The sequence below is a fragment of the Cydia splendana genome, chromosome 1 (assembly GCF_910591565.1).
Source record: "Cydia splendana chromosome 1, ilCydSple1.2, whole genome shotgun sequence".
In the NCBI taxonomy this organism is placed as follows: domain Eukaryota; kingdom Metazoa; phylum Arthropoda; class Insecta; order Lepidoptera; family Tortricidae; genus Cydia; species Cydia splendana.
Genome location: NC_085960.1, coordinates 4,947,794 through 5,002,626, shown reverse-complemented (window position 1 = coordinate 5,002,626; position 54,833 = coordinate 4,947,794). Strand labels below are relative to the sequence as shown.

Genomic DNA, 54,833 nt, shown 5'->3' with positions numbered 1-54,833 from the left:
ATGACGTTATATTTAATTGTCCAAATTTATCCTGCTTAGTCGTACTCATTCGATCATAATCGTTTAAGTACCTATATTATGTTAAACATCGATGGATGTTTAAACGCAACCGCAAGGCCGCCGGTGTGCGCGAGGTGGCGAGGTCTAACCTCAATAATTTTCGAAACATCCGGATAGGACTTCTGTGAATAGCTTTAAGCTTTTAATTATAGAAATTAATGTTAAACAGGAAAACGGCGGGTAAATTATTAATGAATATTTTTTTTTCTATTTCATACGTAATTATTTTGAATATACCAAAGCATAGGCAAATGTTGAATCAAATAACCAATGTTTTGATTTTGTGTGTCCTTGTCCTTCTTCATAACAATAAATAGACTTCTACTTCGTGACAAATGCCAGGGGGCCAGGATATAAAGATTTTTAATGACAGATCGAAGGACGACGATTATATAAGATATTACTTATTACCATTGATTGGGACCTAAGACTCAATGTAACGTATCAAGTATCAACTCTGCGCAACTAATTATGACTAATGCCTATCCATGTTGAACTACTAATAAAACTATATCCTGAAGAGGGGCAAGACAGTCATAACTAAATAACCGCAATTCGCTAATCCTCGGCTCAAATATAAATCGGGTGAAACGGCGGAATTTTCCGAAAGCGCGTATTTTTAGCGCGAGGCCGGCCCTGTTTACATGTTTTCGGTTACGAGCGTGATTTCACGTCTAACCCGATGTTATTTTGCTGGAATCCGTGGGTTTCATAATTGGAATATATCTGTGTTCACGCGCTAGTGTTTGAATATATTTTATGTTTTTTTGGGACTGCAAAGCATTTAATGTTGAGAACGCAATAATTGGGAGCCGTACCCAGCGACAGAATATACAGGATGATCAATCCAAATGGGTCAGTATCGCATTCACTGCCAGGGGGCGTGGCCTAGGAACAAACTTGTATGACGGTGGACGCACATGTGCGTCGGGGGCAGTGAATGTGGTATGGAGAAGTCAGAAACTATGAGAGATAGCGAAATCTGTTCTTAGGAACCATGGCTTCGATTTTAGATTTAATAATAATGGCATTCAATTTTTTTTAAATCTCTCGATTATACATAACCGGGAATCGAACCTCGTCAATATTCTTTATGTAATCGCGTGTAGTACCAAGAAAACAAATAGTAGATTATACAACAAGGGCATAAAGTGACCCATTTTTACCCGAGGCAATTTTTTGGTCTGAGCGAAGCGAAGACCAAAATAGTAGACGAGGGTAAAAATTGACATTTATGCCCTTGTTGTACACTCTGCTTTTCACTTCGATTGCGAGGAAAATATACAAAAAATCAAATATTTTAGGTTATTTTAACGTATTTATTCAAGACTAAAGAAAATTGTTCTTGGGCCGAATGGGCCGGTCGGAGGCGCACCGGCGGGGCACGCCGATCGGGAGAGCGCCGGTCGGGGGCGCGCCGGCAGGGCTGGCAGTTTGTATGGCAGAATTTGGACTTTATTGCTAAGTCAATAAGGGTCGTAATAGATGATTTTACTTTATGCTCTAGAGCATAAAATGCGATTTTATGTCGTCTACGCACGACATAAAGGTGCACTTTTTGAGCATGAGAAGTGAAAAAGTTATTAAGTGTTCCATTTTCAAATTTTAAATCAATTGGCACGCCCGCTGAACTAATGCGTTCTAATTTTAAATAAACGCAATTTGCATAATATCATGCAGATAAGATATGCATAATTGGTCTATTCAGATAAATGATTCATAATAATGACCGATTCATATTAATGACAACATTTTGCAAATTATTTAAATTGTGGGCATTTCAGTATAATGTTTAAAGTCTATTTCAATAGAACTTGCTAACTATGTAAACAAACCGCCATATTGAAATTGTCTCTGAATGATGAATTTACCAGTGATGGGCAAGACTCCTACTTACTACTTTACTAATGTCAAACCATCTCGAATAATAAAATACCAAAAGTAAAAAACATGTAGTTACATATTTTTAATTTGTTTAATCACGATCAGAAGACAAATTACTACTTAAGAATGATGTATTGATGTATTTTATAACCGCGGCGGTAGGTACAGATCATGGGTTGGGTAGTGTGTAGCGGGTTTATATCACAAACTTTAGTCACAACACTACCCATCATGGGCAATTGTAGAATTTAAAAGAAACAAAACCGTCATTCCATTAGGTCCTCATAACCTAACTTATGAACCCATTTTAAACTTTTAATTGAATATCCAAGATACAGTTATATATTTATGTATTTTACGGAACGGACCGTTTCAATAGTGTATATGTGTTTGGTTTCAATGGTATTTGATGAGGTGGTGTAAAAATTCAAAGAGAAACAGTGATTAAACAAAGTTACGTTGTTTGTTTACATAGTTAGCAAGTTCTATTGAAATAGACTTTACACAAGAATTCATAGCAAAATTTGGTCCTTGTACTTTCAGGATCAATTATACAAACAAATACTATACGTATACGCAATTACATAAAGAATATTGACCAGGGGGCCGATTTTTGAAATTCGACCGCTCGATTTCGTGCATTTCGTTCTATAATATCTCCGCTACTAGGCATTTAAATTCTACTAATAGAATTGAAAACGAGTGGTCAATACCACTCGATTCCAAATTTCTATCGCTCGTATTTCAAAAATTAGCATTTTGCCGTTTTCCACCGATTTTCGAGTGACGTAATCGAGCGATCGAATTTCAAAAATTGCCCCCCAGGTTCGATTCCCGGTTATGTATGAGAGTTTAAAAAAGTTTGAATGTCATTATTATTAAATCAAAAATCGATGCCATGGTTCCTAAGAACAGATTTCCCTATCTCTCATAGTTTCTGACGTCTCCATACTGACCCATTTGGATTGATCGCCCTGTATACATTATTGACTTCGTAAATCGAACCATATGAATATGACATGACTGTCACTTATCTGACAAAGTTATCCCTTAAGTCTAACTTCTTACAATACAATATTGGGGTCATTAACAAGCTTTTATTAGGTCGACCTGTATGTAAGTATGTAATCAAATCTTGCAAGTTAAATTTGATCTACTTCCCGGTTTCCGATTGAGCTGAAATTTTGCATGCATGTATAAGGGTTAAATCGGATGACAATGCAATATTATGGTACCATCGAGCTGATCTGATGATGGAGACAGGAGGTGGCCTTAACAAGCTTTTATTAGATCGATGTAATGGAATCTAAGGTAACTAATTTAACCATCTTCCAAGGATCGTAGCGTACTGTCGACCTGATCTGATGATGGAGACAGGAGGTGGCCATAGGAACTCTGGGATGAAACAACGCAACCTAATTGTGTTAGGGGTTTTTAGAATTGTCTCGATGAGTATTAGTTGTCTGTCGTAAGAAAAGTACAGTCAGCCATAAAAGCTTGTACCAAAAATGAAATTTTTGCCAAAAACTTATTTTTGAGCTCTAGTTAGACTTCTGTAGTTATTCTAGTTCGTTGGTCGTAGGCCCTACGGCTTACTGCGCGGCTACCAAGTTAACGCGCAAAACTTAACGCAGAAGGCGTTGCAGTCGTTTAAAACACAACATGTCATTAGATATGCCAACGAAAGAAGCATGAACGATAAAATAAAGACGGAACTTTATCTCCGACATTACTCTTATAACTCAGTCCCTACAGTATGACGGCTTGCTTAACTTCCCTTAGGGTACCGTGGGTTAAGGAACCATTTTAACCATTAAGAATTGCTATTTTAGTATCGGACCCATAAGTATAAAACAAAAGACGCGAACTGAAGAGATCTCTGTATGATACTCGTATTTGTAAAAGTATAAAAGGGTGCTCACAATTTTGCACGGTGGTTACAATTAAGGGGTTGTTCACAAATCACGCGAGGTGTTTTCGGCTACTTTTTGACTCCCTCTCCTCCTTGGTGATATTTGGTGAGGTTTTTAGCTACCCCCCTCCCCCACACAACCTCACGTGTATTTTTATGATTTTTTTTCATTCGACCTATTTTTATATTGTACATATATAGAAAATCTTGTTTATTTTTCTATTTTCGGTAAATAGACTCGCTATTTTGAATGGCAGAGTGAAGATTTATGTTTAACGAAAGCGAGAAAAAGTATCTACTCATGTGGTAGATTTTTTTTCTTAGTTTCGTTCACTGTAGAAACAGAGAGTACACAAGAGGTCTCCTTATACCCCCCCTCCCCTAACGTGATCTATCGTGATTTTTTCGTGATCCCCTCCCCCTATCGAACCTCGCGTGATTTGTGCACAAGCCCTAAGGGTCCCAATCGCCGACAGCATTTTGAGAAATAAAAATCATTCGTGCAGATAGCTGCTGATTATACCGTAGGTATAGGTATCTATTGTCTGGATGCCAGTGACTAGGTATGACTAATTCGCAGACAGGTGTGCGAATAGGCTGAGGGCATTCCAAACTGCCAGTAATGTTGTGTACGATTTTCATGTCCTAGCTTTATAAATAAATTAAATTGGTGATTGTACACTTGAATAGCGCTTGTTAATTTAATTTTAGTGATAGTTAGACGAGCCGCCTGATGGGAAGTGGTCACTGCCGCCCATGAACATAAGCAACATCGGAGGAGCCACTTAACCCCTTACTGCATGTAATATTTTTTTTTATTTGAACTTTAATAGAGCTGGCAATACAGTTGAATATCATATCCGCCATGTATGGCTTCGTGTGCGGTAAAGGGTTTAAGCGTTGCCGACCCTTGAGATCCCTGAATACCAGCTTCTTAAAGAACCCCATGTCGTAATAGTGTAAAGGAAAGAGGTAACTCATTCCACATTCTGCATGTCCTGAGAAGAAACGAGTGAGATGACCGCTTATTCTTGGTGTGCCGTGTATCTAACAATAAGAAGTGGGAATGAGCTGTGCTATTTTGGCGGGAGGTGCGGGGATAATAGCGAGACGATGGCATGATAACATACATCTTTTATCCCCTTCTAATTTCCTGGCTTAACGCCCCCTCTTAAATAAGCAGGTGAATCATAACATCTTGAATATCATGTTCTTGTGCGAAGGTGAGCGCGAGGTGGCCGGCGTTGGCATTTCCGATGCAATTAAGGTTGCTGACAAACATTCATTTAATATATTGTCCGACTTTAATCTTTCATATGTGTACAGAGCAGAAAAAATTGTTAAAAAAAATGCAGAAATATGATTAAAAATTCGGTCAGGATCTTTGTCATACAAAGTATTATAGTTTGTAACTAAAAAGTGCCTAGAAACTATTAAGTAGAAGTAAACATCAAACGGGCAAATGAGCTGTCCCTGATTTACAATCTGCAGACACATTCTTTATGTTATTTCCGTTTGTCATAAAAACATTATTTTCATTAAGAAACAACCGCAAAACTGTGCTCAATATCAAAGAGCAGTGAAACTATATCTAAAACTAAATTTTTGCTCCATTAGAACCGACACCGCAGATGGGGTTTATTTCTCGTTTAAGTGAAGAGAGTGGGAGACAATTATCGCGAGAGCTCCTAAGCTCGCTGCTTTGCCGCCGAATGAAACTATTAGCGAATAGTGCGGAATTTGTGCTGTCGATAGTTAATTAATTATATATAGTTTCATAAACAGTAGAATAGGCACAACATTTGAAAATGTAGGCACTAAGGGAAGAGCTGCGATAAAAAAAATACCACGTCGTTTTCTACTGACAAAGCTGACAAATTGGTATTTCAGCATCATTATTAATTGTTTTGGTTTCAGGCGAATTTTTAAAAGTGAGGCTACTGAAAGATATTCTTGGGTGGATGGACCAATATACCGCAAAACACTATGTGGAAAAGCTCCTAACATATAAGAAACCGTTGAATGAGGCTAGGGCACGATAAGTCATATTGGAATTTATGACGGAAGCCGCTGTCAAGCAGCGATGGATTGTCCGCGGATCTTTACTTTTTTAACTTCGTGCCTTACACAAACCCTCCTATTTTCAAATAAGTTTTGTAAAGATTATCTATACTTGGTCAAGCAGATCTTGTCAGTAGAAAAAGGCGGCAAATTTGAAAAATGTAGGCGCGAAGGGATCTCGTCCCATAGAAAATTTGAATTTCGCGCCTTTTTTTACTGTCAAGATTTGCTTGACCAGCTATATTAAAAGAAAATTGCGTAAGTTCATCATATATTGTTTATGTTACATACATTTCGACCGATAAGTTGCCTGTGAACTTCGATATTAGCTGTGAAAATTACTTTCCACAAATCATTCTTACCCGCGAAACCATCGACAACTTTATTTTTCTGCGACATCCCTACTGTTCCCGCGTCGTCCCGCGCGTATTGCCCGGCCGCCCGGCGGCGCATCCGAACGAACGAACGCTAACCGCACGCGACCGTGTTTACGAACGCACCTTTACCATTTTCAAATTTCGAACGAGCTATTCCAAATTTGAATTTTAGTGCAGTGCCTGAGTTTGGATTATTTATTCGTGATTTGAAGGTGAGTTCTGTTGCGATATTCTTTCGATTGAGCTTGGTTTTATAATTTGCATCTCCTATAAAAACAATATTATCTACGTACTCTGTGTAGGAGTTGTTAAGTATTTTTATTTTGTCGAATTATAAGCTGCTACTACTACTTATTTTTCGATATTTATGAAAGCCTGACTGATCTGAGTTAAGCTAAATTATTTGCAAAATTAAAACGAACTTCATGGAATTAATGCATTTTATAGTTTTTATTATGATAAATTCTTGATTAAAACAAAATGATAGGTACTCTTTGAGGCGTAATTTTATTTTAAACATCAAAACTGATTGACCATAGTTCATAATCACGCTCAAGCGTGATGACTAATATTTTGAAGTAGGTAGAGCCGGTTGTATTGTATGTCCACAGTTTACCTCTGTCCTTAATGAAGCCTACCTATAGGCTTAAGTTCAAACCTGTAACACATGTAAGTACACTAAGTATACCTAGTCAAACACACGTGATTATTCCATAACGCTTCATAAATTCGAGGGCAATAGAATCGGGTCACTTTAAATGTTTCTTGAATGTATTTCATACTTATTTATTTACTTATCCAATCTTTAGTGCACTAAACCACCTACATGTATATGCTCTTGCCATACAATATAATATCATTCTACTTCAGCCAGCGCCATAGAGTCAAACAGACACGTACTAATATCGGAAGAGAAAAATAATTCGAATTAATATAACGCATTCACTGCCAGGGAGCGTGGCCTAGGAACAAACTTGTATGACGGTGAACGCACATGTGCGTTGGGGGCAGTGAATGTGTTAAAACAATCAGAACTATTCTCATGTCACATTCGCACATGATTACTCATCGCAAAGTTTACGTAAATTAAATGTTTCGACCGAGAATCGAACCGAGGCCGAACCGAGGCCATGTCTAATTTTACTGAGAGTGAATACTGACGTATAATGAAAAGTTCGAATTTGAGTATGTGTAAAATCGGCTGGTTATGTAACTGTACCCCTACTGTAAATTTCATTCGATAGCGTGACGGACGTACGCGTTTGCGTTAAGTCTCATTTTGTAAGGGATTTTGAGTTTCCAAAACGTCCCGCTTGGCGCGCTGCTCCAAATTCCATACAAAATGAGACTTAACGCAAACACGTACGTCCGTCACGCTATCGAATGATATTTACACTAGGGGTTCTGAAGTACGTTTACTGCCCCTAACGCTACGGATCTTGCTCGGCAGACCAGTTAAAAACGTCCGTATTATTCATATTTGTATGTAGGTAATTCGCCAGCAACTGGCCGGTCTTAGTAACTGGCCGCCCTCAACTAAAAATGAATTCTATTTCCCCTATAAATAGAATTCATTTTAGTATAAGATGGCCAATTATTGAAAGTCAGTCCATACTGGAGGAGCTACGCATAAAACGCCGGTTGTCAACGATATGCCAGGACCGAATGCTTTCATACTTCGGACACCTCTCACGTCGCTCTCCGGATAGCCTGGAAAGAGTAATAATGACGGGCAAAGCTGAAGGCACGAGACCTCAGGGCCCTCCTCCTACTAGATGGTGTGCTCAAATTGCGGCATCTATGCAATTAAAACTGCACGAGGCCATGCGCTTGGCGGGGAACAGAACCCTATGGAGGAACCTGGTCTTCAACAGATGGATATGATGTCACGATCCTCAGTATTGAGGGACCGACTGAAGAAAATGTATCACTGAGGAAAATTAAGATTTTTTGGGAAATTCCGTCAGCAAGCGTTTTCCTCTAAAACGGTACACAATAGGGAATATTAGGCAAAGCTTTGCGTAGGTGGCACCTTTGTGGCACATACAGTAAACAAACCACATTGACACATCACACGTCACGTCAATCACATGGCCTACCGCGAAACAAGAAAATCGACATTTCGTTATCACTCTTGCATATTCGAGCGATAAAGAGGCAGATAACTAAATTTCGATTTTCGCGTTTACCGGTAGGCCCTTGTTAACAAACCGCCTTGATGCATCAATGTCATATTTTATTGTCTGTGAAAACTTGTCAAAAAACAGTTTAAGGCGCAGTATGTATTAAGTTAGTCTATGAATTTACTGAGTCGGTAGTGCTGCACTCTGGCGGCAGAACATTGCAGTAATATCCCCTATTGGTAATTTCCTCGACAAAGCTAGCTTTTAGTTTCAGCAATCGCTGCTTTGTCGAGGAAATTACTAATTGTGTAACCTATGTGGTACTAAACCATTTCCATTTTTTTAATTTTATACCTATCATCCAAGCGTTCAAAATTTTGTTTAATTCATACTTGCATTTAATAATAAGCTATAACTTTTTATTTAGAATAGGTTAATAGGTATCCAAATTAATATTGTTTTGTTTGATAGAGCAGTAAATGTGCATTTTATGTTGTGTAACAAAGCTAGAGTATTTTTTTCCTTACCTGTGTAGAGCGGTTATTTCCGAAAAAAAAAACACTATCCTAAAAAAAGTTCGTGAAGACTCCTACTCGTTTTGAAATAGGTACCTATCCAACGATACCCACCATAGGGTAAAAGCAAAAAAAACATCCCCAACTTTTTTCTAGTTTGTATTTTATCACTTTGTCGGCGTGATTTATTTATATACTTTCCCTTGCAAACTTGCAGATTTCTAGCATTAATGGTCGGTGAGCTAAGACGCGGACAGACAGACTTACATGGAGAAATTACAACTCAACAAGAGTTTCTAGTTGACTACGGAACCCCTAACCCAATTTTTTTCTTCTACTAACCCATACCGCTGCTGACATTCAGCGTACGAGTAGGTACTCGTGTAAACCCCGCCCTTGAAAGCTCTACAGACCGTTAACTCCCGTTGCATGCGCAAGCGCGGGCAAGTAATAATCTTACACAAACCAATATAAAGTGGACTACGTTAGATTCTAAACAAGAAAGGTAAATAGAGCTCTTTTATATTGGTTTTCTGAGCGATTAAATTCAGATCGAGCATTCATAATGCTACCGGTGATTTTTGTTTACTTGCCACGTAATAAGACTCACGCGCGTGCATCTAAATCGGAGATTGAGTCAGCGGTGCCTCACACTGACGTCGTCTGCACTTTATGACTCTCTGACCGCTAAAATGTAGCAAAATAATGTGCTGAAGATATCTGGCAACATGCACTCCATCTATTTAAACAAAATATTTTGTTATTATTGGGCGTTCTTGAACCTTGCTCGCTAAAATATCGAATGGTGCTTTTGAAATACCTAGATGAAATAATGCATGGTGGATAGAAGTTGATTGGGGAAAAGGGGATCATTTTATCTGTGTAGTATTGGTTTAAGAGCTAGCTACGGAAATAGGTTTGCAATTTATAGAGCAACGAAATCCCTCTAGTTAATGTGCCATACTATCATTATTAATTAATCCTGGCAGCTGTTCAGCGGTGGGTGTGTGAGGTGTCAAATAAATTGAATTGAATTGAATAAATTGAAGCAATTCTTGTATATTTATATACATTATATATATATTTATATTTCGGGGATCTCGGAAACGACTCTAACGATTTGCTATATGGGGGTTTTCGGGGGGAAAAATCGATCTAGCTAGGTCTTATTTCTGGGAAAACGCGCATTTTTGAGTTTTTATATGTTTTCCGAGCAAAGCTTGGTCTACCAGATATTTGTGTATTTGTATTGTTGATTGATGTCTATTGAATTATTTAAAACCGAATTGTATTGGTTGTCGCTCAATATGCGGCAAAATCATTAAGATTAACCATTATTTTTTGATTAAGGAGGTATCTATTAGTTATACTGGTGGTTAAGCTAAGCAGACAGACACAAACCGCACAAACGGTATATATTACAAAAAAAAATATTTTTACAAATACAAAAATGACTCATTATAAAATCTTAAATCAATTGAAAGATTCACTCATTATGAGTAGGTATCCTTAACTATTTATACGGGCAGTTATTTTTGGATGCGATTCGATCTGGCACTTATAATAAGAATATAAAAGATCGGCATTAGTCAAGAGTATTTTTAACATTGAATGACTTGTGTTGTGACGACTACGAGTACAGTCGTGACACGAACGGAAGCACGGCTGTCTAGAAGAGTTATAAGTGTTATAACACTTTAAAAAACGTGTCAAGTTTGAAAGTTTAACACGATCGCGTAGTTTTTTTTTTATTATAACTGTTGGTAGTATGTACTATGAGCGTAGCTTATTGAGTGAAGAGTTTTTAAAGCTAGCCGGTAGCGTACTTATCTAGACAAATTATTTGATAATACTCAAGATGCAATGTTATAGAAAAGTATTAAAATGTAAGGACGCGTTAAGTAATACGACGAATGCGATGGAAATACCAAGTCTGGGCACTGACGAATGCTTTCTTCAACGAAAACTCTAGATAGAGGAAATTGGATGAATTTTGAGAAGCATCGCCAAAACGCACGAGTGACCACGACCGCTCTGTCAAGATCATACTTACTTATTCCTAAAACCATGGATTGCGACGAATAAATGATTATGATTATGAAAATAATACACTTGACACAAGTTGCTAGCTTTAGTAGGGTTACCACTTTAAAGGTAAGATTCTGCGCTAACAGTTCATATTCTTACTTAATACAGAATTGGTAATGCTTTTGAACTACCTAGTTAATCATATTTATTTCCTCTTATGTGACAATGTTATAAAGCCGATAATAAATAATCCAGTTGTTAAAAATTAGAAGAATCAACAAAATTAACAGCTATAATCCACACTAGTTTGTCCGTTAAATAGTTAATTTGACAAGGAACCCAGCTGTATTAATTTTATCGTTAAATGAGTGCGACAGTTTCACATTTAAATTTACATTTGAACCATATAAAATAGAGCATAGCTAAAGTTTACAGTAAAATCGACCTTGGGCTAACCGTGTAAAGTTCAGTTTAACGAGGCGTGAAAGAGAAATACGAGCTAGCAAAAGTTGCCGACTATTGTTAGCGCCGGGATCTGGGCCAGGTGAGGAATGCGTTGCCCAATATTTTGCTTATTAACGCGTCAGGTGCACCGGGATGCTTATAGACTGAGACTGGATACATTAGCATATCTTCAGTACAATAATTTGGGTTATTAGTTAATCTATGCAGCGAATTAGTTAGGTGAATGCTGCACCAGCGCAAATGTAGCGATATGACGAGTGTCACGAAAGTGTATAGTGTTTGACAGTAGGTACTTTGAGTGTCTGCTGATGTTTCGGAAACAGTCAAAAACAGATTGAGCAATGTAAAACCTAGGTATTGATCGTAGGGTCAAAGTAATTGGTGACGCTGACGTTGATGTAGGTCTGTACTGGTCTTACGATACAATATAATACATGCACATATGTCAACATCATTTGAAAGCTTTTTATCATTAAAAAATTAAAGTTATGCGGGGAAAGTTCTTTATATATGTCTACGCCTCATGAAATAGGTTTTTATGATCTAATGCAAAAAGTAAGTAAGTTGGTGGGTCGCGAGCGAATACGAGTGGGCCCTGAAACTCCTAGGACATCTGAGCGTTACAAATAATATTTTATGGCCCCTGTATAAAGCCCTTGCTACACGGTCGCCGACAAGCCTTCTAACCGTCTGACCTTGGTCTGTCCTTGATCAGTTTTGGTAAAATTTTGTTGGTAACAACTGTCTACACGGTCCGGGACAGACCAAGGCCACGCGGTCTGAAGGCTTGTCGGCGACCGTGTAGCAGGGGCTTAAGACGGCTGTATTAAAATGATTCCCGAATTTGGCAGATTTTGTTAGGTGGGTCGGAGCCCAGTCAACTTTGGGAACCACTGGCCTACGGCTACAACCCGCCTTAAGCCGAGTCGCCTGTTTACCCCATGAGTATGAGCAAGGTATTAGTTGCGCCGTGGACAAATACGTCCCATTTCTCAGGTGCAGGTGTGGAGACGTGGCCGTGGGCGGATTGATCGCACGCCCGGTGGCCCAGCGTCTTGCACACCTCATATTTTACTCGGCCGCGCATGATGACTGAGACATAACTTTCTTCGTGTGACAAATTAGAAAGATAAAATTAAGTGTTAGTGTGAAATAGGTACCGTAACACATAGGTAGATGTAAGTATGTAAGAATAGAAGCACGAGTATTTGTAATGCGTTATTTACTTTTTGCACTGCTAAATTGAATACAAAATGAGTGGCTATTGTTGCAAACCATTTACACGAAAGTTAACCCGTTGTGCAAGAGTCGAGTTAAATACGTAACGAGTTGCAGAATTTAGACCCTACAGTTTGATTCATGAATGTAAATAAGACGTGGTTATTTTAACAATTACTACTTATTTGACGATAAAGCAGAACAAGTTATTGATGAAACATTCCTTAGGAACTATGCAATACACAGGTAGTATAGGTACGAGTATAAATAGTTGCCTACTTAAATAAATTGGCCGCGTAAACTTATATCTATAAATAAACCTTCGATGAAAGATATTAATTGGTACTTGAAACGAAGCTGTTTATGTGATCTTGACCCGATTTCGATCAGGTGTGGAGCTACACTGCAGTATGGGCATATTATCTTATAGGCATAGGTGGGTCAATTTTCAAATAGGCATTTTTTGCTGTCCCACGGCTAAAACTCGAAGTCCATAGGACTAAAAGACTGGGTATGTATATATTTTCATTCAGTGTATTATAAGCTTTAAAAATAATGCACAGCTGTACCTAAAATATTATTTGTTCCTGAGAAAATCGTATTTGAAGTTCCAAAAACGGCGAAATTTGCCGTTTTTCGCATGTCCCAGTGGCGGCATTGCGCAATAAAAAAAATCATAACTTTGGATGTAGGCAACGTATTATAAACAACTTTGTATTTCTATAAAGAGCATTTTCTAGAGAATTGATTTAATCATATTGATAAACCAAATTCGTTATTTAATAAAACAAGGGAAGCCTTTTTATCGCTGTCCCGCGCGGCACCTGTTTTGTTATGACTTAAATATACCCCCTATAATCTTCTTTGTCTATTGAATAACGGTTAGATTAAATTTACAACGCAATAGTGCGGTTAGTTGGGCATCGATTGACATCAAATGTAGACCCGGAAACAGTTTAATTTATTTAAAAACAGATAAAAATCTCTTTCGATATATTTTGGTACGACTACAATGACATTTGTATGGACGCTTAATACGTTGGTACATAGTTGGAATAAAAATGTTTATTTTATAATAATAGTTGCAAATATAGTGTTAAAATATATAGTAAAATAAATAAGTGAATCGGTTGTATTGTGTAGGAAATATCGCTAAAAATATTATTGGCGACATGTCGTGACATTTGTATGGCGACATTTATACGGCTATTTTGACCGTATAAATGTCGATTGTGGCATACAAATGTCGACATAGTGCCATACAGATGTCGAGAAGGTGTTATACAAATGTCGTCAGGGTCTTATAAATGCAATAAAAATAATAAATAGTGGCATATACATGTTGATACTGCCATATAATGTCGAAAATATGCCTTATACATGTCAAAAGCGCCTTACAAATGGCTACATAGTGTCATACAAATGTCGATCTTTAAACGTCCATATCTAGCTAACTATAACAAGTACAGAGGTGTCTCCTACAGTATATTTTTTGTTGTTAAGAACCCTTCCTAAAACGATGATTATAAATCAGATTTTTCAAAAATAAAAAAATGCCATACAAATGTCGAAAAAACGCCCTCTTCAAAAATTGACCCAGGTACAGTCGAGTAGATTTATTCATAATGTTGCAATGCAATTCTGCAGTTCGCTGTACATGCAGACCAGGGTTTGACTGAATATTTTTTGATATAATATTGTGTTTTGCTTGATATACCTGTGTGTGTGTTTTACCTTAACTATTTCAAAATTCCCCTTTTGGGTGGGTCCCATTGTTGAACTACTTTTTACTACAAAATATGAATACCTAACATTTCCGGCTAACTTTTTATTCTAATTATTAAAATATTTATGAACTAACTAAAACTAAAGAACTAAATAAAACACAATAACCCGCCTAAATACTCTTAAGAATGCGCAATAACTAAAAGCTGGTAAGTATCCCAAATGAAATGAAATGAAGGTAGCTAAATAAGCTATGATTCGGTTAAGTTGTGTTCTAATGTATGGGGAAGACAAACAAATTATAGCCAGCCTTTTATGAATGTAGTCTATAATGCAAGGAAAGGCTGGCTATAATTAGTTTTTCAAAAAACACAATTTGACCGAATCATAGCTCCTAATTCCAGCTTACCTAAATACGTCTCTAGCCTAATTGTTTGTCATAACGATTTATGACCAAAACTAAGTGGGATAATGTCTCTCTGGAATGGTAAGTCGCAGTTAGTGTTAAAATTATACCTGGCGACCGGCCATGGGATATTATTATACTGCCAGTGCCAAATTTCTATTACCGTACGATATATCCCTTCTCTGGCATGCTGCTATTTAGTCCGAGTGACTAAGTCATGAGTATTACATATGCAGTTATGCACTTAGATAGATATCAAGATACAGACCTGTAATCAGCGATAGTAACATGTACTGAATTTCTGATGAGACTTACGCGAGGTCAAATTCTATCTATTTACTGATGATGGTGTCCTAGCCGACTGCGTGAACTGGACTTGGCTATAAATGTTATTATAACCTCATAAGTCCCGCGTACTTGTACAAGTACCTACAAATTCAATTCGAGTTTTGAACTCTTATAGATATAAAAGAAAGTTCCAAATAAATTATATTTAACACTGGAATTTGACTCTTAACATTAAAAAAGCAAATCAAATTTTTTGTTGACATTTATTCTAAGTCCCTACACCAATTATATAATTAGTTATTGTTAGTATAATATACTAACAATGTACAGATTGCAATATGTTTGGTGCCGGTAGTAGACTAATGGTTAATCTAAACAAATTGCTATAGATAATTCAACACGATATTACGAGGAAAAGTTACATAAATTGGATGTGTCTATCTTAATCTTAATCAATGTAGTTATCTTGTAAATCCTAATTTTCGATACAACCTTACCTTGCAAACTTAGCAGTCAATGTACAGAAAATTAAGTAGGTAAGTAGATAGTAATAAATACCCATAAACTTATTGGTATGACCGATGTTTGCAGGCAACCTTGCTGAGCATCGCACGGATCTGAAGATCAAGAATAAGCTGTGATCTCACTACAGTCCGCGCCGAGCCGTGCCGCGACTGCATGGTAAACAACTGATTCAAAATGGCTCAGAACGGGTAAGATATATCTCTTCTATTTATCTGCCCTTGCTTTATTTTCTATACAAGTTGCTGTGTCTCTATTCTTTGTTTCTCGTAAACAAAGAATCAATTTTTTGAGAGAATTCAATGTTAGATAAACATCTAACATTGAATTCTCTCAAAAAATTGTTAAGATTTCATAATCAGAAAATTCCTGAACTTTAATTACAGCCCATGTGAACTAGAACTTGGCACTCATATATAGATGGTCAAGCAAATCTTGTCAGTAGAAAAAGGCGCGAAATTCAAATTTTCTATGAGACGATATCCCATCGAGTCTACATTTTTCAAATTTGCCGCCTTTTTCTACTGACAAGATCTGCTTGACCAACTTTAGATATCAATTCTATTGCCGGCGAAGTTAATCTCATTTCACTTTTATGTTGTTCATGGGATAACACACTTAACTGATAGTTCGTAGACCTTAACTCGTTGCAATAAGGTTTATGACAGGTTAATTAACTGTATAAATGTAGTGCCGTCAACAATCACGTAGATATTTTAAAATAAAAACATTTTGTCTACGACCCTCTATGATGCGTTCAAAAACTGCAAATTACTACCAACATAACGATAAACTGTTTTGCTACGGCAAATTCCTTATTTATTTATTATTTATTTCGAGCATCTCTGAAAAACAAAGTAATCTGATTTGTCCTCATTTCAAGTAGGTATCAGTCGAGATGACGTTTTATCAGTCCAGTGTGTGATCAAGTAGGGATCCCTTTGTTTCCCATAAACTTATTGTTTCGAATTTCGATAGTCAGAAATTGATATCCATATAATTTTATAGACATAAACATCAATAGTCATAATTTTTGTTAAGTATAACGTTTCATAGTTCTAATGTGAAACATCTATAATATTAAACGCTATAATCACAAAAGTTATAAAATTGATGAGTATAAATTCAATATCAATAATTATTCAGAAATATTTTAAGGCATAGTTTATCGGACTAATGGTCGTTAATCATATCGTTTTAATGTCATCCCTTTGTTTCCCATAAACTTACTGTTTCGAATTTCTATAGTCAGAAAATGATATCCTCTAATATTCTAATATTTAGGTGCTATAATATTAAACATTATGACTTTCAATAATTATGTCAAATAAAGGGACCCCCATTTTTAATGACTAAAGTAAATTACGTCTAAGAAACCAAATCAATATCATCCTTCATATAAAGAAAAAAGAAATATGTTTCCTCAGGTAGGTTTGTTAGTTACCTTGTGTCCCTCAGAGCTGAAATAGGAGCCCCGCTAACCGGGGCTCCGTCGACTCGTTGGCGGGACGAAATGGCTTAATAAACTACATGAAAAATAAGAAATGGAGGGGAAATCAGTAAGCCAAATAAAAAATAATCCCCAGGTAGGTAGGCAAGCATGCAATATGTATTGTTTAATTTTATAACTATTGACAATATGACTAGTAAAAATTATGATGGAAAACGTTATGGTATAAAAAAAATCGGAACTTAAAATTTAGGGAATGCAATAGAGTCCATACTTATCATTATAACCTGCGATAAAAGACCTTACAACGATTATTGTAAGCAAGTTTATTGCCTTCAACATTATGTAATGGTATACTTTCTGGACTTTGAATACTATGAGTAACAAATCTTATGACTAACAATAATAATGACCTGCAAAAATCGGAACTGCAATTTATATTGTTAAAATTTATGACTATTGACAATATGACTAATAAAAATTATAATGGAAAACGTTATGGACTGAAAAAATCGGAACAAAAAAAATATGGGAACAAATAGAGACCCGATCAAATACTGCAATGGCGGTCGTAAAATGTGGTTCTTGAATATATCATAGAGAGCTTATAATATGTGTGTAAACAAAGCAGTGTACTTAACAAGATTAATAAGGCATTAAAACACTCGTATGATTATTTATGAAACTCGCGTTCAGCTCATTTCATAAACTTTCACACGTATTTTAATGACTTTCATTATGTGGCAGTCACATAAACTACTATTATGTGCATTGTATAAAATAGTAGGGTTATTGCATAAATATATATATGAATGTGAACATTGTCCTACGGCGCTGTCCACTGTCCACGGTAAAAATAACGTCTGGCGGTGTTCCAGGTTCGGACCGATGGCCGGGCACGTCGGCAGGATACCGAACTACGGGAAAACTCAGGTCAATGTAAGTGATATCTTGTTTTAGGGCATTCTCTACGGACAAGTTGCTAGTTACCGTAGTTAGCTTGTTATTTGTCGTTAAATTCATTTAACGTTAGGTATAGTAGAATATTATTAAATCAGTCACTACATATTTGACATATTTAAAATAAATATCTTTAAAAACACAACTTGTAGGTACCTACATAAGTAGTTACAGATGAAGTGCATCATTGTTTTCATCGTTTTTTACACGACTGCCCAAACAAAAAGAGTGTATTGTTTTCAGCGTTCATGTTTGTATGTATGTGAGTTTCTTTATTCCACCTTAACTTCTGAATGCCTTATCCGATTTAGACGTATGATACATCATTAGAATCCTTACGTCATCCCGGGTAACATAGGCTATGTGACGTCATTATAAAAACAATATGGCGGACTTAATACGCCATATTACGCAACCTTTAGAAAAAAATATCGTGCAAACCTATCGAGTAGGGTATCAAAATGAAGGGCTGAAAGCCGATTGATACTATATATGCAACATGTGGGTTTAAGTTTCATTTTGAGAAAGTAAGAATTGACAAAATATGTTAAGAGAAGCTAATCTCATAAAACCAAATATTATTATTGAATGGGATACTTATTAAAATAAAAGGAAAAGGTTTGACCGCTGATCATAAAAAAATATAATTACTTATATTATATTAGGTAGGTACACACTACTCATAGTTTTTAAAACATGTTCGTAATTGCGCTTATGGAATCGAAAAGTTTAAAATATAACTTCTATTTATTAATCGATACGATACAGAGTCCGTCTAAGCTAACTCTGCACCGACTTTGGCAGAACAAATCGTGAAAGTATCATTATAACCGTATGGTTTGATTTAATTTTAACATTTATGATGATGATGACATTTTTTTTAAGAGCGCTCTTACAAGAAAAGTCGAAATAATGCAAAATTGATGATACTAGTCGACGAAATTCAGGACTTTGCGCTCATTATTAGAAACAATGAGTACTTGTTCCAGTAAAAGCGTCTTCTTATCTTTATAAATATCGTTGTAAATATTAGAAAAAGGACTTATTAAATTAGTAATGATTTTTTTTCTGATGGTCGTTTCCGAAAAACCCCGTGAAGCACTGAATGGCGAGCTCTTATTTGGAAATGTTGAGAATTTTACTCTGCTAAACCTGGCTATTTTGTGTTACTAATACCCAGCGGGCTTAGCAAGGTTGTACGACAAGGTAGTTATCACGCAATAGGTGTGGATAAAACGGCCGTTATCGTCGGTTTTATCATCCATACTATGGTTGCAGACGATATATGGAGTTATCCACATTTGACAGCGGTAGATGATAGAAGACAATTTGCATAACATGGTCGTTGGATAAGATGTGGATAATTTGACAGATTGTCCCATTTTGACAGTTCAACTTAGTTAATTTTAACCACGTGCTTCTTAGATGACGATAAGCCTTGTCGTGAAAGCAAAAGTAGTGAATAATCATATTTTAAGGTATAAATTACAGGTAAATATCAGTTTTTCTATGATTATATTGAGAGTTATTAGTTACAATGTTCCGCTGTATATAATATTGTCAATATTTTCTTCGCAGGGAAGTCAAATTTTATTATTCCTACTCGCGGCTGCTGTTGAAGAAAAATATCGTAAACAGCTTTAAGAAACACTTGCAGCCCATTTGATATGACGGACGAAGAGTTTCGGCATATTTACATGGTGCGTAAGGAGTGTGCAGTGCATTTACTTATGTGCCGAATTTAACGCCGTGCTTCAAAACGGTGATGGGTTACCTACCAAAACATCTCAAAGGTAAAGCTATAAAATTGCAGTGTTTCTTATAAAGTTAATATGTATTCTATGCATAGACCCTATTATATTTGAAATCATTGATTCTATGTAAAACAGACGTCTTAATGACAATGCTACTAAACTCTTCAATACTAGGTACCGGCCTCATTATTATATGTAAAAGTTAGTATGTTAAGATATCTGTTGTACAATCTCTTACTTATGCTACTAACCTACTAACAGAGGTTACTTAAGCTACTATTTACTTCAACATTCATATCCTAACCTCCAGGGGGAAAATCTACTTGACAAAATTAGATTTACAGTACCGGTCAATAACATATCACCTTTGTGTGTTTTTGTATGAACTTGTAGTAGGTTAGTTTGTAGATTTCATATTTTACTAGTCATTTTATATAAATATGCATGTTTTTCCAGAGATGAGACCTAGCTAGATTGATTTTTCGCCCCCGAAAACCCCCATATAGCAAATTTCATCGAAATCGTTGGAGCCGTTTCCGATATCCCCGAAATATATATACATATAAATAAATAAATATACAAGAATTGCTCGTTTAAAGGTATAAGATATTATGAATACTGAAATACTGTGAACTACAATAAGAGACTCAGCATATTACTAAAAAAGCTCTTTAAAAATAATGAAGTTGACCATACATTAAAACAAAAAACCTCTATAAAAAAATCATTACATAGACCAATTTTTCTCATCACTGGACAAGGAATACTACTAAACTACCTAAAGCTGTGGAAGTCACTCACAAATATAAAAAAAAGTTATACCGTAAAAGCATGGAGGTGATATATTATTGGCCGGTACTGTAATTAGATACTTATTTGTTTTAGGTTCTAACAGTATACACCACACCAGCAGCACACCTACACCAGCAGCAGCAGCAGCAGCTGCTGGTGTGTAACAGTTACACCTGCTAGCTGATGGCAATTAACTACCAACGTGGGACTAGTCAAGATCATGGCTTGTCCATTGGAGCACTACTGACTGGATTGGCCACACTACTGTAAGCCTGAACCTCGAGCAGTTTGTAGATGCTGTAAACAGAAGGTAAGTTCTTTTGAGCACTGAATTAAGTATTAGACATAAAAAACTGTGACTTTCCACAAGGACTGTCTTAGTAACTTTTCCTTTTTTGAATAAGTATGAGTGCGGCTGTATTATGCATTGAGATATGTACCTACCCATTGTTTGATAGTTATGTATGATAAGTAGTTATCTCTGGGATATATAATCTGGGAATGCAATACTTATTAGGTTTAACTAAGGCACCTAGTTCTAATGTGCTGCCTTGTTTAATGGATATTATTCCTGGCGATTGTTTAGTATATATCTTGAGTGCACTAGACTGCACTCATGTGAAAATACTTACTCCATCGCTGCCACATGAACCTACTTTTACTTATTTCCTTCTTTTTCTTCCAGAAAACTTCTCGTGGATCAAGGGAAAAATTAGAGAAGACGCTCCTAAAAAAACTTCCTAAGCATGCAAGCATGCACAAAACCGGCTCTTAATAAGCTTAATAAATACATATTTCGCCTATTACTATGTTTTACTATCACACAAATACCTACCTAATTTACCTATATTTCTATACAAGTAGAGACTAGTAAACATTCAAGACGGATAATCTTCACACAGAACACCATTCCCGGGCATGCTTCAATGTAGGTGTCACTTATTCTTATTTTTCATTTTAGCCTTATGCGTACAAAATTTGTGATATTATAGCTTCTAAATGTAAAATCCGACTCATATGCAGTATAGTACAATGAAAGCATAGGTAATAAAAACATTTTAGGCACGTTCTTACTTAAGAGGAAAGGGAGATGGCCGCTTCCGCTTCTCCATACAAACGTAGTCCTCATTTTCCTCTCTGGATATTGACATTATGGAAAATATTTTTACATAATTTAATGTATATTAACCATATAGCTATGCCCCTACGTTCGAATTTTTGATTATTGTAAAAATTAGGAGCGGAAGACAGATTACATACAAATTTTTAAATGCTTCTAACTCTTATAATAATTAAAAATTAAAAAAAAGAACAAACGTAGGGGCATGGCTGTAGTTGATGTTGATATGATATACAACAAATTGTATCAAAATATTTAATGTTATTATCCAGAGAGAAAAATGTGGACTACGTTTGTATGAAAAGACGCGTCTTAACGACGCGTCTAGTGAGTCTGGCGGTGAAAAGGTCAAATAAGAATATTCCTAAATGCTCTATTATGCTAATAAGTCTACTTTAGTGACTATAACTGCGGTCAGACTCAATACGCCAATAACTAATGTTGAATATTAAAAACTATGTTAAATTCCATTTAGGTAGATACAAGAATGACAATTCTCGTCACTTGTGGTGTTGTCAACTCTTTTTTGTTTACTAAACTCTATAGATAAGTTAACAATTTCGGCTCTGTGCTAGAGAGAATATTATAAATGGGTAAATAAAACAACTATTGCCAAAAAATTAAACAAAGTTTATTTACACATTAAATGTAGGTGTACAAACAAATCATTGGCTGCCGTACCCGGTGTGAAAGTGCCCATCATGCCAGCAGCTTTATCGCTGGATTACTATGAAGTATGAACAGCTTTTGTACCAGGAACGTCATATGGCGCCCGGGGCAGGCACCAAATTTGCGCCTCCCCCCCCCCTCTCCGAAACGAAATGGGACCAACCCCTAAGTCGCGAAAAAAAATTTGGCTGTTTCATACATTTTGGCTGGTCCAATTTCTATGGGAGGGTAAACTATTTTTTTCGCGATTTCGAGGTTGGTCCCGTAGCAAAAGTTACTCGGTATAATCCCAAAACCTCCCTGGCAACGGGAATGTAGTTATTTTTTAGCCATCCTGTATAGTGTATAGGAAGCCTCAGTAGTCCACATATCGATGAATGTCGTCGATAGACAACATGTCACAGATATGCAGCAGCAGCTATTGAAGCAGGTTCCGTCAACTACGGCTCATATGCGCCTGCCGGACAAAGGGCTAGCGATCCACTTGCATAATAGGTAGTCTATTGGACAGTCCATAAGATGGTAACATCGACAGGAGACCCCTAACGTAAGACGCGCTAACACTGGACACAACACAACTCTGAAGCACTTGGCCCGCTCGCCTTATAAAACGAAAGCATAGCAACTCCCGCCGAATATCCCTCTGCTTGATAGAAGTTTCTGGCATAGAGTATTCACACTACGGGATGGTGGGCGGTAGGGCGCTACCGTCGTCTTTCAAGGTCGAGTTCGATGCAAAAAGAGTTCCTAAAAGATCGTCTTTCTCTTTTGCGCTGTGGGCCAGATTACCATCCGCATTTCACACTTCACAGTGGTGGTAAATACGACTGACAAAAGTTTCCCTGCTGCCTTTGGCAAGGCGGAGAGGTAGTCTTTAGCCCATTTTGGCGCCCCCCCTTGGACGGCGCCCGAGGCACGTGCCCCCCGTGAAAAGATCAACATTCCTCTCAGACCTCCAACAAAAAGGGGCCAAACTGAAAACCAGCGCTGGACGCCAGTCTAGCACATGCTGAGCTTGGTACCCACGGCCAACATGTCTTGCTAAATGTAATTACCTATGTATAGAGTAGACAATAAGTTGGTACTTAACCTAGAATAACTTAGTACATACTTAACATAGAATTTATATGTAGGTATATGGTTTGTATTCCTAATATTTTTTCTACCATCAACTTATCATGTTTTGGCAATGGAGCATTCCATGCAATTGTCTACCGTTTGTCCCGTAGAAATGCAGATTTTCTGGAGATTTGCAGGTATAAGAGTTTCCTTTTCTATGACAAATGGTCAAACTTGCACGGACAATTAATCGCTTGCTTTAAATGGCGAAAAAAAAAGTCGCAACACAGGAAATAAAATGCGTTTGTACGGGACAGCTCGTGGAATGCTCCAATAAAGTGATTTCATTTCATATCATAAACTGATGAGGGCATTCAGAGTGTAGCCTTGAGGTTGCCAAGCCAAGCAACCAAGTCAGGTGTCACGGTCTTCAGGTCCTCAACAGGCCCAGGAGTGGAGGAGGAGTGGAGTGGGCAGCGTTGGAAGATATGCTAAGTGGTCTGCATTCTGCATTCGCAAAGTGGGAAAGCCGTCTATCTCCATTTGTGTGGCTGAATTGCACCGGCCATGTCCGGTTCTCAGGCGGCACCAGATTTTCCGAGGAAGGTCAAACCCTTTTTGTTTTTTAGTTGGGTCAGATATACAGCAACTCCGAGCTGCCGAAGCTGACCATTCCGCTATCCACCTATCCGAAATATTAAAGCTGCTCAGGCTCCCAGCTGTAGCACAGGGTCGGCGGGCAGTCGGGCGGCAGAATTCCTCGTGGACAGGCATTGTGGGGTTATTCGTGATATTCTCAGCCTCCCTCTTCAACGCCTTGAGTCGTCGGATGTGAGGAGGGGCAATGTGACTCAATGCCGGCAGCCAGTGGCGGTTGTAGATCGGATAGTGCCTGAGATGCATCGCATGGTCTCGTTGAGCTTAACGTCCAATCTATGGGTATGTGCACTTTCAAGCCTCCAATATGTTATGACTGAAACAGAAACAAATTATATTAGATGAGGTCAGGCGCAGGCTAGTACTTACAGCGGTTCATTGGCAAATTATGTGAAATTAATGTCACTTTTAGAAAGCTCTCGTTTTTAAGCCAGGGGGATTTTTTTGTTACAGTTGTCCAAATTATCGATTGAAAATAAATTGAATTTTGTTCTAGTAATTATTTATCCGTTATTAAAGTTGTATTATGTATCAAGTGTAGTTCTGTACCACTTGCGTCATAAAAACAAACCAACGAACACCTTATTTATCAAAATGTATCTCAGATATTCTATGCTAGGGTAATATACGACACAAACATACCCACACACATACATAGGCTGCTAAAATCATTCCCATAGTCAGGTATAGGTACAATAGACCACTTTACCAAACACAAAAAAAATATTCCAGCTGCCAGCAGTAAAGAAACCAGCTTCTACTCCCAAGCCCTAACAATATAAATAAGTTTTTGGCAAAAATATAATTTTTGGTACAAGCTTTTATCGCTGACTGTACTTTTCTTTCAACAGGCAACTAATACTCCATGAGTCCATTCTAACAACACCAAGCACAATTAGTTTGCGTTGTTTTATCACAGTGTTCCCATGGCCACCTCATGTCTCCATCATCAGATCAGCTCCATGTCATCATAATATTGCAATTGTCATCCGATTTACATATTGTTATGTATGCAAAATTTCAGCTCAATCGGAAATCGGGAAGTGGGTCAAACTTAGCTGTCAAATGTATATGGCCAGCTTTAGTGCTAACATAACTGTTCCTAGTATTCCTATATTACCTACATGTTATAAGTAAGAATATTGTACGAGTAGGTATTATATTATTTTATAATCTTAGTAGAATAGGTACTAATACAATTTATTTGTATTGAATAAGGCCGGCGCCCCACTGCTGCGCACGCTACATCCACGGCCCACGTTTTAATACAAACCGTGGGCAAGCCCACGAAATTTTGTATAAGAACGTGGGTCGTGTACATAGCGTGCGCAGCAGTGGGGCGCCGGCCTAACTCTTGCAGGGAATTTGTAAGTTACTTGTGGGTATGGCTACTTTATTTATTTAATTTATAAACTTTATTGCACAAAAATATAGAATTACGTAAAAATGGCGAACTTAATGCCAAAAGGCATTATCTATCACCTACTAGTCAACCATAGAAACAAATATGTGACGTTCCACGGCAAAAGGTACCTTATGGCGGCTGGCGCTTACGTCGCATAGCGCCGCAATAATATTGGAGCGGCGTTAATAGTTAATAGCGTAAGCGCCAACCGCCATAAGGTACCTTTACCCGTGGGACGTCACATATAAACACTAAAGGTTGGTGCAAAAACCAATCAAAAAGCAAATGCAGTAGGTATATCTTAGATATACATACTAAGATAAACATACATATATGTTATAAAAATAAATGTACTAATATGTATATGGGATGATAGACACTAGACGAGACATTTAACAGATAACTACCGAGCATGACTACTCAAAAAACAAATTTTCTTGGGGCTTGTCTTACAGGTAGAGGGAGTGCATTCCATAGATAGGTTGCCTGAACGGCAAAACAATCATACATAAAACGGTTATGAAGAGGAAGGACTTAAAGTTTAAGTGAGCGGGACATCCGGAACGGGCATAAAAACTAAATACTTATTAATAATATTTTATCTTTATGTCTTAGATTTATGGCATAAAGTGTGTCTTTTTCTTTTTCAATAAACTTTTATTCTTGCTACAAAACCAGCTTCTAGAATATACAAACAGAGTAAAAAAATATATAAGTTTTTAAAGTGAGGTCTACGGGTTTCAAAGATTTTAATATTTGTTAGAACCCTTAAGTATGCACTTTTTATGCAGTGTGAATAAATGTATGCATAGGTAGTGTTGTAGTGTAACTTTTACACATCATTATTGCCAAATCAACTTCCTGCAATTATAGTAGTGATAGAACAGGTTTTTAACAAACTTTTGTCACTTAGTAGAACATAATAGATAGAATGAGAAGAAATAGATATTAAGTGTCAATAATATTAAAAGGCACCAGAAACTTTTCATGATTTTAGTTTAAGAAAGGTGTACTTACATCTTCAATCCTTTCTTCTAGATCTTAGAACTTGTGTGCACTGTGCAGCATTGCATTTTGTATCTCTGGGTTCCGAGAGGCTCATGAATCTCCCTGTAGGTGTAGGCGAACAGGGGATGCTGAGTTATATATTTGGCTAGCATTTTCTTGTGCGCCGAAGCATCGACTGAAATTAAACATATTCATGACAAAACCAGTTAATGATCAAACGAACTATAACTTTTTCTATAAATAAATTAGAGAAACTTACATTTTGGGTGGCATTTCCTTTAGTTTACACAGCAAATCAGTATTTTTCTTCGACTTGGTTTGTATTTTCACTAAATTCACTGAATCATGCGCGTACGCGATGCTTGTCAATGTCAAGTGAATTGTCAGTTGAAAAAACACGATTATCCGTGCATGTTATAATGTAAGTCAATTTGTATAAAGCTGTCACTCATTTAAACATTTTTCAATTTGGAAGTGTAGTAATAAAACTAACTATTCGTTTTCAAACATCTTCCGACACACGTCCGACATTTTAATAAAGCCAGGCATTAAATGGATTTTTCATAAACTCTAGGCATAGACAATCGTGGTCACTTACGAATGATAGTGGATAACTTTATACGATATCGACGTGGTATTCTTATCGTAGCCCGTAACCATGTTCAGCAAAACGATAAAAATACGACTATCGTTAAAAGACGACAGTAGATTCCACGCGCAATATGATATAACCTTGCTAAGCCCGCTGTACTTTAGGCATATCAAACTATATTTTTCCTACATACCTTTGAGAAAGAGAAAATCAAAGTAAAACGAACTCGATTTTCTCTCCGAAACAAGTGTCAATTCCTACGAAAATCTACTTAATATCGAAGTCATTTTCATACTCAAGCAATCTGCAACGTTTGCTTATACTGTTGGTATACATTAGTGTTTATGAAATTCTACTATAATTTTTTGGCAATTTTTTGAAAACTACTCTATATTACCGATGACGCGCGCTGCGCCAGCTCAGTGCCGCGGCAGAGCTTGTAGAGGCAGGACGTGTGTCGGTCGGCTCCGCACATTTTCAACGGCGACGACGAGGTTTTTTATCATTGTGTGCGGCGGGCGCCGTGTAAAACGCTATACTGTGTGCGTGTAAACCGCAACGAGAGACTTTGATCCTAGCACTGTTTTTATAGTATTATAATTTATAATGGTACAGTTTAATAAACTACCGGACAGGATTAAAAATATTTGAAACGACCTGACATTCTATATGTATTTATTTGACTCAAGATAGTACTCAGGGTCTGATGATGGAGCCGGAAGGTGGTCACCGGTACCAATCAACCATGCAACTAAATCACTTCGTGTTTAGGCTCGTTTTATTCATCTCAACAAGATCTTTGACACAAGATAGTACTCAGGGTCTGATGATGGAGCCGGAAGGTGGTCACCGGTACCAATCAACCATGCAACTAAACCACTTCGTGTTTGGGCTCGTTTGATTCGGCTCAACAAGATCTTTGACTTAAGATAGTACTCAGGGTCTGATGATGGAGCCGGAAGGTGGTCACCAGTACCAATCAACAATGCAACTAAACCACTTCGTGTTTAGGCTCGTTTTATTCGTCTCAACAAGATCTTTGACTTAAGATAGTACTCAGGGTCTGATGATGGAGCCGGAAGGTGGTCACCGGTACCAATCAACCATGCAACTAAACCACTTCGTGTTTGGGCTCGTTTGATTCGTCTCAACAAGATCTTTGGCACAAGATAATACTCAGGGTCTGATGATGGAGCCGGAAGGTGGTCACCGGTACCAATCAACCATGCAACTAAACCACTTCGTGTTTAGGCTCGTTTGATTCGTCTCAACAAGATCTTTGACACAAGATAGTATTCAGGGTCTGATGATGGAGCCGGCAGGTGGTCACCGGTACCAATCAACCATGCCACTAAACCACTTCGTGTTTAGGCTCGTTTTATTCGTTTCTATAAGATCTTTGACACAAGATAGTACTCAGGGTCTGATGTTGGAGCCGGAAGGTGGTCACCGGTACCAATCAACCATGCAACTAAACCACTTCGTGTTTAGGCTCGTTTGATTCGTCTCAACAAGACCTTGGACACAAGATAGTACTCAGGATCTGATGATGGAGCTGGAAGGTGGCCACGGGTACCAGTCTACCATATAACTGAACCACTTCGTGTTTGGGCTCGTTTGATTTGTCGCAACAAGATCTTTGACACAAGGTAGTACTGAGGGTCTGATGATGGATCCGGAAGGTGGTGACCGGTACCAATCAACCATGCAAATAAACCACTTCGTGTTTGGCTTCGTTCGATTCGTCGCAACAAGATCTTTGACACAAGTTAGTACTCAGGGTCTGATGATGGAGCTGGACTGTGGCCACGGGTACCAGTCTACCATGTAACTGAACCACTTCGTGTTTGGGCTCGTTTGATTTGTCGCAACAAGATCTTTGACACAAGGTAGTACTGAGGGTATGATGATGGATCCGGAAGGTGGTCACCGGTACCAATCAACCATGCAACTACACCACTTCGTGTTTGGCTTCGTTCGATTCGTCGCAACAAGATCTTTGACACAAGTTAGTACTCAGGGTCTGATGATGGAGCTGGACTGTGGCCACGGGTACCAGTCTACCATGTAACTGAACCACTTCGTGTTTGGGCTCGTTTGATTCGTCGCAATAAGATGTTTGACACAAGATACTACTCAGGGTCTGATGATGGAGCTGATGATGATAGACAGGTACCCGTCGCCACCTTCGCGCTCCATCATCAGACCCTGAGTACTACCTTGTGTCAAAGATCTTGTTGAGATGAATAAAACGTGCCTAAACACGAAGTGGTTTAGTTGCATGGTTGATTGGTTCCGGTGACCACCTTCCGGCTCCAACATCAGACCCTGAGTACTATCTTGTGTCAAAGATCTTGTTGAGACGAATCAAACGAGCCTAAACACGAAGTGGTTTAGTGGCATGGTTGATTGGTACCGGTGACCACCTGCCGGCTCCATCATCAGACCCTGAGTATTATCTTGTGCCAAAGATCTTGTTGAGACGAATCAAACGAGCCCAAACACGAAGTTGTTTAGTTACATGATAGACTGGTACCCGTGGCCACCTTCCAGCTCCATCATCAGACCCTGTGTATCTTCAGTGTCAAATATCTTGTTGAGACGAATCAAACGAGCCTAATCATGTTACTACATGGTTGATTGGTATCCGTGACCACCTTAATCATCATCAGATCCTCAGTACCAGTTCGTTTTTAAACCCTCGTTGATACAAACTTTACAACCTATAGGTACCAAATGCAATGACGAAACATGTAAATAAGCGAGTAGGTACCTATAATTTCTTTCGAGTAATATACCTTCATAAGTACGAGTATGGGGCTATTCATAAATTACGTCGTTTCAAATGGGAGGAGTGGGGGGGGGGTCTGGACATCGGATGATGGTAACATGACGTAGGAGGAAACAGATTCATCCGAAGCTTGATTTTTGGATGATTTGAGGGGTGGGGGGGGGGGGGGTCAAAAATCGTCAAAAATAGATGACGTAATTTATGAACAGCCCCTATGTACATTTGCACTGCATATAGTATTTTCGTACTTACCAAATAACAGTTTTAGAACTTTAAAAGTTAAGTACAGTTAGTGTTGTTATGGTTGATTTCAATATGCTTCGCGAAGGATCAAGAATGTTTAATCCATCATTGTAGTGCGAGTGTGGTAGAAGGGATCGGCATACTGAGCTCGCACGGCCTGCCGCAGCGCGTAAAATACCTAAACTCGCTCAACGCCGAAATGTAATAGCGCTCTTAAGGCCGAAGGGTGAGCTCCACGTAGGGCCTACGGCTCAGAGCGTAAGAAAGATGTGAGCTTCCTGCAACTTGTCCAAGTATATGCACTCGGTCCAAAGCCAGGCGCCAAAGACGCCCCCACACTAAAAGGGTCAGGCGTAGCCCGACGTACGTGACACGCTATACGCTTACCAAAGCCGGGCGCCTTCGGCGCCCTCATACTCAAAGCATCGGCTGTAGACCGACATACGTGGCGCGTTGTACGCGTTCCAAAGCCGGGCGCCTTCGGCGCCCTCATACTAAAAGAGTCGGGCATAGCCCGACGTACATACGTGGCGCACTGCGCGCGGTCTTAGGCCAGGCGACTTCTACTTTCTCATACTAAAAGTGTCGGGCGTAGTCCGACGTACGTGACACGCTGTACGCATACCAAAGCCGGGCACATTCGGCGCCCTCACACTTAAAGGTTTTGGCGTAGCCCGATGTACGTGGCGCGCTGCACGCAGTCCAAAGCCAGGCACCTTCAAATCTCTCATATTAAAAGTATTGGGTGTAGCGTGACACGCTGTATGATTACCAAAGCCGGCCTCATACTCAAAGCGTCGGGCGTAGCCCGACGTACGTGGCGCGCTGTACGCGTTCCATAGCCGGGCGCCTTCGGCGCCCTCATACTAAAAGAGTCGGGCGTAGCCCGACGTACGTGGCGCGCTGCGCGCGGTCCAAAGCCAGGCGACTTCTACTTTCTCATACTAAAAGTGTCGGGCGCCGAAGGCGCCCTCTTACTCACAGCGTCGGGCGTGTACGAGGCGCGTTGTACGCGTTCTAAAGCCGGGCGCCTTCGGCGCCCTAATGGTAAAAGAGTCGGATGTAGCCCGACGTACGTGGCGCGCTGCACTCGGTCCAAAGCCAGGCGCCTTCGACTCTCTCATACTAAGTGTCGGGCGTAGGCCCACATACGTGACACGCTGTACCCTTACCAAGACGCCTTCAGTGCCCTCTTGCTCAAAGCGTCGGGCGTAGTCCGACGTACGTGACACGCTGTACGCATACCAAAGCCGGGCGCCTTTGGCGCCCTCACACTTAAAGGTTCTGGCGTAGCCCGATGTACGTGCAAGCGGTCCAAAGCCAGGCGCCTTCGACTCTCTCATATTAAAAGTATCGGGCGTAGCGTGACACGCTGTATGATTACCAAAGCCGGCCTCATACTCAAAGCGTCGGGCGTAGTCCGACGTACGTGGCGCGCTGCACGCGGTCCAAAGCCAGTCCCCTCAACATTCTCATACTAAAAGTGTCGGGCGTAGCCCGACGTACGTGACACGCTGTACGCTTACCAAAGCCGGGCGCCTTCGGCGCCCTCTTACTCAAAGCGTCGGGCGTGTACGAGGTGCGTTGTACGCGTTCTAAAGCCGGGAGCCTTCGGCGCCCTAATGGTAAAAGAGTCGGATGTAGCCCGACGTACGTGGCGCGCTGCACTGGGTCCAAAGCCAGGCGCCTTCGACTCTCTCATACTAAGTGTCGGGCGTAGGCCCACATACGTGACACGCTGTACCCTTACCAAGACGCCTTCAGTGCCCTCTTGCTCAAAGCGTCGGGCGTAGCCCGACGTTCGTGGCGCACTGTACGCGTTCCAAAGTAGTCGGGCGTAGCCCGATATATGCGGCGCTCTGCGTGCCTTTCTGTACTGAGGACGCCCTCGCAAAAGTAATATAAAGTGACTTCAAATGGTTATTAACGAAATCATGACCCCAAAATTAATTAAATAAATAAAAAATTAAAAAACACGACTGCGAAAAAGCGAACTGAAAAGATAAAAATATTTTTTAGTTGTGTTAGTTACTCAACTTAATGAATGTAAAAATTCTAAAAAGTATAAAATAAAATTAATTAATTAAAAATTAAAAAACACGACTGCGAAAAAGCGAACTGAAAAGACAAAAATAATTTTTAGTTGTGTTAGTTACTCAACTTAATGAATGTAAAAAATTATTAGAATATGAATGTTTAGTGAAGGTTATAAACAACAAACGCAAAAGTTTTATGCTCATTTAGGATCGTGACTGTACCTGTGTATTTTATTTCAATTGCAATTGCAGTCACACATCAAGGTCCCCGACTGCAATTGAAATAAAATACACAGGTACAGTCACGATTTTAAATGAGCATAAAACTTTTGCGTTTGTTGTTTATAACCTTCACTAAACACTCATATTCTAATAATTTTTTACATTCATTAAGTTGAGTAACTAACACAACTAAAAATTATTTTTGTCTTTTCAGTTCGCTTTTTCGCAGTCGTGTTTTTTAATTTTTAATTAATTAATTTTATTCTCGGAAACGTTCGAATTTGTAATGCTACTTCAGTCAATGTCAGTACTTTTTTATTATTTATTTATTTATTGGAGAAACAACAGCAGTATGCGACAGGATAATAGGTTACATTGATAGGTACATACATATATTAATGAGATGAACAGTTACTTCCTTAAACGCTCTCACTAAAACATACTTTAAATAAACGGACTTAACTGAAACGTATCTTTACATACAAGTTAACCAAGTGTTGTAGACCATTCTTATGTGAATTATAATATTTATTATTGAGGTTCTAAAATTTAAGTTAGCGAAACAAGAAAATATAAAGAAAGTTGAAAATACTGACAACCAATCTGATCAATGATTATTAAGTACAATGACAGCAGAGATAGTAGCGATGATGACGACACATTACTGACGGATACTATGTTGGCCGTTGAGGATATTGAGTATTTGGTTACGATATTTGGGCCTAGTGACATTGAATATATCGATGGAAGTATAGTAGTTTGTGTTACAAGGGATCAAAATGATATATTTCCGTCAAGGGCGTAGGTACATTGAATCCTGAGCGTAATGAGGGATTCAAGTGTAGCCCAAGACGAAATAATTTTGATACCGTGTGACACATAGGTACTGCTTTTCACATCAACTATGAGGAAAATAAAAAAATATCTTAGTGTTGACACTACAGTGTTGCCACTTTTTAATTTCTACTCTTTTTTGCCAGGCTGTACATACGATGTTCATAGTTAATTATATTAATATTTTATGCTGGCCATGAAATGTCGTTGAACAGAAAACTGCCACTTTGATCCCTTCTAGCAGGGAAGAAAAATCCATTTTCTGATTAGGTGATGTGAAAAATTCTTTATTGTAAGTGTTACAAATACGACGCAAGGGGCTCGCAACCCGGCGTTACTAGAGGCGGTGGGAACTGAGACCAAAGCATTAGAGCGCGAGCTGCATCGAGCTGGGACTCTGAACCGTATCCGCTCCAGCAATTCCATACTGTTAAACTGCCCTCTACATATATTATAGACAATAATTGCGTCACAGCATTTGCGTCTGGTCTCCAATGACTGCAACTTATAATACTGCAACAGATCAACGTAAGATACCTAGTACCTAGTTTTGTACCTAGATTAGACTGATTGAAATAGCAAGACACGTACGTACGTTTCCGTGAAACTACGATGGAAATAATTATGCACTACATCTGTATACATTACACAAAGGTACGAACTTAATCAGTGTGTGTAGTTACACCACCCTACATTTACTACTCTGAGGAAGGTGTCTTGATTTTATTTCTTGCTATATAAATTAATGAAAAAAGAAAGTAACAATCAATTGTTTGAATACTTACTCTCAGTGAACTAAAATATCTTTTTTCTCCATTCCAGCCCTTGGGCAACAATGAGCCCCCAGCATGCATACAGAACGCGATGATGACGAAAGATAAGAAGCCGTTCACGTACACGCCAGGAGGCTTGGACCTCTCCCAGATACGCACTCCTAGCATGGCCAGAAGATTGGCAAGGCAGAGGTCACAAGAGGAGCATGAACCAGCCTATGCTCAGCAAAACTACGCTCCTCAAGCCAACGGCGGTGGCGGTGGCTACCAACCACAAGGGGCCCCGAATCCTCCTCCTCCCCCACCTCCTGGTATGCCCGCTCCACCCCCGCCTCCCCCTCTAGTTATCGCAGTACCAAACTCTAAATCCCCGAAACCCGTACCATTAGGAGAACGACCCGAAATAGTTATCCCTGAAAATCCAATTGGGATGCTTAGGAAAACGAACAGCCCGTATCATTGGGAAGCAGAAAAAGCAGACGCACTGCGACAGGGTCCCGTGCCGAAGTTTGTAGAAAAGGTCCCGAGCCCTTTGACGGTCCAAATGCCTCCGTCTTCGTTCTCCAACCAAGCACCTCAGTATACGCCGCCATCTCAAAATACAAACTATTCATACAACAACCAATACAAGCAACCAGAAAGCCCGCTTCACAAACCGGAAGCATTGTATGCTCACCAGAAATCAAATTCACCAAGTGTAAAAACTCCTACAATAGAACTGTTACAAAGACAGGATTCTCAGTTCAACAAGAGCCCACAACCCTTCGGAGGACAGTCGCCTGTTAGCAACGGTTCTCCGTATTCTCCTAGCCCTAATAATAATTGGAGGCAACCGGAGAGAAGAGAATCTCCAGCACAAAATGCGAGCAACAGCCCTCAGTCTCCACATGTAAACCGCAGTCCCTTCACGCCAAACCAGCAATACTCTTCTAACTTCCAAAACCAAGCTCCCCCAGTTAATTCTAGTCCCGTTTATCACACTCTTCCTAGAGTTGGCCAAAAGAATCAAGAGATTAACAATAAACAGAACAACCAATACCAACAATCAAACGCTGATTCTGATCCTACACCGTGGCGAACCAATACGCTTAACAGACATCCAAGAGAGCCAGAGAGCCAGAACAATGCCTATAATAATAACCAGAATCCAAATCAACAGGCGTATAGCCCTCCGTGGAAGAGTAATGAAGCGAATAACAATGAAAGCGCATACACTCCTCCGTGGCTTCAGGCACGGAATCAAAATGCGAATCAACAGCAGTACACACCGCCATGGGTCACGCCACAAGATTCTAACAACAATGGAGTGCAAGAAAACTACAATACGCCCTTGAGGTCTTCCGACAATAACAACAACAGAGCCGCACAAGCTCCACCAAAACTTGCGCAACCCCAAGCACAAGAACAACCCCGTTATCAGTCGTCAATGTCAATCCCTGTGACATCGAGGCGGCAAAATCCACCAGCGGACTACAACAACACTCCCCCGCAAAAAGAAGTCGTGTATGTTAACCAGGAGCCTGTGTACTTCTGCCCAGATAGTCCGAAGTCCATACCACCTTGGGTCAAATCACAGAAAGAAAAGACGAAAACCCCTCCGCCCGAATGGGTTCAGCGCCCGCTGGACAACAGAAGAAGCGTAACTAGGGACTTGGTGACACCACCAAGGGAAACCACAAATCAGGAACCAGAATGGGTGAAAAAGAGCAACGAAATGCAGAGAGGTATGCGCGATGTTATCAGTCCGCCTAAATACCAGCAGAGCGCACAGCCATCGTGGTCGACTCTTCCGTCAGAGAATAGAAAAAGCGTGCCTAGGGAAGCCCCTGGATCCACTGGTAGCAAGGCTATTCCGATTCAAATGGAGGTATCAAGTACAGATACAAGGGACCAAGGGAGACAGGGTCAGGCTCCGCAATTGAGGATCACTATCGGTATGAATCCGAATGGTCCCAACTCGCAGCCGCAGGCGGCCCCGTACTCCCAGCCCACTCAGCGCATCATGCGAGTCCTATCGCCGCAGCTGGTGAGGATGGACGAAGGACAGTCTCAGCATGAACTGCCGACTCTAAACCGGCACTTGACGAGCAATCAAGATAATCAGCCGAAAACGCGGATAATCCCCATTCAAATTGAAGGTGGCAGTAATGGAGCTAACAAAAGGTAAATGTTTATACAATCAGAATGGTTACCGGTTTATGTATTATTTTATTTGTTTACTACTTGGTGAACCTTTTCCTGAACGTTCTGGTGAACCAACGCATCTATTTTGAAGTGAAACCGATTTTTTAATATCACTGTTTAAATGTAATAATTTAACAATTTCTTTGTCCTGTCCTGATTTTGTCTTGAAAAACAAAAAAAAAGCCTTGATTCTTGAGCATTGTGCATCCTTATCCTTTGCATTTGAGAACACCAAAAAACAAACGATTTGAAATTTTATACTCATGAAACTGTTTTCAAAGATCCAGATATGCGCTCATTGGCCCAGATATTGACTTTAACGTCAAGTTATTTCTCCAAGTTTTCCTTTCTGTATTATAATTTAGCATAAATGAGTAGGAACATATTTTCCGGCTATAGAATATTTATGTGCTCATTTTTCAGCTTCGGTGGGCGGTACTGAAGAGCTGTTTGCACGCGTCCAAAGTAAACGGAATATTTTTATGCACCGCTTGTGTACAGTCGGGATCTTATATATCTAAGAGAACGGTTGTTAAAATGTCTATACATATGTATTATGTAGTGTTGAAAAATTGAATGTAGGAATCAATTAACTTTACAATTTAGTTCTAAAGTCCAATTCGAAAATTTCGAACCTTCGATTTAACTACTTTTATTTGATTTTACGCGGTTTTTTTTAAGCGGTGGTAGCCGAGTGGATATGACGTCCGACTTTCAATCCGGAGGTCGCGGGTTCAAATCCTGGCTCGTACCAATGAGTTTTTCGGAACTTATGTACGAAATATCATTTGATATTTACCACTAGCTTTCGGTGAAGGAAAACATCGTGAGGAAACCTGCATACATCTGCGAAGAAATTCAAAGGTGTATGTGAAGTCCCCAATCCGCATTGGGCTAGCGTGGGGACTATAGCCCAAGCCCTCTCGCGCATGAGAGGAGGCCTGTGCCCAGCAGTGGGACGTATATAGGCTGAAATGAATGAATGAATGAATGAATTTGATTTTACTATTGTTTATCGACATTCGAACTATTGTGCAATTTGCCACTTAAAAAGGCAATGCAATACAGGTGTTTTCATAGGTTTCCTTTTCGGTATTGACACAAAAGTAATACCGCGTAACTTGAAATGTTTAGAGGGTTAATATTTACTACCTATACAATTAATATTGAATAATTTAACATATTTGTATAAACATCTATAGACATTTGGCAGTCCTTGCTTGCTTTGATATATATGACTCCGTCTGTACAATGAATCAGTGTTACGCTTGCTTTATTTTTAGCATCTCGCTTGCGAACTCTAATTTTGTAAAATTACTGGACTAATAAAGTTCTCCTTGGGCGCATAATTGGCTGTAACTGCTGGTAGCTTGTTCTAATTATCGATTACACACTGTTGGTACTACTTACGGTTTTTAGATCATTACTGTAATTGGTGTTTTAGATAAATCTTACATTACTTTTTTCCATGTAAGGTCAATTATGAAAAAAACATCACTAGAAAATTCTCTTTAACAGTCTTTTGACCCGATCTGACATTATAATACAATTCATATAATAATTAACATATCATCAAGTGGTGTTTTTGTTATCATTATTTTTTAACAAGTGTTTTATGTCCCATTATTTTAAATAAGAGTAAGAGAAAACTTCAAAATTTTAACAAAATCTGTAGGTTAATACTGAAAGCCACTCAGTGAATACGGTAGCCGATTTTAAGCATCTCGTTTTTAGCAAAATCATAAAACGAACTATAAATAAATAATGGACTCTTCGAATTGCCGAAGTCTTAAATGGAAGATTCTCTTAAGCGTTTAAATATTTGCAAACAAACTTTAATTAGTAAAAATTGTTGATATTTATTTCGGTCACCATAGTTATATACGAAATGTAATCAACTGTGAGAATAAAATTGTCCGAGTGACATAACGCTTTGTACGAGTTTGTGATCAAATGTTTCTATCAAATTAAATTCTAGAACCCAATCATCAATTACAATGGTCGGCAACTTTTTGGAGTACCTACCTATTATTGACCAGTATTGAAATTATTTGATTTGGCACCGACTTCAAACATTTCTGTTGCTAGCGTATAAAATGAGTTATAGATTCATATCTCGTTACTGATGAGTGAGTTCCTATAATATACTTCTCTTATAAGCACTTCCGCACCGCACTTCTTAAAGTTTGTCCATGTCAAAATCGGCATGCCATGATTCCAGGGTGTTCTACCACAAGTTCACGCAGGAGGCGCCTCCCCGGCAGTCCAAGGCGTTCCGGGTGCTCCAGGTGATCACGGGCACCGAGGACTCCGACCACATACAGACCATGGAGAACCGGCACGGGTTCACTGACCTATAGCCATGTAAGCTTAAGGTCAATCCTCACGGTCCAATTTACAAAATTCTTTGTTTTTTTGTATATTTTGCAAGTTTATGATACTTCTGTTATATTTTGGAAATGATGTTCATTTACTATCGAATATTGAAAATTTAATTATATGCTTGATTTTTGCATCCTACCAATATAACAGAAATACGTAAAAAATATAGCAAAGCTTAAATTTGTGAGGATCGACCTTAATCCAAAACGCATCATATTTACCTACTTACAGTGAGTCTACTCTCTTTAACCGACACAAGTTAAAAAATAGGTATCAATTGAATGAGTACTGCATTAATAATTTTAATATCGAATTATGGTAAAGATATACAATTTATATAAAATAAACATTTGAGAGGCTTTCTGCTATTCCACAAACACGCGTAAAATATTTTATTGTATATTAGCATATTATATATAAAATATTATTTACTGTCGCTTGGGCGCCCAATCTATTTGCACATGTCTGTGTTACTTATTATATTTTATTTATAATTCAATGTTGCTTGTGGAATAGTTACTTAACACATACTTTAATTTGTAATACCTTATATATATTTGACTCACGTACAAATTCTTACTACTCGTAAATGATGTAAGCACGGTTCGTTAAACTAGACTATGAAACTGGAAATATAATATATTTTAATAAGTTATTTTGTAACGTAACTCTTATTTTTATTATAAAATGTGTAAATAAATCGATAATCTAATGTAAATGTAAAGCTTTTAATGTGATTTTACTAATGCTCGTGAAAATGCCTACGGCTAGCTTACCAAAGAATATTTTAATAAATATAATTATTTATGGTTAAGTTTATTTATTAATAAACGAATGATTTTCGCTTCAAGTTAATTAAGTACTCACCTTATAATGATATTCTCACAATAAGAGCGAAAACAATATGTGGCTGAATCTTGAGTACCGTCATTTCTATGATAAAATATGTAATTTTAAATAATTATAAGGTAAATATGCAGTTATGCACTTATATAATAAATATATATTATAACGAGAATATAGATAGTCAAATTATTAAAACTGTCGGTGTAAGTTACCATTAGATAGATTTTGTTATAATTTTCATATATCGACTAACCATGAGAAACCGCCAATATACCTACACATATCATACTAACGTATTATAAAACTATATTTAGTTGGTATTTGTTTATTTATTTATGCTGCGTATATTATATTGTGTAATTTGGCTTATTATGTTATATGTATTAATATACCCAGTGTGTATGCTTTACTCTATATTTTATATATGTATGTGTATTTTTTATATTATATTGTTTATATATGTATCTATTCATAACTAATGACACGCTTTCGATTTATTTGCAACAATAACGAAAGTAATTCCGAAAATTCCAACGCATGTTTTGTTACATTTATAAACAAAAAAAACCATTTTATTATTAAAGTTTCGCCAAAAACAATACCGAACACAATAAACGGTAATTTAACGTTTGGCTGAAACTTTTAAAATAAAAGTGGAAGCTTTTTACCAATGTAGAGACTGATCGATAATTCAGACATGTATAAAATAGCTAGAGTCGGACCAAGAAAAGTCTGCAGCGGATTTGATAGCCCACGCAGTGCAAGTGTTATTTTATATGTCCTAATTTCATAGAAGTTTGGCGTTTAAAATAACACTTGCACTGCGTGGGCTATCAAATCCGCTGCAGACTTTTCTTGGTCTGACTCTATTTACGCATGTTAGGTCAAAAGGAAACTTGCATGAACGGTAGCAGCACAAGAGCCCTCTGTTTATTGACGCGAAGTGTAAATGTGAAGTTTAAGCTTTCAATGTAGCCCACAAGGTGGCAGACCTTACAATGCATTAAACAAAACTTACGTTAACTGCAGAGGGCCCGCTTTGGTGTGAAGTGTAAAATGTACAGTTTATGTTTCTGATTCAGGCCACAAGATGGCAGACCGTCCAACGCGCATGGTCCATAGATAAATTTAATTGTTTGAGCAAGTTGGGAAAGTTCTTTGCGAAAATATATCGATCAGTATAATGATAGAAGTTTTGAAAATTAACCAAATCTTAAAGCAGACAAGGGGTGTGGCATTCTAGTCAGTGTGATCTTATATAAGTATTTACGTATTAAATATATTTATATACGTAATAAGAATAATTTAGAATTAATACTTTATATAAATTATCTGATACTACGAATTGATTCATAATAAAATAGTGAAAGTTCATTGGTCTTTTATTATTTAATACCTACGTAACGCGAAATAATTACCTTGTTTACAAGGGGAAAAGTTTTTGTTTAACCCCTCGTGCTAATATTGATACCCGAGCACGAAAAAGATTCTAAATCTGGGGGCCCGATTCGGATTTTGAAATAGACATCTATTAGATCTTTTAGACATCACCAAGATACGATAACGATATGTTTAAGATCTAACCTGTCAAATTTGACATTTGCGCGATTCTGGAGATACTGTTGAACGATTTCCACAGGATATGACTTAGAGATCCAATTCACATCTAATAGATATCTTACTCTATCTAACGTAAAAGTGACTTGGATGCCCGAATTGCGCTGCAAAAGAGAACTAGTTGATATCTAAACTATAACGTATCTAGAATGGATCTAGTACGTGTCGTCTCTTGAATATCTTGTAGTTCGAATACGGCAGTGGAATCAAACAAGAGAAAGATCGAAAAGTATAATCTAGAGCGTTGCGAGGGTTTCAAGGAACGTGGGTTAAACAAACTTTGCTACCGAGTGAAACACAATATTTTTCACCACATCAACACGAGGAACATACTAACTGTAAAACATTACAAATCAAATCCAAATGAATGTTATTTTTTTAATATTTGTCATTCAAAATTATCACTTAAATGTCAATTGTAGCCAACATGAGATAACAACTCTAAATATGCATTAAATTACTTTGGCACTCTTGTGTATAAGATGCAACTTTCTCATCAGTTATCGAAGAATGAAGGGAGCCTTTATTAGGTTGATGTGGTGAAAAAAATATCACTTTTTATAGGACTGATTTGCGTTAAGTTATGCAGTATTTCTTAAGTTAAATTAGTAAGGTACAAAACTTTGCTAAAGCCCGTCTTGCATGTATTTTTGTACATTTTACATCAGTTGGTTGGTTAAAACTCTGAATCACGGTATATCAAGATTTTTCTTTGGATGATTTGATGGCTCTAGAATCAAACAGTGTTTGTTAGTTTACGAAACGCAAGCCAGATGGCGGGGTTCTGTGTACTAAGAGTCCTGAATCACGCTATTAAGATTTTCCGTGGTATAATGACCCGTCACTCTTACAAATTTTGTTTAGTTTACGAAACGCACGCTAGATGGCGCTGTTCCGTGTACTAAAAAAAATCCTGAATCCCGCTAATAATATATGTATTTTTTGTTTCTCGCATTTTTGAAGTGACATATTGGTATATGTATACATATAGGGTGAGAAACTGTATTTGTTTGTTTTCGCATACGAATGTCATGAAGGAATAGGTATTAACCTTATTTATCTTCCCAACGGATCCAATCTTCCCATCAGTGATGGTTCTTAAATACTTAAATATTAACTCACCTGATGCAGCTGCTATAAGTTGGACGAGGCTTAAATATTAAAGCCAACAAATTAGAAAGAAACAAAAGATATGGCGATGGCGCGCCGCGCGAAAACGGCGACGGAAGATAGTTAATATGTATATAATAATTAATAATATATGACCGTCGTGCGAGTATTAACTTTTGTTTAAGTATGTCAATTATTCTGAATATATATTTCTGTTTCAAATTTTGCTAGTTATTTTATACTAAAATTTTACTGCTGTATGTAGGGTAACGATATACACTTGAAAATTGATGAAAACTAGACATGTTTTCGTGATTATTTTCCCTCTAGCCAACGTTAACCCCTAACCCTCTCCCTTGGGGAGTCCACCCTAGCAAATATAGTCTAGTTTCAGTGTGAATTTTTTTATGATTTCGCTCTTGATTAAAACGTGTAAAAATTCAATATAAATTTATAGTTATTGTGTAATTTCTCTTCCCGATGTGCACGCGCACTTCGCGCACGACCCTCACATGCGCGACAGCACATTAATTACACAGTGTGCGAGATTTATTTACGGATCTATAAAGCGATGGATCTACGACGTGGTGGGAAGGATGTTTGTTGGCTCGTTCGTTTAATGGTCCGACTCGCTAAGACAATGGATTCTTACTAAAGCTTCTCGGCTAAAATAATCACAACAGTCTCTGCCACTCTCCTTCAACGTCTTAAGTCTCCACCCAGCATGCGTTACAGCCTACAGACTACAGACATCAACTGACAAAAACTGTCTATTTTTGATTTTAAATAGAGCTGGAAGAATGAGTGAATGAGAGTTAAAAGAGTATCAAATTGACTCTTACATTTCACTAGTTCCCGCCATTTTGAATTGTTATAAAAGGGTGGGTACACAGCTACGGCCAGGCAATTTGACTAAGGACAAGTGGTTGTAAATACGTTATTGTTATAAATGTCCTTTGTTATTAAAAGAGTATAACATATGGATAAAAAGTTAAAATACTGGTAAACGATTAGTTTTATCATCAACTTGATAAAATCCCAACAGTAGGTACCTACCTATGTAGGCTCATTGTGCTGTTTTCGTCCAGCTCTAGTTTTCGTCCACTAGACGAAATTTGAATATAAACCTACTAATTTGTACTTATAATGCTTAATGTCTAAAGTGTCTAAACAATATATCTATTATTTGCAGCAAGCAAATTAGAAATATATTATTTGCTAATCCGTCACGTGGACGAAAACTAGAGCATGGACGGAAACTAGCGCAATGACCCTAAATTAAAATTATATAAAATGTAAAAAAACTTCGACGTAGAAATAGAAGTCGTTTGCAGCGGCCAATAAATCTGAAATCATATCCTGGCAGCGGTTGGCTGGCGAATAAATTGGCAGCGACGAGACCGTGACGCCGCCATCCTCTCCCGATTACATCTGTATTTCTAGATTTGTTATTTTGCATTTAGTTTAGTTGTATTGTTATTGGTTCCGTTTTGTATCCAAACTTCTTTGTATAATACTATCTTATTCGCAGAAGTTTAGATACAAAACATATCAAACACACAAAATGTTGCTATTGTGGGTTTTACAGTGTTATTTTGACATTTTCACCAAACCAGCTCGGAAAGGCTTACTTTGCACTTCAAAAACTGATAGCAAAGTTGCATTATATTCACATGTGAGGCAAGGTAATCAAATGCAAATTGTTAGTTGTTTTCTTATGTTTGCTGGTAGAATTGACTTTTAAATGATGATTTTGGATGATAAATATTTAATAACATTCATTTGGATTTGATTTGGTTTGATTTTGTTTGATATTTTACATTGAATATTTGCTTCGGGTTGGTGTGGTGAAAAATTTTGTGTTTCTCTTGGGGGCAAATTTTGTTTAACCCTCGTGCTTTGAAACCCTCGCAACGCTCAAGACTCAATTTTTCGACTCGACAAAAATTTTGGAACCTTTCGCTTGCTCGGGTATCAATATTAGCACGAGCGGTTAAACAACAACTTTGCCCCCTTGTAAAACAAATAACTAAATATTTGAGCGGTAATTATTTTTTAGTCCTTGGCACAGAATAAATAATAGTACTAGGTACAGAAGACTCACTCTCTAACAAAACGCGTCTGTTACGATCAGGACAGATATGGCCGCTAGGTGGCGACAGCGCCACGCGCGGCTTATGGCTAGGCCACCAAAATTGGTGTCAATGTGTGTCGTGAAATGTCACATATCTTTACTATATCGTATCTAGTTAATCTCTAATTCATTTCCCGAATCGAGCCGTATGTCAGTTCAACTGAATGCATTCAGCTACCTAAGTATTTTTTGGCCTCTTACATAATTAGTACGAGAAAGTTAAAAGATTTTTTCATCACACTTGCTCGGAAAAGATGTATTTACACGTAGGGCTTGCGGGCGGGAAATTGAACTTTTCGCCCTAGGGCGGAAAAAATCTTTTCCGAGCAAGTGTGATGAAAAACACTTATTTACACGTAGGGCTTGCGGGCGGGAAATTGAAATTTTCGCCCTAGGGCGGAAAAGTGTTTTATACAGAAGTTTGTTTTTATTAATTCTCCTTTTTTTCCTTACAAGTGTGATGAAAAACATTGTGTGTGCCACGGGCGGTAAAGAAATTCCGAACTCGTGAACATTTTAAGCCCTCGCTTCGCGTCGGGCTTAAAATTGACACTCGTTCGTAATTTCTTATTTCCCGCCCTTAATACACAATGTACTATTCAATAGTTTTACAATGGGTTTACAAGTCACAATGACAAAGTGCAGTTACAAGATCTGATGCAAAATCTAAAGTTTGTGCAGGAATACTGCCAACGAAAACTTGGCTTAAATAATACCTAATGGTATTGTTTTCCCGAACTTGATCTTCGGTGTAACAAATAACATTTTACATAATCAGATATGTGCTAGTTTGCGAAGTATATCCAGGCAATTTACGCTCGAAGATTTGCCAAATGATTGTCGCAAAAAAAGAATTTTTAATGAACGTCTCGGATCAACACATTTATAATCCTTTAATTTATTTCGAAAGCTTATAATCTAGGTTTTGTAGTTAGACCTAGACTAATTTCTAATTTCTAACACCAAAAGTACTCAGCACTCACCAATTACCTGTTCGTCCCAGTAGCCGTAGAGACGTCCGGTTGTTGGTGCGCTGAGGCAAAAACCTTCCTTAGGGAAGTACGTCGCCGCCTGCAAGAAAGGGGCCTTGACCCGCGCTCCGGGTTTTTCCTGGTGCAAAGGCTGTCCATCGCAATTCAGCGCGGTAACGCCGCGAGTGTGATGGGCACCTTTGCGCCGGGGGTAGCGCGGGGAGGCCTCTTTCAGTAGTTTTTATATTCCTTGTTTTATTTTAGATATATTTAGGGTTGTTAGTTTTAATTTAGTATTATTCATAGATGTATTTAGTTCATAAGTTATTTATTTGTCCTTTTACTGTCTTTTACAAAGAAATAAATTTTTCTCCATTTCTAATTTATCATTTAGGATCAAATAAATGTTTTTTATCATGACTATATAATTCAATAATGGTTCTCGAAGAACAACTATTTAGAATAAAAATTAAAGTTAATGTTTATAATCAGATTGAATCTTTTTAATATACTATCGTCTTGTCATCGCATATGCCAACAAAATATCGCACGTAATAAGACAATATAATGCATTATAATCATCCCAACAGTTTTATCACCTTGTTTGTTTATTCACCAAAGTTACCTTGACAAAGTATTTCTTACAAGATCGTTAAAAAGCGGATACATTAAATAGAATTAAACGGCTTTAGCAGACGAAGTCAAAGGACGTTCCGATTCTTTATTGTTTATAGAACATAAGCCAAATTTTAGGAATGTCAGTTCAATGAACACTATAAAAATATCGAAGTAATAAACTGTCTAAAAGCTCTTTGCTACGTCAGAAGTCACACGGCATATCAACCGAATGTTTTTTCATAGTCTTGTTTGCATTGATTATTAAGTTTATAAACATACTAGCTTTTGCCTGCTGCTTTGGTCGTGAATAAGTCGTTAATTTGCCTCCTCCCCGACACCGTTCAATTTCGGATTAAAAATATGCGGTCACTTTTCAGGTTATAAAACTTATAAAATTTAGCAAAGAACATGCAAATAAATAACTGTATATACAAACTTTGGCATTAGATTTAATATTACATAGCAAGATTTATTACTACCTATTAAAATACTCTTGTATTATTGCATGTAAATGCATCTGTTTTGCGTTTCACCCGATGGCGTTTCGTAGTGGGTGGGTGTTGTAAGCTTTAGACTTTATTGAGAAACAAGGATTATTATAAAATTCATAATGAGCAACACGTGTTGTATGTATTAAAATAACATTGTTTACGTTTATTCCAATCAATAATAGGTGTATAATCGTTTGGAATTATACTTTTAACTTTATTGTGTTTTTCCAAATATGTATTTATATGTATATTATTTAATTTTCAAATATGAAAAAGTCAAGCACTAAAAGGTAAAGGTAAGAGATTAGTTCTATGCTACGAGGCCCTTTTTGCAGTTAAGCTATTAAAATAAATTTGTGCATATACTCGTAATAATCAAAATTATGCATTCCTAGAGCTTGGTGGAAAAGATCAATCCCAACAAAGACGTACATATTTAGAAACATTTGCCAATATTATCCCAATATCAGTTTGATGCTCTGAACATGGAACCTCTCTAAAGAGGCTCACATACTACATTGATTATCAAGTAAGTTGTATTATCAAGAGTCTAGTGGAGAATGTCGTCAACTACGCCATTACTAAAACGAGACCATTACCAAAGTAAAATGGAGTTGGGTTGGACATGTTTCCAGGCAGAGTGATGATAGGTAGAAGAAAATATAAGTAAGTAGATTGGTGGCTTATAACCCAGGATCGATATAAGTACCGTACTCGAAGAGAGGCCTATGATTAGCAGAGGGTGATAAGCGGCTGAAAATGATGAAAGATCATAAAAATGAATGTCTTACACACATATTTAACTGCCCTACGCGTGTGAGAGTGACAATCGCGAACATACTATTATTGACATCAAATAAAGTAGATTCATATTTTACAAAATTCTGAATCCTCCTTAGATTTGTGTTAGATTTATTCTGTCAAATGTTGACCCTGCCTACAGCATGCGCGTCCTTTACATTCCTAAGTCTGTTTATGAGTTATTTTTGAATTATTAAATTAGAAGGAATGCTTGGTTGATTTCCTAGTTTACGTCTGATTGAGTAAATGGTACGAGATCATTGGCCGAATAGCATTATTATCAAGATGCATATTTAGACTTACACGAAAGCAAAATCAGAGGTAAAAATCGTTCTTACCTAATCTACTATAATAGGTCGTAACAGCACCAATAATAATATGTTTTAGTTAGGTTACCTACAAAAAAAGTAATCGATGACTTCGATCAATAAGTTCAAAAACTAAAACCCGACTACTGCAAATCGCGCTCTAAAAAGTATGAAACAAGATAGAATTCTTATCTGAAATTATCAAACAGGAAAATTATAAGAGTTATATTTTTTTTATATATTTACAGAGATTCAGAGGATAGCCGTGGTCGTATGCCACTTTACCTTAAAGTTTATAATCGTGGCATACGTCCACGGCGATCCTTTGAATATCTCTGTAAATATATAAAAAAATGATAACTCTCATGATTTTCCTGTATGATAATTTCAGATAAGAATTCTATCTTGTTTCATACTTTTTAGAGCGCGATTTGCAGTAGTCGGGTTTTAGTTTTTGAACTTATTTTTTATTTAATTAATTTTGGGGTCAGGATTTCATTACTTACTAATAATATTTGAAGTCACTTTATATTACTTTTGCGAGGGCGTCCTCAGTACAGAAATGCACGCAGAGCGCCGCATATATATATCGGGCTACGCCCGACAACCTTTGGCATGAAGGCGCCTGGCTTTGGAACGCGTACATCGAGCCTCGTACGTCGGGCAACGCCCGACTCTTTTAGTATGAGGGCGCCGAAGGCGCCCGGCTTTGGAACGCGTACATCGTGCCTCGTACGTCGGGCTACGCCCGACTCTTTTTGTATGAGGGTGCCAAAGGCACCCGACTTTGGAACGCGTAAAGCGAGCCTCGTGCGTCGGGCGTAGCCCGACTCTTTTAGTATGAGGGCGCCGAAGGCGCCCGGCTTTGGAACGCGTACATCGTGCCTCGTACGTCGGGCTACGCCCGACTCTTTTAGTGTGAGGGCGCCGAAGGCGCCCGGCTTTGGAACGCGTACAGCGAGCCTCGTACGTCGGGATACGCCCGACTCTTTTAGTATGAGGGCGCCGAAGGCGCCCGGCTTTGGAACGCGTACATCGTGCCTCGTACGTCGGGCTACGCTTGACTCTTTTAGTAGGAGGGCGCCGAAGGCGCCCGGCTTTGGAACGCGTAAAGCGAGCCTCGTACGTCGGGCTACGCCCGACTCCTTTAGTATGAGGGCGCCGAAGGCGCCCGGTTTTGGAACGCGTACAGCGAGCCTCGTACGTCGGGCTACGCTCGACTCTTTTAGTATGAGGATGCCGAAGGCGCCCGGCTTTGGACCGCGTACAGCGCGCCACGTACATCGGGCTACGCCTGACCCTTTTAGTGTCTTCTTTTGGAACGAGCCCGGTGCGTCACATAGGTACGTTTTAGTATGCTTCGCCTGACCACTGCGAATTTTACGAGGTGAATATACTAAGCAACTTTTACCATGGGACCAAACCCGATCTCGTAAAAAAAATTGCTGATCTGGACTTCTATACCTATTCACGTTATAAAATATAGCGCCCAAACAAATTTCTTTTGAAAAATCCTTCTTGTATCGCCGTAGTCGCGTAACACGCGGATAGATAGAATCCAGAGCGATTGTAGATTCGTAGTTCGACTTACCTACCAGATAAATTAATGTTTTATCGGGTGCATGCAAGCAAAGCCGGGTGCAAAAGCTAACAATATGTATATATTTGAAATGTGCTAATTGAGCTCTTTCAAATGATATACAACACGTCATCATTACTTATTTTTATTTTTTTGGTTCGTGACTTTATGACCTCTAGAGGCCGCCGTGTTCATTTTTTTGTGACGTCATATAGCCTATAACCAGCGGACGATTAAGACGATTCGAATGACTCATCGTTTGTCAAATTCCAATGAGTACTTTAGAAGTTATGAGGGAACAGATGAACATACATACATACATACATACATACATACCGGTCAAAATCATAACCCTCAATTTGCGTTGCCGTAGTCGGGTAAAAATAACGCAAAAAGCACTTGTCATATTTTTAGCTTTTGTGCAAAATTTATTACAAATTTTGAATGCACTGCGTTTAAGACCTATGTTCGTGAGTTTTTGTCTATAGAACGAAAGTTGTTTTAATCAGGTTACGAATCCTCCTCAAAATTGCTAAGTTTTCATATTTTACGGCAATCGTATTATGTTATGATCTAAAAAAGCACTAGGTACGAGTTTTCAAAAACTCTGCTGGCTAAACTAACTGCACGTTATCTAAGTCTTTATATGTCTAATATTATCCTCTTGACAGATATCAAAACTGATTAAATTAGAGTCATCAACGCTTGGCCCTGAATATTCAAACAGACAAACACTTGGTCCATTAACAAGCCTCGACATCAGTCGACGTTGACGTAGGTCCACGATATCTGGCCTTGGATTCCTATTGGTCGCATTGGTTGCGCGAGAGTCGAGTTCTTCGTGGAACCAGTGCTGTAAAGTGATCTTGAGATCCGTACCCAGTGTGTACCAGCGTATACAGTCCAATATGTCCATCTACTCTCACATATTTAGAGGAAAAGGGACGACTGCTTCTATACAAACGTAGTCCCCATTTTCTTTGATGTATATTATCCATAGCTACGAACGAAAAACAAATTCCATTAACAATATTTAACCCTTATAATAATTCAAAATTCGAAATAATCAACGGAGGGGCATGTACCTACGAGAATTGTGTAATTTTCAATAATGTTAATACCTATAGTCTGTATCTTTAGGTATTCAAATAAAGTAAACAAAATCTACCTTCAAATGGCTCCTTAAGCCAGGTCAGGTCAGGTCGTTCAGGGACTGATCCAGGCGGTTTTGTATTTGGTTGGTTAACCAATAAATGTTATAACAACCCGAAAATGTACAAATTATTTATTTACTTTTATTTAAATACCTAAAGATACAGAGTATAGGGAGAAAAATGAGGACTACGTTTGTATGGAAATGGAAAGGCGATTTCAAGCGGTCGGCCTCTTTCGTCTTAAATATCTCGACGCGTTTAATAGCCATAAGCGCCACGAAAAAGTCGCCATAACTTGTATTTAGATTTTTAGTGGGTAGGTAATTTATTAAAACCAAAAACAGACTCGAGCGCGCGATTCCGTGGTACCAGCCCGCGACTCTACCAAATTAGCTAGGTACCGAATGACACACTTTGACAGCAAATAATTATTCCACCAGCATAGGTCGCTAACAAGGCTACAGTAGCAATTACCAGTTTCCTTGAAATGGACTTAGAGGCTTGCGAGTTTATCCGACGCGTCCTTCATAAGTAGTCTTTTATTTATTTAACAGGGAATAAAAAGCAGCGGTTTTATTCTTACGTCTTATAAGATCAAAACTACTTTATGATCTGGACCACTTTACGGCTTCTATGCGAGACGTTAATGTTCAGTTTTATGAGCTCGGGATGAAAATTGTCATTTTCCACCTCCTTGGTACTAAAAAGCCCGGATGGTATGATTAAGTATATAAATTAAATATAAAATCTTCAGCTTTTTATTACCAACATTATTTAGTCGTATTCTGTTATTTTATTACATTTGTTTTTTTTTAAGACAAAGACGCAGGCAGAAGGTATATTTTAAAAGCCAATTATCATACACAAGATCAATAAAAACGTGTTACTCTGAAAAAATCTACACAAAGTAACCTTTTATTATTGCTCTTAAGTAAGTAATATATAAACTACTTGACAACAATGATACTTTTTAGGGTTCCGTACCTCAAAAGAAAAAATTGAACCCTTATAGGATCACTTTGTTGTCCGTCCGTCTGTCTGTCAAGACCCTTTATCTCGGGAATGCGTGGAGGTATCGCGTTGAAATTTAAACCATATACGGTCCCTTGAAGCTGTGAAAAAATCAAACTTTTAAGTTAACGTAAAAAAAAGATACGGCCGTTTATGGCTCAATAAACGTATATTTTGACACTCTCAAGGGAATCAAAACTGATAGGGTACTTCCCGTTGACCTAGAACTATGAAATTTGGCAAGTACGTAATATCGTCTTACGCTACAAATTACAGGGAAAAATCGCAAAACGGTAAATTTGAAATAATAATAATAATAATAATCGCAACGTCGGGCCGTGCTCGTTGACATCACCATCCCCCATGATGAGAATCTCGTGAAGGCCGAGAAGGACAAGTCCAGTAAGTACCTAGACTTGGCTCACGAGATAACCGCCATGTGGGATGTTGATTCGACGATCATTGTCCCGATAGTCGTTTCAGTAAACGGTCTAATAGCGAAGAGTCTCGACCAACACCTTGAGAGACTCTCGCTAGGTGGTTGGATCAAGGGTCAGATGCAGAAGGCGGTGATCTTGGACACGGCGCGGATAGTCCGCCGGTTCCTCTCTCTGCAGCCCTGACCACCGGTAGCTTGGGCCTTGCCCCGCTGCTGGCGGCACCCTAGGTTAGGTTTTTTATAATGTGTTTATATTAATTTTTATTGTTTTGTAAGTGTTTTTATATTTTACTTTTATATTCATATTATAAAATAACCTAACTTAAGATGAGAAATAAATAAAGAGAATCATAATAATAATAATCTTCGTCGGTCGGAGTGGACCCCAAGGGGACCCGCAGGGCTCTCAGCTCTGGCTTGCCTTCATTGGCCGTCCAGAGAGGAGTCGCTAGAGCTATATGCTCCAGGGGTGGAAGTGAAAGATGCATAAGACGCGAGTTGGCACAGTGGCTGTTAACAGCCACTGGGTAGAAAGCGGCGCACACCTCTCGACACCCCTGAGCCGCTCACACCGATGTTGCTCCTGGTCGTCTTTACGACGGCAGTTTCAGGGGCCCATCTAGTCAGCGGCGAGTCACCGCCTGCCTCGATGACGGTGTTAACATTGTTATGGCAGGTGTCCGGACCTCTTTTACAATAGCCCAATCTCATTGTCCACCCAAACATCAATCCATAGACCGGTCTACTGTTCACTTTTTCTACAATAGTCCCAATGCCTGCTGAGACCGGTTCATGGGTGTCTATAATGTTGCGCCTGTGAACGGGTTCCAGCAGGCGTTCTACATAACATTAAAGCTCTCCAAAGGGCCTCTACGTGTTGGATCTATATCCCCACGCAAGCCTATCAAAAGACCGGGATTTATAGGCCCGTGATATCTAAGGAGATAATAATAAGTAATTATTAAATTTGTACGGAACCCTCGGTGGGCGGGTCCGGCTCGCACCTGGCCGGTTTTTATAAGTAGGTAGGTACAGTCGAGGACATAAATATGTATACATTTCTTCACCTTAACCCATTGAAATAAGGTGAAAAAAATTATACATATTTATGTCCTCGACTGTACATATGTGCAACAATTTTATTCGCAATCATATTATTTAGTACTCGTTCGTTGTTTTCAATTAATTATTTAGTACAAACGAAGCCATTACGTTTAAGTAGCCACGTATTTTGCTTAATGAACCCCTGTGTTTGTTTTATTACGCCATTAATAAGGACAATGAATTCGTTATACTTCATTTGTATTCTGTGGGCGATTTCTTTTTATTTCATTCAGCCGAGGTACCTTTATTTTAGGTCTAGAACAGTATTTTAGAAAAACCAACGCTCTTATTCTTTCATTGCTTTTGTAAATAAATGAAAAGGATTTATTTAGTTGTGTATTAAGATAATAAAGGCAACAATGACATAATACAATAAAGTATAAAGACACTATAAACGTCTAGGTGTATAAAATCATATTTAAATTATACAGTGTGTGTCTTTCATAACGACATTGGTTTTAAGTAACGATAGTTTAAAGTGCAGTTAACAGTTTTATCAAAAGAATATAACGATTACCTTTTATTATTAAAGTAATTAATTCTTAAATAAATGTAATGTAAACATTTATTTGACGTTTCAGAGAGGAAGAGCTAGTTTCGTTTCCATTTAAATTCGATCAAAACATTAAAGTAACTCGGAACTGTTGCCGACGTTAACTTATTTACTGAATTATCCACTAGAAAACACTGCAATTTAAAACATACGCGATTTTGACCACACTAGCACAACAAATTTACATCAACAAATCTTTCTGTGTCTTAGCCACCACATTTATGAATCGCAATATTCACTGAACTACACTGATATCAAAAACCACTGCACGTACATTTATTATCACTTCTTAGAAATCACATTACCTAGTTCAAACATGCTTATTATATTTATTAGGAATGTCTGTGTTTATCAACAAACTCGATGTTTTCTTGACACTTCAACCCAATCAATGTGAAGTTGTCAATCGGTACCTACTTAAACGAAACGATTATCTGATTCCGCCTTCTTAGTTAACACAAAGTTACCTACTTACATCAATCTTTTGACTGCACTGGCTGGTATGAGAGGATGCAGGTAGGTTGACGTAAATTTAGGTGACTTTTTTCATGAAATTGTCATGTCATAATTTTCTTGCCAAAATGCCACGACCATCGCCTTATACCTCGCAAGAATTAGCGGATATGATTCTAATGTATGGCGAAGCTATGCAAGATGCTAGACTAGCGTTAATCGAACTTTGACCAAGAAACACTTGCGAAGTTTCTCCTCAAGCAACTTTTGTGAGTGAGAAAGAGAGGAGAAACTTCGCAGTGTTTCGCGATAGCAGGGCGGTTAAGTCCTTTTCTTACGAACAAGGTCACTTGTCATGATTCTTGACGGTCTTGTCAGTCAAAAGTGTCACCGACATGTACGATGTAGGTAATTGTAATAGGTGTCAAGAGCGAAATTTCAATGAAATCACATGTCAATTGTTAAGTTTAATAAAATTTATTACTGATACATTGCGTGCCCAATTAATTTGTATGAAATTTTTTATTTTTTAACTAAATATGCTAATTTCAGTTCATTAGGACTTATACTTTCAGCCCTTAAAATTAGTGTCGTTATGAAAGACACACTGTATTATATTTATAACGAAACCATGTTATATTTTCTTATCTATGGTAATAATTTCTAAAGGTGTTCTTTCTTTGGGGTGCGCGAATTGCAATCAGAGCCGTGTAATTACGCATCTCGCTATTTATATATAGTGGCCTGAAAAGATTAATAATTTAAAAAACTAATAGTGTGCCCTCTTTTGTACAGAATTAATCTAATTATTGATTTCACAAGCAACTATAGGCCATTATCAATACAGGTAATAGCGCATTGTCTGTCAGCCTCATAATCCCGGGCCATTCACTCATGAAATTGTTAATTAACGGACCGACTATAGGTGACGATATTCTGGGTACTTTGTTAAAAGGCTTTTGGGGGTTTCATTTGATAGAACAATAGAGTAGGTACTAGTAAACTCTATTAGTGGAACAACAATAATGTGTTTGTGTAACTTTCAGTGCACATATAGTGCGACATAAAATAGTAGACATTAAATAAAATGGAATTAAAAAAATCCATACTAAATTGTTGCCATGTTAAA

At 38.2% G+C, this 54,833-nt stretch overlaps 1 protein-coding gene and 1 long non-coding RNA gene across 3 annotated transcripts; one reads left to right on the top strand and one right to left on the bottom strand.

Annotated features, from left to right (window-relative positions):
* The first annotated feature begins 6,346 nt into the window (after positions 1 to 6,346).
* LOC134789406 (putative uncharacterized protein DDB_G0291608) lies at positions 6,347 to 40,735 on the top strand. Of its 2 annotated transcripts, XM_063760027.1 has the most exons (6): positions 6,348 to 6,506; positions 15,654 to 15,775; positions 17,913 to 17,973; positions 33,999 to 36,112; positions 36,557 to 36,598; positions 38,355 to 38,456. In XM_063760027.1, exons 2-5 carry the CDS (start codon positions 15,762 to 15,764, stop codon positions 36,573 to 36,575), a joined length of 2,208 nt encoding a protein of 735 aa, XP_063616097.1. In that variant the 5' UTR covers positions 6,348 to 6,506; positions 15,654 to 15,761; the 3' UTR covers positions 36,576 to 36,598; positions 38,355 to 38,456. The 2 variants fall into 2 exon arrangements, with proteins under 2 accessions (XP_063616094.1, XP_063616097.1); XM_063760024.1 differs by lacking the exon at positions 36,557 to 36,598 and having other exon boundaries at positions 6,347 to 6,506; positions 38,355 to 40,735.
* Positions 24,033 to 27,147, bottom strand: LOC134793780 (uncharacterized). The gene is made up of 3 exons (XR_010144587.1): positions 26,718 to 27,147; positions 26,468 to 26,633; positions 24,033 to 24,361 (listed from the first exon to the last, which is right to left on the bottom strand). It is a non-coding gene; the product is annotated as an uncharacterized LOC134793780 (long non-coding RNA).
* Positions 40,736 to 54,833: the final 14,098 nt, after the last annotated feature.

Coding starts and splice junctions, on each gene's coding strand:
- LOC134789406 (XM_063760024.1), top strand. Junction 17,974..33,998: donor ACGGGAAAACTCAGGTCAAT/GTAAGTGATATC, acceptor TCTCCATTCCAG/CCCTTGGGCAACAATGAGCC. Junction 36,113..38,354: donor AGTAATGGAGCTAACAAAAG/GTAAATGTTTAT, acceptor CCATGATTCCAG/GGTGTTCTACCACAAGTTCA.